We start from the raw sequence: 72,089 nt of genomic DNA on the forward strand, positions 1-72,089 counted from the left end.
AGAAAAAGTCTAAAACTTATTTTTAAAAGGAAATAAAGTTAAAGGATTTATTTGAATAGACCCATTAAAGGATCTTATCATTCCTCCGCCCTTCAAAACAACCTTATCCTCAAGGTTGTTTAGCAATAAACTCTGGAACATTTCTTGAGTGGTATCATATAATTCATAAGTACTACTCCGATTCTAACTTCGGATGCATCAGGTTCAATAACAAATTGCTTATTAGGTAGTGCAAGAACTAGTGTTGTCATCATAGTCTTCTTTAAATTCTGGAATACCTTTTTTACTTCAAGACACCATCTAAATGCATCTGTGAGACCCAGAACATCACGTAATGCCTTGATACTCTTTGAAACTAGCACCTTTGAGGGATCAGTAGCTACTCCTTTTTGGCTTACAATATGACTAAGGTATTCCACATTAGTTGTCCCAAAGCTGCACTTAGCTCTTTTCACATAAAGAGAATGTTCACACAAAAGAGTGAGTACTTTATAAAGGTGATGCAAATGATCTTCGAATGATGAACTATAAACAAGGTTGTCATCAAAGAAATTTAAAATAAACTGACGGAGGTAAGACCTGAAGATATCATTCAGCAAACTTTGGAATGTAGAAGGTGCATTAGTTAAACCGAAAGGCATGACTAAAAATTCATAATGACTTTCATGAGTCTGAAAGGCTGTTTTTGGAATGTTTGGCTGATGGATTCTTATCTGATGGAAGCCTGAGCGAAGATTCAACTTTGAGAATAATGAGGAACCTCCTAATTCATCAAGTAGTTCATCAATGATGGGGATGGGGTACTTGTCTTTCACTATAATTTTATTGAGTGTTGGGTAATCTATGCATATTCGCCAATTTTTGTCTTTCTTTTGCACAAGCAGTACTAGAGAAGAATATGGAATTATACTTAGGCGAACGATACCAGCCAGAAGCATCTCTTGTACAATCTTCTCAATTTCCTCCTGTATGTAAGGGTAGCGATAAGACCTAACATTTGCTTTAGGATATTTTTTGATAGAGAGTTGCATGAGAAATGTAAAATATCGAAAATGACAAATAATAATAAGGGATTTTTCGAAATTTTTGGAAATTTTTCGGGAATTTTTCGGAGCTCGTATGGACGAGTTAACGGGGATAAAATTTGGATCCCAAGGAAGGCCTATTTAGGCTACCCCATTTAAGCTAGGAAATGTTTATATTTATATTTCCTTTTTCTTTTATTTTCTTTATTTTCTTCGTTTCTTTTCTTTCTCTGCCGAAGCTCTCGCGCCCGAAGCCCTCTCCCCTTGCCCTAACCGGCGCCACGGCAGTTCCCTTCTCCTCACAATTTAAGCCGTGGTCGAGGGTTGCATCTCCTTATTCTTCCTTTTCCTTCTCCACGCTGTCCCTATGCCCTTTTTCCCTTCCGCGACATTGAAGCCACCACTGCCGTCTCCTCCTTTCCTGCGCGCCGACGCAGATCGCCAGCCACTGCGAGCCCTAGCCTCTCTGCAGTCCCCGAGCCGAGCACCTTTCCCTTGCGGCGACTCTGCCCCGACACCAGTCTATGCCCTTCTTCCTCTCTGCCACATCTCGGCACAGCGCCGCCGCCGCACCATTACATCTTCACTGTTGCCGGCCACTAGGTTCTGCCGAGCCTCCCATTTTGACCTAGTGCCACTACTAGCTTCTGTGCTGCTTGCTGCCACCGTGGAGGTAACGATTTCGGATTTGGGTACTTAGTTTGGAAAGAAAAAATTTGTTGATTAGGGTTTCCTTGTACAGCAGCTGTTTACCTTGAATTGCAGTAGCCGGCAGCCCTGTTCTGGCCGCAACCCTTAGCTGTGAATTCAGGTAAGGTACTGGGTTTTGGGTCTTAGTTGTAGATCATAGTGTAGTTTGATTATTTTAGATCGTGATACATGCTGTAAAGAATTTGGTTTTACATGGTTAGGTATTAGTTCATGTATTAATCTGATACAATTTGATTTTAGATAATTGGGGATACCTAATCCATTGTAATTGTGAAATGGGTTAGGTTAAATCTAGTTGGATATGGATTAATGGTTGGTTAGTTAATTAAATATACAAGGGAATTAGCTAAATCTGTATATGTTTGATATTACAGGACTTTGACGCGAGATGAGTATCTCGATGTCGGATTTGGACATTCCTATTGGAGGCGGGTACTTCTGACTTTATGTTGTTTGATATGTATAGTAGTGAATTTAACAAATTACAATAATTATGTTTCTTATCTGTTTCAGTTAGCCACTACCCGATACTTGTTACATGCTTGGTTGATACTTGTTTTGCATCTCATGTTATTCCTTACCTGCTTATACATGCTTATAGGGGGTAGTGATATACCATGCTTCACCATGTTCAGGACCTAGGTTTTATACCTTATCTTATCTGTGTACCTTTGATTTGATTTATTGACCAAAGGTGCACCTTCTATATATATATGGTTTAGCTCAGGATATTTCCATGGTTAGTGTCATGCACCATTCGCATGATTGCATGCTGTGCGATGTTCCGCTCCATTATTGTTGAGCACATCGCCAGTTATATGGATCTGCACACGCCACCACTCATGGGTTAGTGGTCGATTCAGGCAGAGTGTGTTGCAGCAGGGACTTTGTTTGGCTTCGTTGGTCCGCTCATGGGTAGTGTGACGCAGCGTAGTAGCCGGTAGAGATTCCTCCCCGTCATCGTGTACCGGGAGATGAGAGCATTGCGCTCCCCCATTATGATTTGGGGTAGGAGGATAGGTGTACTCCGACAGCATCCCGTCCACTCGGTCACTCATCAGGAGCAGTGACGACAGAGTGCACGGTTGTCACAGCCCTACCCACTCGGTCTCACCATTGTGTGTGAGATAGTTGACTGACGTCAGGGGTGACCAAGACGCATCATTGGCATCATACGTGTAACGCCCCACCCCTCCTGCTTAAGGGGCGGGGGTTACTTTACTTACTTACTTATTACATACTTACTTGCATCTTAATAATCTTTTCTACTTAAAACAGTGGAAGTCTTGTTTATAGAAAAGGTCACATAGCATACTTTACATGATTTTAAGTCATAATACCAAAAAGCATGATTATATGTCATGGAGTCATGAAACAATAACATAAACTAAGCATAATTCTTATCGAATAAAAGCAGGTCTTTCTCTCTTAGCCGAGCCACTACCACACACATCCTTCTTGCCCCTCCTGCTGCTCCCTTAGTTCATCCATTCCTTGCCTTTATCTGTGGTACAAGGAAAGTAAGCTATAAGCACACAAGGCTCAGTAAGACCCTTTCCTAATCACAAAAAAAATGTATAGCATAGCATAATCACGAGGCATAAAGCATGGAGTCAAACTCATCATATCATATATAGAAGCATCATATCGTAACTTTCATAAACATAAAATACAGAACGTCCTATCATATCATTTCATATAAAAAAAAACCTCAACTTGTATCATGTCATAAAGTACATCATGACATATAGTAACATAATCGTAAGGTATCATGGCATATCATGACGTAATCATAAAGTGCATCCTAGCATATTATAACATAATCATAAGTATCATGGCATATCATGGCATAATCATAAAGTATATGTAAGATGACTTTCAAAACATGTATCATGAAAATATATGCAATATGTCTTTTGAAAACTTATTATATATACATACTTAAACATAATTTCAACATAAGGAGGGCCCCGGCTTGCACCACATACATAAATGCGCGCGTCCTATGTAGGTCCAAGGTAGCAAGTCTTGAACCCTACAAGGCATACATACTAGGCCCGTTTCTTAGTCCATCGACCTAGGGGCACTTAGGAGCCCATCCCTAACGAGGCCCGTTTCTTAGTCCATCGATCCCGGGGCGCTTATGGAGTCCACCCTTGGTACAAGCCATATAAAGTAAAGTAGCATGTCTTACATATCATGATTCTTATCATATCATGCATATCATATTTCTCAACATATCATAAAACATGCATAATTTGGGCACACAGCACATCATAATAGCATGCATAATTTGGGCACACAACACATCATAAAAACATACATAATTTGGGCACACAGCTCATCATAATAGCATGCATAATTTGGGCACACAACACATCATAATAGTTATCAACATGCATAGATCATGGGCATACATAAATAACATAGAAGCATAGCAAATTCTTATCATATCATGAAGCATGGCATGTGAGACACATGGGGATCATAATTAGGTCTCTAACCCTAATATCACATAGTGGCCGAAACATATGGTTGTAACTTATGTTAACAATCAACATATAAGCATGTGAACCTTAAACCATTATCATATCATATATCATAAGGAACATCATGAGCATGTTTAGTTTAGGTTCTAGGTTTCCTAAGCTTATAAACTTACCATGGCCGAATCTTATCAAGCCTTACATTTGGTTAAAAATCAACATACAAGCATGTGAACTCTAAACCAATATCATATCATATATCATGAGGAACATCATAAGCATGTTTAGTTTAGGTTCTAGGTTTTTTAAGCTTATAAACTTGTCATGGCCGAATCCTATCAAGCATCATATTTGGTTAAAATCAACATACAAGCATGTGAACTCTAAACCAATACCATATCATATATCATAAGGAACATCATGAGCATGCTTAGTTTAGGTTCTAAGTTTCCTAAGCTTATAAACTTGTCATGGCCGAATTCTATCAAGCATCACATTTGGTTAAAATCAATATACAAGCATGTGAACTCTAAACCAATACCATATCATATATCATAAGGAACATCATGAGCATGTTTAGTTTAGGTTCTAAGTTTCCTAGGCTTATAAACTTACCATGGCCGAAACTTGTTAATCATGTAACTAGGTTTCATGTGGCATAAAAGCATGGCAAACCCTAAACCATTTTCATAGTATTTATTACAAAGAACATCATGAGCATGTTTAGTTTGTGTTCTAGGTTTCCTAGGCATATAAACTTGTTGTGGCCGAAAGCTCATGGAGCATGAAATAAAATTCTAACCAACCTACAAGCATGAGCATGCCATGTTAACTTCATATCTTGTCTTAAGGAAAATCATGGCATGCTTGGTTTAGGTTTAAAGTCTTCCTAGGCCCTTAATCCTAACATGGCCGAATGTTTATGAGCATGAAATAAAGTTCAAATCAACATACAAGCATGAGCATATCATGTTAACTTCATATCTTATCTTAAGAAACATCATGGCATGCTTAGATTAGGTTTAAAGTTCTCCTAGGATCTTAATCTTATCATGGCCGAAAGTTGAAAGGGAGACATCCTAATTCCAAGCAACATACAAGTATGAGAAATGTTAACAACTCTCTTATCATAGGGTACATATCATAAAAACAAAGGGAGCATGTTTAGTTTGAGTCTTAAGTTTACCTAGTTCTTATATTCATGCTTAGCCGAGAGTCTAGGATCATGAATCTAAGTTCTAACTAAATATTCCAGCATAGAAACAATAGATTAACCCCCTACCATAAGATACATGTTACAAGAAACATATTGAGCATGTCCTAGTTGGGTCTTAAAATTTCCTAGGTCTTTCTTTTTTTTTTGTCTTGGCCGAAAGTTTCATGAAGAACTCCTAGGTTTTTATGCAATCTAACCTCATGGAAGAACATATGAACTATTGTACCACAGGTGAGGGGAAACTTACCTATTTTCGCTTGTTGTTCCTTAAGAAAATGATACCCTTGTGAGGAGGAAGAAGAAACTTTTCTTCCTAGTTTTCCCTTTTTGTTTTCTTCTTCTTGTAAGAGATAATCCTTGAGACTCCTTCTTGTAAATTTGTTTTCTTAGGGAGGAAACCTTAACTTGACTTTTGAGAATGAGGGAGAGGAGCTCTAAGTTTCGGTAGAGAAGGAAAAAGGAGGAGGAAGAAGGAGGAAGAAGAAGAATTAGCAATTCTCTTTCTCCTTTCTCCTCTAAATCCTATTTATTCATCATGGGAATAAATCATGTCCTTATTCATTCCCCCTTAACTCCTCTATCTCTTCCCTCTTTAATTCCCACGAAAATTAGAAGGAAAAGAGGGTAGGAAGGCAATTTTCCTTTTTCTTGCTCCCTCTCTTAACCAAGAGGAAGAGAAGGTAAGCAACTTGGTTTTCTCTTGCTCTTTTACTTAGTTCTTTCTTCTCACCTTTAACTACAATTTCCATTCCTTTCTATCCATCTCTTATTCATTATTCTAGTGGTTATCATACACCAATTTAACTTTATTATTTGTGGGAGGTTCAAGGTTCAAACCTTCACCTCTCTTTCTTTTTATTTCTATTATTTCTTTTGATTCCTCTTACTTTTATGCTCTAACGAAAAATAATACCCATATCTTATAATTTCGTCGGTGTTACAGTACCCCATACCTCATAGAAAGTTCTTCCTTGAACTTAGAATAGCGACGTCAGGTAGTACCGGACTTCCTACTGAGTGCATCTGCCACCTTGTTCGCTTTTCCGGGCTGATAAAAGATTTCGCAATCGTAGTCCTTGACTAGCTCGAGCCATCTGCCTTGTCTCATATTTAGGTCTTTCTGCGTGAAGAAATATTTTAGACTCTGGTGGTCTGTATAAATCCTGCACTGGGCTCCATATAAGTAATGCCTTCATGTTTTTAGAACGAAGACCACAGCTGCTAGTTCTAAATCATGAATGGGGTAATTTCTTTCATGCTCTTTGAGTTGTCTAGAGGCATAGGCGATGACTTTGCTATCTTGCATGAGTACAGCTCCAAGTCCTAGTAAGGAAGCATCGCTATACATATCAAATCCTTTGTTACTTTCCGGAAGAGTAAGGATCGGAGCATTGGTCAGTCTCCGTTTCAGTTCCGTAAAACTCTTCTCGCAGTCATCTGTCCATTCATACTTTCTGTTTTTCTTGGTGAGAATTATCATAGGGGCTGCAATTTTGGAGAAATCCTCTACGAACTTCCTATAGTAGCCTGCTAGTCCGAGAAAACTTCTGATTTCACTGGCACTCTTTGGTCTGTTTATCACACCCCAGAGGAGTCCCTGTCCGAAGAAATTTCGGCAGCATCTCCCATGTACGGCGGACAATCTGAAACTTCTACATAACCCATATACCTCAGCCACAGGCGGCTGGAATAATAACAGTAAATAAAATCAATCACCACGCAGTTTATATATGTATTCAGCCTCTGGCTGTTACAACCACGCAGTTAATAAAATAAACAACATAGTAATACTCTGACTCGAAATCAACCCTACTCAACTACACTCGTAAAGCCCAAATCCGATTTTTTTCTTACCTCTTCTGCCGTCCAGGCAGGCATGTAGTAGTATAAAATCGAAAACAAATCCATCAACGAGATAAATTATATAATATCTAAGTATTCAACATCCAAATCCAAATATAGTCAAGTGAGAATCAAAAACAATACAAACGATAGCAAATAGCTGGAGGTCTGCAGGGGACTAGCAACTGGAACTCCCTCCTGACAGCATCAACCTGAAAAATAACAACAATGGAGGCGGGGTGAGTCCAACACTCAGCAGGTACAATTGATATGCAAAGTAAGGAAATAACACCTAGCACTAATCATGCGTACAGTCTCCTGATGAATAAAGGTAAATACCAAACTGAAGTAAGCAGGAGAGAAACTGTACTAACCAGGACCCGGTAAAAGGACAAACAGTCTGAAAGGTATAGAAGACCTGTATGCATGTCAATCAAGGTATCCAAGCAATGTGCAGCATATAAGTGCAACAAACACAAACACAAACAATAAATGCATCATGCATATGATGCCAATGTCATGGTCACCCCTGACGCCAGTCAGCCGACTCACAACAACAGTGGGACCGAGTGGGTAGGGCTGTGACGACCGTGCACTCTGCATCACTACTCCTGATGAGTGACCGAGTGGACGGGATGCTGTCGGAGTACATACGTATTCCTACCCCAAATCATAAATGGGGGAGCACCATGCTCTCATATCCCGGTACACTGTGACGGGGAGGGATCTCTAACGTGCTACACGCTGCGTCACACTACCCATGAGCGGACCAACGGAGCACCGGAAGAGCCAAACTGACGTGCTACCACGCTGTGTCCCGCTACCCATGAGCGTCACAACGGAGCACCGAACAGTGATGAAAACTGGCAAAGTGCTCGACAATAATGGAGCAATCTATCGCACAGCATGCGATCATGCAAATGGTGCATATCACTAATCATGGTAATATACTAAACCAACCTCTGGACATATAACAATGGGCACCATAGTGAATAGATCAAATCAAGATATACTGATCAATAAGGTATCAAACCTAGGTCCTGAACATGTGAAACATGGTTATATCACTACCCATGAGCATGATAAATCAGGTACAAGATCAATAAGAGATGCAATCAAATAACCAATCAAGCAGGTAACATGTATTGGGCAGTGATTAACCGAAACAAATATGAAACACAATTAATGCAACATATTATTTTCATTACTAAGCATATCAAAGACAATAAGTCAAAAGTACCCGCCTCCGAAAATAGAAAGGTCCAAATCTGACTCCGAGATACTCGTCTCGCGTCAAGGTCCTGTGGCATCAAACATAATGTCTAGTTTAGCTAATTTATCATACAACCATTAGCCAAACTAAATTCTAATCCATCGACCAACTAGGGTTAGCTTCATTAACCCTAATTACACCTTTAGATTTATTTCTAAACTTAAGTTAACAACTTTTTCTAACACAACTAGAAATCATCTACAACGAAGACCACAACCCTAAACCTTACCTCAAGTTCCACAGCTTTATTCAAGAACAAGAAGATGCTGGAATTGAAGAGTTACTGCCCCATTTAGGTTGATTGCTGTTGGAACAAAGAAATGCTGGAATGAGGGCTGCCGTTAAGGGTTGTTGGCTGCTGGAATTCTTCACTGTTCGGATCAAAAAGATTAAGAAATCAACTTCCAAACCACAACCAAATTCCATAATAACTTGAGCACTTTACCTCTTCCTTTACTGCCTGAAATGACCAAAAACCGGACAAAGCTGCCACTGGAAGCCCAAATGCCAGAAACTCAAGCCGATAACAAGGTGGTTGCTGGCACTCACGACTAGCCGACCAACGCTAGATCACAAGGGCAGTGGTGAGCGAAGGACACTGTAGGAGAGCAGTGTTGGCGATGGCTAGAGCAGAATGGGACGGCGGCGCTGCAAATCTAGGGCACAGTGTTGCCCTAGTCCGTTGGCGAGGAGAAGAGTTGGTCTGCACTGTGAGTTGCGGCCGGCGGTGGCTCTAGGCACAGAGGCGATCGGCGTTAGGCGGGAGGACTCGGCTTCACAGAAGAGGAGAAAAGGAAGAGGAGGGCTCGGTGGAGGGGTTGTAGGCTCGAGGTGGAGTAACCGCCGCCGGCGGTTAGGGCAAGGAGGAGAATGGCAGGCGGTGTCGGGATGGCTCGGGTGCGAGGAGGGGGCTAGGGCACGCGGGGAAGGAGTGAACGGCGACAAATAAAAACTGGAGGAAAAGAAAAAAAGCAAATAAAGAAAAGAAATAAAAGAAAAGCAAACTTTTCCTCGCTTAAACGGGTCGCCTAAACAGGCTTTTCCGGGCCCCATTTTTATCCCCGTTAACTTGTCCGTTCGAGCTCCGAAAATTTCCCGGAAAATTTCCAAAAATTCTGGAAAATTCCCTTATTAATATTCGCCTATTTTCGATATTTTACACTGTTCCAGTTACTTACAGCTTTGATCTTGCTTGGATCTACCATGACTCCTTCCTTGGAGACAACATGACCCAAGAATGTTACTCGGTCTAGCCAGAACTCGCATTTGGAGAACTTTGCATATAGTTGTTTCTCTCGGAGGATCTGCAGTACAATATTCAGGTGTTCGGCATGTTCTTCCTGGGTTCTTGAATAGATGAGAATATCGTCAATGAAGACGATCAAAAATTTATCGAGATATGTCATAAATACTCGATTCATCAAATCCATAAACACGGCAGGGGCATTTGTCACTCCGAAGGGCATAACTACGAACTCATAGTGTCCGTATCTTGTTCGAAAGGCTGTCTTTGGTATATCATCTTGTTTCACTCTCACTTGATGATAGCCGGACCTTAGGTCAATCTTAGAGAAAACGGTTGCTCCCTTCAACTGGTCGAACATGTCGTCGATCCGTGGAAGGGAGTACCTGTTCTTGATTGTCACGTTGTTCAGCGCTCGATAGTCTATACACATTCGCATAGACCCATCCTTCTTTTTCACAAACAGTACTGGAGCTCCCCATGGCGAGTGACTAGGGCGAATAAGTCCCTTGTCGAGTAACTCCCATAGCTGCTCTTGAAGTTCCTTCAACTCAGCTGGCGCTATCAGGTAAGGTGTTTTAGAGATTGGTTTAGTACCAGGAACTAATTCGATCGTAAATTCTATCTCCCTATCAGGGGCTAATCCCAGTAATTCATCGGGAAACACTTCTGGATAGTTGCATACCACCCTGACCTCTTCTAGCTTCTAGCCCCCGGTTTGACTTGTATCAACCACGTGCGCTAGGAATCTAGTACATCCCTTGTCTAGCATCCTCTGTGCCTTTATAGCTGATAAGAATCTTTCAGTTTCTTTCCTGGGTTCTCCAACGAATTCAAACATCGGTTCAGCTTCAGGTCGGAAGACTACTTTTCTCTTACGACACTCGATCGAAGCGCCGTACTTGCTCAAGAAATCCATGCCCAGTATAATGTCATAATCTTGCATGTCGAGTACTATCAGATTGCAGTAGAGTTCTCTGTCTGCGATTCGGATAGGTACGACCCGCAGCATATGATCCGATGGCATAACTTCCCTGGATGGTAGGGTTGTTAAGAACGTGTCATTTATTGTTTGTGGTGGCATATCTAATTTCTTCATAAATGGTATTGAGATGAATGAGTGTGTCGCCCCAGTATCAAATAATACTATAGCATACTGACTGAAAATAGGCAACTGACCTGTGACGATAGTAGAGGCACTCGCCACATCTTCTTTGGTAAGCGAGAAAACCCTGGCGTTCGTTGTCACTGGCGGGGCTTCCAATCTCCCTTGGCTAATCGGTGTTCCTTCAATAGCAGCTTGCATCTGGTGTAGCTGTGAGGGGGCACTCCTGTTCTAGTTATTCTGCTGGAGTGGTGCCTGAAACCGGGTAGTGCAGTCTCTGGCCAGATGTCCTTCCCCTCTGTAATTGTAGCACTTTCTTACCCTTGTAGCATACTCCGGAATGCAGCTTCCCACAAATAGTACACTGAGGGTATTTCGGTTGCTTATTCACTGGACCACCTTTAGCATTGTCCCATTGTTTCCCTTTTTCGGTAGGGGTCCCTTTCCAGCCTGTTCTGGTACCTAGAGGTCTCTGTCCTTCTGTTCGTGCCTGATTCTTATTCTCGTTCATCGCTTTCTGATAATGTTCTGTGATCAGGGCACTGCTGACCAGTTCCTCTGTAGTCTGCGGTCTATTAATTCCGCCGGCCACGTTCAATGCTATCTCGGGTCGAAGCATCTTCAGCATCAGTCTGACCCTTTCTCTTTCCGTGCGGACCAACTCTGGACAAAGGCGTGCCAGACGGTTGAAGCGCTTTACTGCTTCGTTCACTGATAAGTCACCTTGCCGGAACTCGGTGAACTCGTCGTAATGCCGGTTCGTCACTTGCATATGGAAGAACTCTTCAAAGAACTCTGTCTCAAAGTCCGTCCAGTTAATCAGATTAATTTGTCTCTTAGCCTTAACTCTTTCCCACCACATTCTTGCGTCGCCGGAAAAGCAGAAAGACACGCATTTGATCTTTTCTGATACGGGCCAATCCAGTAATTCCACTATGCTTTCCACTGTCTTGAACCAGGCCTGGGTGTCCCATCGCTCGCAAGTACCCGAGAAGTTCTTCGGCTTCAACCTTAGCCACTGTATCAAGTAGGTCTCCTGTCGGACCACTGGGGTAGGGGCTACTGGTGGTACTGGTGTAACTATTGGTATGACGGGCATTGCATTCTGATTTACTGGCGGGGTGGCAGGATTTCCTTGTTGACCTATTAAAGTCGTGATCAGTTGTTGTTGCTCTGTGATCTGACGCTGGAGGTCGGTGACTACCTGGGTCAGATCTGGTGGAGTTACTGTCTCGTCTGCTCGGGTAGTGCGTCTCCTAGCCATACTTATCTTCATTAATGACAATAAATTATCGTTATTCTGATCCAGGCTGACATAAGATTATTATCATTCCTATCCTACCATCATGCATACTTACACTAGAACTGTGACTTATCATAATCAAAAGAATAAGTAAACATGCATAATATTAAAGCATCATAAAAGAATTAAATTAAGCATATAGATTCTTACTTGGAGCGGCAGGATGGAGGCTTGACATGTGTGTAGTGAAAAGGCTAAAATCTGGCTCTGATACCAACCTGTAACGCCCCGCCCCTCCTGCTTAAGGGACGGGGGGTTACTTTACTTACTTACTTATTACATACTTGCATCTTAATAATCTTTTCTACTTAAAACAGCGAAAGTCTTGTTTATAGAAAAGGTCAAATAGCATACTTTACATGATTTTAAGTCATAACACCAAAAAACATGATTAAATGTCATGGAGTCATGAAACAATAACATAAACTAAGCATAATTCTTATTGAATAAAAGCAGGTCTTTCTCTCTTAGCCGAGCCACTACCACACACATCCTTCTTGCCCCTCCTGCTGCTCCCTTAGCTCATCCATTCCTTGCCTTTATCTGTGGTACAAGGAAAGTAAGTTATGAGCACACAAGGCTCAGTAAGACCCTTTCCTACTCACAAAAAAAACATATAGCATAGCATAATCACAAGGCATAAAGCATGGAGTCAAACTCATCATATCATATATAGAAGCATCATATCGTAACTTTCATAAACATAAAATATAGAACGTCCTATCATATCATGTCATATAAAAAAAAAACCTCAACTTGTATCATGTCATAAAGTACATCATGGCATATCGTAACATAATTGTAAGGTATCATGGCATATCATGACGTAATCATAAAGTGCATCCTAGCATATTATAACATAATCATAAGTATCATAGCATATCATGGCATAATCATAAAGTATATGTAAGATGACTTTCAAAACATGTATCATGAAAATATATGCAACATGTCTTTTGAAAACTTATTATATATACATACTTAAACATAATTTCAACATAAGGAGAGCCCCGGCTTGTACCACATACATAAATATACGCGTCCTATGTAGGTCCAAGGTAGCAAGTCTTGAATCCTACAAGGCATATATACTAGGCCCGTTTCTTAGTCCATTGACCTAGGGGCACTTAGGAGCCCATCCCTAACGAGGCCCGTTTCTTAGTCCATCGACCCCGGGGCGCTTATGGAGCCCACCCTTGGTACAAGTCATATAAAGTAAAGTAGCATGTCTTACATATCATGATTCTTATCATATCATGCATATCATATTTCTCAACATATCATAAAACATGCATAATTTGGGCACACAGCTCATCATAATAGCATGCATAATTTGGGCACACAGCACATCATAAAAACATACATAATTTGGGCACACAGCACATCATAATAGCATGCATAATTTGGGCACACAACTCATCATAATAGCATGTATAATTTGAGCACACAGCACATCATAAGAGTTATCAACATGCATAGATCATGGGCATACATAAATAACATAGAAGCATAGCAAGTTCTTATCATATCATGAAGCATGGCATGTGAGACACATGGGGATCATAATTAGGTCTCTAACCCTAATATCACATAGTGGCCGAAACATATGGTTGTAACTTAGGTTAACAATCAACATATAAGCATGCGAACCTTAAACCATTATCATATCATATATCATAAGGAACATCATGAGCATGTTTAGTTTAGGTTCTAGGTTTCCTAAGCTTATAAACTTGCCATGGCCGAATCTTATCAAGCCTTACATTTAGTTAAAAATCAACATACAAGCATGTGAACTCTAAACCAATATCATATCATATATCATGAGGAACATCATAAGCATGTTTAGTTTAGGTTCTAGGTTTTCTAAGCTTATAAACTTGTCATGGCCGAATCCTTTCAAGCATCATATTTGGTTAAAATCAACATACAAGCATGTGAACTCTAAACCAATACCATATCATACATCATAAGGAACATCATGAGCATGTTTAGTTTAAGTTCTTAGTTTCCTAAGCTTATAAACTTGTCATGGCCGAATCCTATCGAGCATCACATTTGGTTAAAATCAATATACAAGCATGTGAACTCTAAACCAATACCATATCATATATCATAAGGAACATCATGAGCATGTTTAGTTTAGGTTCTAAGTTTCCTAGGCTTATAAACTTACCATGGCCGAAACTTGTTAATCATGTAACTAGGTTTCATGTGGCATAAAAGCATGGCAAACCCTAAACCATTTTCATAGTATTTATTACAAAGAACATCATGAGCATGTTTAGTTTGAGTTCTAGGTTTCCTAGGCATATATACTTGTTGTGGCCGAAAGTTTATGGAGCATGAAATAAAATTCTAACCAACCTACAAGCATGAGCATGTCATGTTAACTTCATATCTCGTCTTAAGGAAAATTATGGCATGCTTGGTTTAGGTTTAAAGTTTTCCTAGGCCTTTAATCCTACCATGGCCGAATGTTTATGAGCATGAAATAAAGTTCAAATCAACATACAAGCATGAGCATATCATGTTAACTTCATATCTTATCTTAAGAAACATCATGGCATGCTTAAATTAGGTTTAAAGTTCTCCTAGGCTCTTAATCTTATCATGGCCGAAAGTTGAAAGGGAGACATCCTAAATCCAAGCAACATACAAGTATGAGAAATGTTAACAACTCTCTTATCATAGGGTACATATCATAAAAACAAAGGGAGCATGTTTAGTTTGAGTCTTAAGCTTACCTAGTTCTTATATTCATGCTTAGTCGAGAGTCTAGGATCATGAATCTAAGTTCTAACTAAATATTCCAGCATAGAAACAATAGATTAACCTCCTACCATAAGATACATGTTACAAGAAACATATTGAGCATGTCCTAGTTGGGTCTTAAAATTTCCTAGGTCTTTCTTTTTTTTTTGTCTTGGCCGAAAGTTTCATGAAGAACTCCTAGGTTTTTAAGCAATCTAACCTCATGGAAGAACATATGAACTATTGTACCACAGGTGAGGGGAAACTTACCTATTTTCGCTTGTTGTTCCTTAAGAAAATGATACCCTTGTGAGGAGGAAGAAGAAACTTTTCTTCCTAGTTTTCCCTTTTTGTTTTCTTCTTCTTGTAAGAGATAATCCTTGAGACTCCTTCTTGTAAATTTGTTTTCTTAGGGAGGAAACCTTAACTTGACTTTTGAGAATGAGGGAGAGGAGCTCTAAGTTTCGGTGGAGAAGGAAAAAGGAGGAGGAAGAAGGAGGAAGAAGAAGAATTAGCAATTCTCTTTCTCTTTTCTCCTCTAAATCCTATTTATTCATCATGGGAATAAATCATGTCCTTATTCATTCCCCCTTAACTCCTCTATCTCTTCCCTCTTTAATTCCCACGAAAATTAGAAGGAAAAGAGGGTAGGAAGGCAATTTGCCTTTTTCTTGCTCCCTCTCTTAACCAAGAGGAAGAGAAGGTAAGCAACTTGGTTTTCTCTTGCTCTTTTACTTAGTTCTTTCTTCTCACCTTTAACTACAATTTCCATTCCTTTCTATCCATCTCTTATTCATTATTCTAGTGGTTATCATACACCAATTTAACTCTATTATTTGTGGGAGGTTCAAGGTTCAAACCTTCACCTCTCTTTCTTTTTATTTCTATTATTTCTTTTGATTCCTCTTACTTTTATGCTCTAACGAAAAATAATACCCATATCTTATAATTTCGTCGGTGTTACAATATGCATTGATGCATTTATTTCTTGTGATTGTGTTTGCTGCATTTATTTGCTGCATATTGGTTGGATGCCTATGCTTGGCATGCATACAGGATTTCTATACCTCTCGGACTGTTTATCCTTGTACCAGGTCCTGGTTAGTACAATATTCTCCTGTTTATTTTAGTTTGTATTTACCTTTATTACGTTAGAAGACTGTACGCATGATTAGTGCTAGATGTTATTTCCTTACTATGTATATCAGTTGTTACTCGCTGAGGAGTTGACTCACCCCGTGGATATTTACTATTTTTAGGTTGATGCTGTCAGGAGAGTTCCAGTCGCTAGTCCCCTGGAGTCCTCGAGGATGTCTATTATCTTTTGGTGTCTTTTACTAGACTATGTTGGAAACTGTACTGTTTTGATATACTTGGATTTTATATGGACATTGCCGATGAGTTTTTATTTGGATTTGTTTTACTACATGCCTGCCTAGACGACAGAAGAGGTAAGTTGATTTTATCGTCGGATTTGAGCTTTATGAGTGTAGTTGAGTAGGGTTGTTTTTGAGTCATATTATCATTGTTCTGTTTGTTTACTATTAAACTGCGTGGTTGTGTCAGCTAGAGGCTGAAATTGATATAAACTGTGTGGATGTCTGTGTTATTGTTTTGTTTATTATTGTTATTATTTCAGCCACATGTGGCTGAGGTATATGGTGATGTAGAAAGTTTCAGATTATCCGTCGTACAGGGGAGATGCTGCCGAAATTTCTTCGGACAGAGACTCCTCCGGGGCATGACAATTTAGTGGTATTAGAGCACAGTTATACGATCCTTTGTTTTCATATTTTGGATATTTGGGATAACCTGATACTAATTTAGTGGTATCAGAGACAGTTTGGCGATACTTGTATGATTTTCGTGTGTTGGAGTTTCGAGATTTATCTGATACCAATTTATTGGTATCAGAGCGGGTTATGATACCTGCTTTTGGTGTTCTAGATATTTGGATATCTACCTCAATTTATATGGATTTTCGTTGGATTTCTCGTTCGGAATTTTGAGGTAAAATGGGGACTGGACAGCGACGGAACATCTCCAGACGACAAATAGGTATAATGTTTATTTTATGATTGTTATACTTGTAGTAATATCTGTGATATAATTTAACAGATATGAGGAGATCTATACGTATAGTTGCGAGACGTGGTGCTGGACGACCACGTACGAGGACCTTGGGATCTCTGGATATGCCAGAGATGCCTACTGTTGATGAGCTTGTCAGTCAGGGACAGACTCAGGGTACTGCGGGTGCATCGGGCTCTCAGACTCCGATAGCTCCCTTAGAGGTACCTACCACGGCTGCACCGACTGTATCCACCCCTACCGTATTTTCGGTACCACCAGGGGTACCATTGGCATACCCGACACCTGCTCCAGCGTAGCCTACGGCGTACTCAGACCACCAATTGGACATCGATAGATGTTGCAGGCGTCTACCATAGTCCTAATATCCCTTAATCTTACGGTAGATCTTTTAGTATTGGAAATGGTCGATTTTGATATTATACTTGGCATGGACTGTTTGTCAGCATATCATGCCACTGTTGATTGCCAGACGAGGGTGGTCACCTTCCGGCCTCCGAACCAACCCTCATGGAGTTTCACTGGTATCAGATACGACGACATCTCGATTATTTCAGCGATCCAGGCGCAGAAGCTGCTGTCTCACGGCTGTCACGGTTTCCTATTATCTCTGATTAGTACTGAAGACAGCAATAGTTCGCAGCTCTCCGACGTTCCTGTGGTCCGTGAGTACCCGGATGTGTTTCCTGAGGAGCTACCTGGTTTGCCTCCCAGAAGGCCAGTGGAGTTCGCTATTGAGCTGATTCTGGGAACCGCACTGACATCGAAAGCTCCGTATCGTATGACACCAAAAGAGTTGAACGAGCTGAAGGTTCAACTCCAGGAGCTTTTAGACAGGGGATTTATTCGCCCTAGTGTTTCTCCATGGGGTTCTCCAGTATTGTTTGTCAAGAAAAAAGACGGTACTATGAGGTTATGTATTGACTACAGATAGCTGAATGCAGTTACCGTCAGAAATAAGTATCCTATACCATGGATTGAGGATTTATTTGATCAGCTCAGAGGTACATCAGTATATTCCAAGATTGATCTGCGGTCCGGGTATCATCAGCTGAGGGTCAGATATTCTGATATCCAGAAGACAACATTCTGTACCAGATACGGACATTATGAGTTTTTGGTAATGCTATTTGGGCTTACCAATGCTCCAGCGGTGTTTATGGATTTGATGAACCACATCTTTCTGGAGTATCTTGATCAGTTTGTTGTTGTATTCATTGACGACATATTGATCTACTCGCGTTCTGAGGAGGAACATGCGCAGCATCTTCGCATAGTCTTGGAGACTCTTAGACGACATCAGCTGTACGCGAAGTTCAGCAAGTGTGCATTCTGGCTATCCTCAGTCGGTTTTCTGGGACACGTGGTTTCTAGCAGAGGTATTTCAGTTGACCCTCAGAAGATCGAGGCTGTCACCGGTTGGGAGCAGCCGAAGTCAGTTCTGGAGATCCGCAGTTTTCTGGGACTAGCTGGCTATTACCGACGTTTTGTCGAGGGCTTTTCTCGGATTGCTATGCCGCTGACACGCCTTACCAGGAAAGGCATGAAGTTCACGTGGTCCAAGGATTGTGAGACCAGCTTTCAGGAGCTGAAGTGGATATTAGTGTCGGCTCCGATTTTGGTTTTACCTTCTGGAGAGGATGGATTTGTGCTCTATACCGACGCGTCTCTTTAGAGTTTGGACGCTGTTCTGATGCAACACGGCAGGGTAGTCTCCTATGCTTCTCGACAGTTGAAGGAGCATGAGAAGAACTACCTAGTTCATGATCTGGAGTTAGCTGTCATCATCTTTGCTCTAAAGCTTTGGCGGCATCATTTATACGGCATTACATTTGAGATTCTCACTGATCATAAGAGTCTCAAATATATTTTTACACAGAAGGAGCTTAATCTCCGACAGAGGAGATGGATCGAGTTCCTGTAGGATTACGATTGTACCATTAGCTACCACCCGGAGAAATCTAATGTGGTTGTAGATGCACTCAGTAGGAAGTCTAGAGGGACTTTGGCTTGCCACCGAGTTTCAGTTACAGACTTGGTTCAGGGTTTCTCCGTGTAAAGCCCAAAAAATTCCCGAATTTATTTTAGAATTATTCTATGATTTTTCTGGAATTTTTAGATATTTTTTCGGAATTTTCCGAGTAGAGGAAGTAGCAAAAATAATTGGAACCATAAAATAGCTTAGGCGGGAATCGAACCCGAGACCTATGGTGTAAGGGATAATGTTAGTAACTAGTTGAACCCAGCAGGGCCGTGCTGAGAGAAAGGAGAAACGTTTATATTTATATTAGAGTTGGACCGGAATTACCACTTGATATAAATAGGAGGTTTAAGTGGGTTTGGTTTATTTTGATTTAGTTGGTTCGGCACATCTCCTCCCCTCCAAACCTCACGCCGACGCCACCCTCTTCTCTTCCTCCTTCTCTCGGTGCCACACCAAGAGAACTCTAGGGTTCTCCCCCTAGGGTCCTAAGTGCATCTTCCGGCGACGACTCCAACACGAAAAAGATTCTTCTCCGCGAGAGGAACGCGAGGACGTAAGCGGTTCGTCGAGAAGATCAGTTTTCCGGAAAACCTAGCGAATAGAATCGTAAGAAAACCTTGCGATTGAGGTAAGAAACCCCTCACCTACAGTATAATTGCTCTCGCTTGTTAGTTTTGGCGTTAGTTCAGTAGTTTTACAGTTTTCAGTTTTAGGGTGTGCTTTTAGTGCACACCAAGCATTCGGTAGAATGCTCAGTTCAGAAGGATGCACCAATAGGCGTCCTAACAGCATGTAAAATGTATTAGAAACATTTTACTCAGTTTATTATCAGTTATTACAGCTAATGGATCAGATATCCATTGGGTGGGCTCCCACAGTAGCCTCTAGGTTCAGATAACCTAGCTCTAGGTTCAGATAGCCTAGAACAGCAAAGTAAAATAAAACAGTATTCAGTATTTTACTTTTATTCAGTTGGCACTGTACTTGGATCAGATATCCATGGGCTGGACTCCCACAGTCGTCCCTAGGCTGTAAGGCGAATCGCTACAATACTGCTGTACTGACTGTGCGGAAAACTGAGCAAATTTGAAATTTGCTAAACTAATTACTGTAAAGTCTTAACCTGACATTCTAAGAGTATCTAAGTGTTGTACACATGCTAGGAGAGACAATCTATGCCTCTCGAATGTCCTGCTAGCTGTAATCGGACATTTCAACCGATCCGTGAGTCGATTGAGCCGTCGGAACGATTCACGGATCGTTCCAGCTAATACTGGCACGGAGGCACCCTCCTGTACGCAACTGGATCGGTCTACCGACCGATCCAGGAACACCCTGATCGATCGGAAGACCGATCGGTGAGCCTCTGTGCTTCTGCTGCGTTCTGTACGCAGTTGGATCGGTCTACCGACCGATCCAGGAGCGCCCTGATCGGTCGGTAAACCGATCGATCCACCAATCGATCGGGGTGTCTGATTTCGAACTGAAACTCGATTTCAGCACTGGTTCGTGCCAAAACCTCACACTACAACTATCTAATGTATAATAAACATTCTAGCAACATGTAGTAACAATTCTAAACTTAAGCTAAAGCAAGGTTTACTGATTCATGGCATTTTAACAACTTAAAGTGCATGAAGATATGAATTTCTAAAAGTTCTAATTGCTCAAACTTGCTAAGGTTCAAAAGTGCCTAAAACATGAAAACTGAACTAATAAACTGTAAAGTGCTAAAGTAAATGCTAAATCCCAAGAGGGTCTTTTATTCCAGTTCCTTCCACACACATCCTCATCTGCATTGCCCTCCAGCCTCCACTGCTAGTCCATTTTCCTTTTACCTGTATCTGCAGTATAAAGAAAATAGTAAGAAATCATCTACCTCACAAAAACATGCAACGATGCGAGTATGGTTTCAAAACATGCTATTTGAAAACTGAACTGAGCATGGCAACATGGCATGGCATACAAACATGTACTGAACTGATCATGGCATACAAACAAGCTGAGCATAGCATACTGTATCTGAAACTAAGCATACATACTGAACTAGTCATACATATACATCTAACTGGTCATGAACTCAAATCATGAAACTTAACTGAGATAATCAACTGAAACTGAAACTAAGATAGTGTTTCCATCACTGATTACATATTTGAAAAACTATATATAATAATAGATGAAAATACTAAACATGCTGCTGGGCCCTGGCAACTGTACTTACTATGCGCGCATCCCTACGAAACCCGGGATTGCAAGTTCTGAATCCAGCAGGGTTACTGTAAAGCTCGAAAAATTCCCGAATTTATTTTAGAATTATTCTATGATTTTTCTGGAATTTTTAGATATTTTTCCGGAATTTTCCGAGTAGCGGAAGTAGAAAAAATAATTGGAACCGTAAAATAGCTTAGGCGGGAATCGAACCCGAGAGCTATGGTGTAAGGGATACTGTTAGTAACCAGTTGAACCCAGCAGGGCCGTGCTGAGAGAAAGGAGAAACGTTTATATTTATATTAGAGTTGGACCGGAATTACCACTTGATATAAATAGGAGGTTTAAGTGGGTTTGGTTTATTTTGATTTAGTTGGTTCGGCACATCTCCTCCCCTCCAAACCTCACGCCGACGCCACCCTCTTCTCTTCCTCCTTCTCTCGGTGCCACACCAAGAGAACTCTAGGGTTCTCCCCCTAGGGTCCTAAGTGAATCTTCCGGCGACGACTCCAACACGAAAAAGATTCTTCTCCGCGAGAGGAACGCGAGGACGTAAGGGGTTCGTCGAGAGGATCAGTTTTCTGGAAAACCTAGCGAATAGAATCGTAAGAAAACCTTGCGATTGAAGTAAGAAACCCCTCACCTGCAGTATAATTGCTCTCGCTTGTTAGTTTTGGCGTTAGTTCAGTAGTTTTACAGTTTTCAGTTTTAGGGTGTGCTTTTAGTGCACACCAAGCATTCGGTAGAATGCTCAGTTCAGAAGGATGCACCAATAGGCATCCTAACAGCATGTAAAATGTATTAGAAACATTTTACTCAGTTTATTATCAGTTATTACAGCTAATGGATCAGATATCCATTGGGTGGGCTCCCACAGTAGCCTCTAGGTTCAGATAACCTAGCTCTAGGTTCAGATAACCTAGAACAGCAAAGTAAAATAAAACAGTATTCAGTATTTTACTTTTATTCAGTTGGCACTGTACTTGGATCAGATATCCATGGGCTGGACTCCCACAGTCGTCCCTAGGTTCAGACAACCTAGTAACCCTGCTGGATTCGGAACTTGCAATCCCGGGTCTCGTAGGGATGCGCGCACAGTAAGTACAGTTGCCAGGGCCCAGCAGCATGTTTAGTATTTTCATCTATTATTATATATAGTTTTTCAAATATGTAATCAGTGATGGAAACACTATCTTAGTTTCAGTTTCAGTTGATTATCTCAGTTAAGTTTCATGATTTGAGTTCATGACCAGTTAGATGTATATGCATGACCAGTTCAGTATGTATGCTTAGTTTCAGATACAGTATGCTATGCTCAGCTTGTTTGTATGCCATGATCAGTTTAGTACATGTTTGTATGCCATGCCATGTTGTCATGCTCAGTTCAGTTTTCAAATAGCATGTTTTGAAACCATACTCGCATCGTTGCATGTTTTTGTGAGATAGATGGTTTCTTACTAAGCTCTAAGCTTACAGATACTATTTTCCTTATACTGCAGATACAGGTAAAAGGAAAATGGACTAGCAGTGGAGGCTGGAGGGCAATGCAGATGAGGATGTGTGTGGAAGGAACTGGAATAAAAGACCCTCTGGGGATTTAGCATTTACTTTAGCACTTTACAGTTTATTAGTTCAGTTTTCATGTTTTATGCACTTTAAGTTGTTAAAATGCCATGAATCAGTAAACCTTGCTTTAGCTTAAGTTTAGAATTGTTTCTACATGTTGCTAGAATGTTTATTATACATTAGATAGTTGTAGTGTGAGGTTTTGGCACGAACCAGTGCTGAAATCAGAGTTTCTGATTCGAAATCAGAAACCCTGATCGGTCAGCCGACCGATCGGGAATGAGTTGGTGTCACTGGATCGGTCAGCCGACCGACTCAGACACGAACAGAGAGTTGGCAAGGGTTATGGATCGGTCAGCCGACCGATCCCGAAGCGAACAGAAAGCTAGGAAGTGCACTGATCGGTCTACCGACCGATCAGGGCGCTCCTGGATCGGTCGGTAGACCGATCCAGCTGCGTACAGAACGCAGCAGAAGCACAGAGGCTCACTGATCGGTCTCCCGATCGATCAGGGTGTTCCTGGATCGGTCGGTAGACCGATCCAGTTGCATACAGAAGCGAGGTAAGCTTATGGATCGGTCAGCCGACCGATCCAGAGGGTGCCTCCGTGCCAGTATCAGCTGGAACGATCTGTGAATCGTTCCGACGGCTCAATCGACTCATGGATCGGTTGAAATGTCTGATTACAGCTAGCAGGACATTCGAGAGGCATAGATTGTCTCTCCTAGCTTGTGTACAACACTTAGATACTCTTAGAATGTCAGGTTAAGACTTTACAGTAATTAGTTTAGCAAATTTCAAATTTGCTCAGTTTTTCGCACAGTCAGTACAGCAGTATTGTAGCGATTCGCCTTACAGCCTAGTCAGTAGAAGGCGGGTCGTTACACTCCGAGTTAGACCTTGAGGAGCAGGGACATACAGAGCAGGGTATTCTTGTTATCATGGTTGCTCAGTCGTCGATCAGGACGAGGATCCGAGAGGTCCAGGCTGGTGATCAGCATTTGCAGTTCATTGGTAGTCAGATAGCTTCCGGGCAGCAGACCGAGTTCACATGAGACGAGGAGGGTATTATATACTTCCGAGGCAGATTATGCGTACCTCAGTCTCATCCGGTCTTACAGGAGCTACTTCAGGAGGCTCATCGCTCTCGATTTACGATCCATCCAGGCGGGACCCGTATGTATCGAGACTTGGGGCGTTCCTATTGGTGGAACGGTATGAAGAAAGACATCGCGGAATTTGTAGCCAGATGTCTTGTGTGTCAGCAGGTGAAGGCTGAGCACCAAAGACCTGCCGGATTACTTCAGAGGATTCCTATTCCTGAGTGGAAAAGGGAACATATTACTATGGACTTTGTGGTGGGATTGCCGAGGACACGACGAGGCCATGACGCGATTTGGGTAATCGTTGATAGATTAACCAAATTCGCGCACTTTTTAGCGATTCGGAGGACTGATCCCCTGGATCGATTGCCAGGAGATCATCAGATTACATGGTGTTCCTTTGACTATCATTTCGGATAGAGACCCCCGGTTCACGTCTCGTTTCTGGCAGAGTCTGCAGCAGGCCTTGGGCACGCAGCTCCGATTTAGTACAGCTTTCCATCCGTAGATAGATGGACAGTCAAAGCGGACCATTCAGACTTTAGAGGACCTGCTGAGGTCGTGTGTTATGGATTTCAGAGGCAGTTGGGAGGACCACTTGCCATTGGTAGAGTTCGCCTACAACAACAGCTTTCATTCGGCTATCCAGATGGCACCGTTTGAGGCGTTGTATGGTAGGCCTTGTCGGACACCCACCCTTTGGGATGAGGTTGGAGAGGCCCAGCTGTTGGGACCTCATAGAACTCAGTAGGAGGCAGAGTTGGTTCGTATTATCAGATGGAGGATGTTAGAGGCACAGGACCGCCAGAAGAGTTATGCAGATCGGAGACGCAGACCCTTGGAGTTCTCTACAGGCGACCATGTTTTTCTACGAGTTTCACCCACGAAAGGGGTGAAAAGATTTGGCCTCAGAGGTAAGCTAGCTCCGCGGTACATTGGCCCTTTCGAGATCTTGGAGAGGATCGGAGCGGTAGCTTACCGACTGGCACTACCACCGTCCCTGGCAGGCGTGCACGATGTATTCCACGTATCTATGCTGAGGAGATACATTCCCGACCCGACACATGTGCTGACAGATGTCTCAGTTCCCGTTCAGCCTGACGTCACTTATGAGGAGGTTCCGGTACGGATTCTGGAGCGGAAAGAGCGTCAGTTGCGGAACAAGACTATCCGACTGGTTAAAGTTGGATGGCAGCACCATTAAGATGAGGAGGCTACTTGGGAGCTCGAGGATACGGTCCGAGCTTGATAGTCCCATCTTTTCACTTGAGGTATGTGATTTAATTTACCGTTCAGCATTTATACTATTTATCTGTTGTTAATATTTGCTAATGGTAGATAACGAAATTTGGGGACCAAATTTTTATTAGTGGGGGAGAATGTAAAATATCGAAAATGGCAAATAATAATAAGGGAATTTTTGGGAATTTTTCGGAGCTTGTATAGACGAGTTAACGGGGATAAAATTTAGATCCCGGGGAAGGTCTGTTTAGGCTACCCCATTTAAGCTAGGAAATGTTTATATTTATATTTCTTTTTTCTTTTATTTTCTTTATTTTCTTCGTTTCTTTTCTTTCTCTGTCGAAGCTCTCGCGCCCGAATCCCTCTCCCCTTGCCCTTACCAGCGCCGCGGTAGTTCCCTTCTCCTCACAATTTAAGCCGTGGTCGAGGGTTGCATCTCCTTCTTCATCCTTTTCCTTCTCCACGCCGTCCCTGTGCCCTTCTTCCCTTCCGCGACACCGAAGCCACCACCGCCGTCTCCTCCTTTCCTGCACACCGACGCAGATCGCCGGCCACTGCGAGCCCTAGCCTCTCTGCAGTCCCCGAGCCGAGCACCTTTCCCTTGCGGCGACTCTGCCCCGACACCAGTCTGTGCCCTTCTTCCTCTCTGCCACATCTCGGCACAGCGCTGCCGCCGCACCATTACATCTTCATTGTTGCCGACCACTAGGTTATGCCGAGCCTCCCATTTTGACCTAGTGCCACTACTAGCTTCTGTGCTGCTTGCTGCCACCGTGGAGGTAACGATTTCGGATTATGGTACTTAGTTTGGAAAGGAAAATTTTGTTGATTAGGGTTTCCTTGTACAGCAGCTGTTTACCTTGAATTGCAGTAGCCGGCATCCCTATTCTGGCAGCAACCCTTAGCTGTGAATTCAGGTAAGGTACTGGGTTTTGGGTCTTAGTTGTAGATCATAGTGTAGTTTGATTATTTTAGATCGTGATACATGCTGTAAAGAATTTGGTTTTACATGGTTAGGTATTAGTTCATGTATTAATCTGATACAATTTGATTTTAGATAATTGGGGATACCTAATCCATTGTAATTGTGAAATGGGTTAGGTTAAATCTAGTTGGATATGGATTAACGGTTGGTTAGCTAATTAAATATACAAGGGAATTAGCTAAATCCGTATATGTTTGATATTACAGGACTTTGACACGAGACAAGTATCTCGATGTTGGATTTGAACATTCCTATTGGTGATGGGTACTTCTGACTTTATGTTGTTTGATATGCATAGTAGTGAATTTAACAAATTGCAATAATTATGTTTCTTATCTGTTTCGGTTAGCCACTACGCGATACTTGTTACATGCTTGGTTGATACTTGTTTTGCATCTCATGTTATTCCTTACCTGCTTATACATGCTTATAGGGGGTAGTGATATACCATGCTTCACCATGTTCAGGACCTAGGTTTTATACCTTATCTTATCTGTGTACCTTTGATTTGATTTATTAACCTAAGGTGCACCTTCTATATATATATGGTTTAGCTCAGGATATATCCATGGTTAGTGTCATGCACCATTCGCATGATTGCATGCTGTGTGATGTTCCGCTCCATTATTGTTAAGCACATAGCCAGTTACATGGATCTGCACACACCACCACTCATGGGTTAGTGGTCGATTCAGGCAGAGTGTGTTGCAGCAGGGACTTTGTTTGGCTCCGTTGGTCCGCTCATAGGTAGTGTGACGCAGCGTGGTAGCCGGCAGAGATTCCTCCCCGTCATCGTGTACCGGGAGATGAGAGCATTGCGCTCCCCCATTATGATTTAGGGTAGGAGGATAAGTGTACTCCGACAGCATCTCGTCCACTCGGTCACTCATCAGGAGCAGTGACGACAAAGTGCACAGTTGTCACAGCCCTACCCACTCGGTCTCACCATTGTGTGTGAGATGGTTGACTGGCGTTAGGGGTGACCAGGACGCATCATTGGCATCATACGCATTGATGCATTTATTTCTTGTGATTGTGTTTGCTGTATTTATTTGCTGCATATTGGTTGGATGCTCATGCTTGACATGCATACAGGATTTCTATACATCTTGGACTGTTTATCCTTGTACCAGGTCCTGGTTAGTACAGTATTCTCCTGTTTATTTCAGTTTGCATTTACCTTTATTACGTCAGGAGACTGTACGCATGATTAGTGTTAAATGTTATTTCCTTACTATGTATATCAGTTGTTACCCGCTGAAGAGTTGACTCACCCCATGGATATTTACTATTTTCAGGTTGATGCTGTCAGGAGAGTTCCAGTCGCTAGTCCCCTGGAGTCCTCGAGGATGTCTATTGTCTTTTGGTGTCTTTTACTAGACTATGTTGGAAACTGTACTGTTTTGATATACTTGGATTTTATATGGACATTGCCGATGAGTTTTTATTTGGATTTGTTTTACTACATGCCTGCCTAGACGACAGAAGAGGTAAGTTGATTTTATCGTCGGATTTGAGCTTTATGAGTGTAGTTGAGTAGGGTTGTTTTTGAGTCATATTATCATTGTTCTATTTGTTTACTATTAAACTGCGTGGTTGTGTCAGCCAGAGACTGAAATTGATATAAACTGTGTGGATGTCTGTGTTATTATTTTGTTTATTATTGTTATTATTCCAGCCGCATGTGGCTGAGGTATATGGTGATGTAGAAAGTTTCAGATTGTCCGCCGTATAGGGGAGATGCTGCCGAAATTTCTTCGGACAGAGACTCCTCCGGGGCGTGACAGAAAAATGGAGCAATCTTTCTTTAATAACTACTCTGTCTGATAACTACTGATTGGTGTGATAGTATCTTGTTTCTTGCCTCTGATGCAAACTTCTTTTCCTTGATCTTGGAAGCGCATTGTTAGTTGAGAGAAATTCCATATTATATCTCCTAATGTTTTCAATCATTGTGCTCCAAGTACAACATCACATCCATCTAGGGGAAGAAGAAAGAGATCTGTTATTAATTCATAATTGGGTAAGAAAATTTTAATACTATTGCACTTTCCTGGACTTGTAAGTGATCTTCCATCCGCCACCTTAACATCAAATGTAGATGCTTGCTCTATTTTTTGTTTAAGCCTGCTTGCCAAGGTTGAGTCTAGAAAATTGTTGGTGCTTCCTAAATCTATAAGTATCATTACTGGTTGTTTTTTAATGAATCCTTTTACCTTCATCGTTTGCGGAGTTTGTAGTCCTTCTAAGGCATGAACTAATATTGCCATAGAATCATACTGTACTTCGTTGATATTATCTTGTGTTTCACCTTCATCGAAATCATCTTCTTCCTCAGAGTTCTCTATTGGTTCAATCATCAGTATCCTTTTTTGCTTGCATTGATGACCACGGTGCCACTTTTCATCGCAATGCCAGTATAATCCCTTTGTCATCCTTTCCTTGATCTCTTCTTTTGTCAATCTACGAGGTGTTGAATAATGTGATGGGTTTTCACGAATTACATTGTTATTTCTTCTTCCTTCTTCATTGATCTTCTCTTCTTGTAGTCGTGCAAAGGATAAGGCAGCCTTCATGGTGCGGGGTTGATTCATTTTTACTTCTCGTCGTATATCAAAGTGCCCAATAGTTGCTTTTTTGACCAATCACGAGTTCGATTAGAGAGTCTCTCGAATTGTCCTTGGTACTCTAGTATGGTTGAAGTCTGTCGAATTTTGGCCAATTCTCTATCAACATTCTCATAACCAGAGGGACCAAATCGATTGATGAGTTCTTCTTTGAATTCCTTCCATTTTGGAGGTCCATGACATGCTTCAAGCCAGTCATACCATTGGATGACATCGCCTTCGAGGTTTATAGATGCTAGTTCTACCTTTGCATTGTCCAATGTGTTGTGGAAGCGAAAATATTTTTCAGCCCTTGAAATCCATCCAATCGGATCGTTGTTCTCCCAACGAGGAAATTCCACCTTCATACGTGGATAGTTGTGCTCTCGATCTTCATTTGAGTTTGCACCTTGGTCATATTGTTGTTGTCGAGACTGCTGATTTTTTCCCCTTTTGATTAGTATGCTTGAGCTGGAATCTGCTTCTAAATGATCCTTCAATTCTTGCACTATTGTGACCAACGATGCTATAGTTTTTTTGAGCTTATCCATCCTTGTCTCGTGCTTAGTTTCAAATTCCAGAGCCCATTTGGCGTCAGGATGAGATCCTCTGGTCGTTATGTCAGAGTGAATTTTCTTCTCTTGAAGTCGGGTTAAGACCATGCGCTTGTTGATGTTGCTGCGAGATACTATAGGGCGAAGATGAAGTGAACTGCTCTGATACCAAGTTGATAGGAACCCGGAGGTCTATCACGTGGAAAAATCGAAAGAGAAAGGGAAAAGGGGGATAGGGTGATCGCTTCTAGGGGATCGACCTCCAATAATCAAACAAAATTGATTAATTAAAAGAGAAATTACTTGTCTTCCACAATTACATAACGTCTCTTTAAATAGAGACTTAAACTACCTTTTCAAAAGAAAAGGTTTAAAAGAAAAATAAAATAAAAATACATTTTCAGAAGAAAACGTCTTATAAAAACTTATATAGAAGAAAAAAGAAATAGTCTAAAACTTATTTTTAAAAGGAAATAAAGTTAAAGGATTTATTTGAATAGATCCATTAAAGGATCTTATCTGACATCGGACATGTTGAGGAGGGGATTCCCATGCCGAGGAGCACACCTTCGAAGGCCATTACCCTGTCTCGGAGAGAACTCGACGCGAGCGCAATAGATCTACGAGGTGGAAATGTAAGCGAGTGTCAGGAAAGATGATCGAGATTGCTGAGATCGGACAGACAGAAAGTGAGAGTTTGGAATTTGGGCTTGCTTTTGGGCCCTTCATATGACTGTTTGGCCCCAAGATAAAGAAGCAACGGTCATAATTGGAAATTATCCAAAATATAATATAGTAGAATATATATATATATATATATATATATATATATATAATACTTTTCAAAATATATTCTCTTCAATTTTAAATATTCTAAAAACTTTAAATTCATCCTTTAGCTATTAATATTATGTTATTAATTTAGAATAATAATGTGATAGTGCCATTTCATTTTTATATCAATATAATAAAATTTAAAAATATTATAAGAATTTTTTATTTTAAGGGAAATTTAAAAAGAAATAAATTTTAGAATTTCCAAAGTGGTTAGGTTTTAAAAAGTTTTACTAATCACTTTACCATCCAAGGAGCTTTTATATAAAGACAACCAAATGTTGTGGAGTCAAAATGAAAAAAAAATAGAGATTATAAAATTGATTATCCTTTATTAAGAACAGTTGAGTAGGATGAACATGATAGATGAGATTACTAAGTGTTTTGGTCAATATGCGATCAAAGTGAAGGTTGAAGTGCATGATGATTTTGGGGAATGGTGTTGTCCTATTGCATTAGGAGAAAATAAAGAGAAAGTTTTTTACATTTATAGATTATTAAACTGAATGTTTGATTCGAATTACTCAATCTAAAGTATTTTATAGTAAGGATGATGTAAATTGTTCTTCTTCCTAACACTGGACCGTGTTAAAGCACCTAAATTATTATAGAGCATTTTATAGTAAGTGAATAAGTTAGAAAAAATTATCTCTTATGAAAATTCCTTTGGGCCAATTAATCCATGAGAATACAAGAGAATTAGTTGAATCCATATATTATTCTGATAATGTCAAGCATCAATGGTAGATATAACACGATGCGATTCAAGGGGGATACTTGCTAATTGATAGTAGGAGCATTCCAAATCAAGAACATATCATAATTTTACCTTAACATTGAGAGTTGCTTGTTTGGTGTTTTTAGCTATCATACTTGACATCCTACACATGGACACGAGATGGATATTCACTTTCCTTTCATGAATGGAGTGTAAGTGGCCTTAACAAGAGTTGCATTAGTGTAATCTTTCGAGTATCACTTGTTCTATTCAACCTATCAAATATTGGCACTGACGGAAAATATTCCATGTTTAACTGCACAAGTCTTTATGTGAATTAAATGAATATCCAAAGCAATCTCAAAACTGTCATACTGTTAGCTCCATTATTTGTCGATAAACATATAGTCGATGCATATTTTACAATATTTTACGCATAGGACGTATTTTCTGAGGCATGGATTGCTTCTAGCATTTTTTTGTCAAATTGTTTCCCGGAATTGTCTTCCACGTTCATCTCCAATTGAATCTACTAATGCAATGGAACACCAACATTATTCTTTAAATGCTTATCCAGCCCGGATTGTTGTTCCATTGCTTGCACTCTCAAGCATCTGACATGGGTACCTCCCTTTAATTTGACATACTTTAGTCATCCTTATTATAACCACAAGAAAAATATCTAAAGTGTCTAAGGGACTAGGCTCTAGTGTTGACCTACGGATTTTGACTTCTTGGTCAAAATCCTCATGTGTAGTTGATTAGCTATCTCTCATTCCCACATTTTAATATTAAATAATCTATTTAATAAAAGGTTGTGTTTAGTCATTCCATCGTGTAACTTGATAAATTTGTCTCATAGTTCCTTTGTGTTCTCGTGTAGGCCAACGAGGTTCAACTCTTCCTTCATGAGTCTGAATTGAAGTGTGTTTACAGGTTTGAACTCAATCTGTGTCTTTTTCTTCATCTCTGGGTTCCAATTATTGGGGTCGAGAGGTGCTTTTGTAACTTCATCCATTGGTGCTTTTGTATTCTCATCGAATTGAGAGCCACTAGTCGATGTTGGTCTTGAGGAACACCTCCATCTGTTTCTTCCTGTATGAGAAGTCATGTTTGTTGAAAGCGGGGGATGAGAAGTACTATATCATTCATTTTGGGTCATGTAATTACTGAAATAGAAAAGGCTAAACAAATACCAAGACTTGGTCTTAGGATAAGTAGCGTGGGAAGAAGAAGAGAATAAAGCTTGAGTTGTGTTGCACCACTTTTAAGCAGTTCGAGAAAATCATAGTAAAAAAACTTATCTGAAGAGACAACAATATCGGTTTAGATTGATTCGAAAAACTTAATCTAAAAAAATAAAGCAAAAAAGAAACAAAAAATAAACCCCTGCTTAATTGGTGGTTACACCAATTTAGAGCTAACAGGGTTTTGATACCTCTTGTAGGATAATTATGCATGTGAAAGGGAGAGTGAATCACGTGATTTAAAAAGCGAGTACACAATGGAAATATGGTAAAATAGAAACTGAAAAAATAAGAACTCGAGGAGTTACTTGGTTCGGAGCCTCCGGTAATTCCTACTCTAAGACCCACAATCCCTCGGACTGTATCAATGGGTAATCCACTATAATCCTCTTCTATAACTGTCGGAAGAGGGAATCGAGTACAACAGTAAAACAAGGACAAGTGTAACAACCTACACTTTCTCTTATGCAGTAATTAATTACTTTAATTAAAACTTTTGTTACCTAACACTTTTAAAGATTATCGGACCGAGCTCAGTGTTGGACAACTTCTCAACAATAGTCGAGTGCAATAGCATTGCAGCACAGTAGGAGGACGAAGTCGGAGTACCTGAAAACTCTAAAGATCGCTTGTAGAAGTCATGAATGAGTTATGTTGAAAGATTGCGCGAACCTTCCTTTATAGGTTGTTGAGAGTGCCTTCCATCCTTATCTAAGGCACCTCCAAGTGCAAAAATGATCTCAAACATCTCAGTTAAGATAACCCACCACTTATTGTGATTTTTATCTACGTGAGGGTGCCTCTAAGCACTGTGAGGCGCCTCCAATGCGCCTTGGAGGCACCTCCAATGGCACAGGAGGCGCCTTCCCACCTTTCTATGCGAACCTGCAGCTAAGTCTTTTGGGGTGCCTCTGCGCCACTATCCAGGGCGCCTCCAATCGACCAAGAGGCACCTTGGGCAAAAACATGTTAATCCCAAAACAAAGTATACCCTATAAAATGAAGTTAGCACAACAATAAAATAAGTAGTATTAATTAGACCTTGTCTACCCAAGAACAGGATCTAGTCAAGGTCTTAGTTTAGGGATCCAAAATAGACATAAACCGGACCTGTGCCTAAAGTCCCTAAAAGGGGTTCGCCTTTACTAGATCACTCTCCTTTAGTGACTTACCTAACTTACCATGCAGAATCACTTGACTTTACATTAGTCCACCAGGTCTTCTCGCCAGTTGTTAGGTCCACAGACCTAACTAGATTTCAGCCAGCTATCAGCCCCCATGGACCCACCCGGTCTTCCCTCTGTTGGGTTTTTCAGGCCACGAAAATCGCATTTCGCGTCGCGGAAACCCCGAAACCCCCGCCACATAGATCCGTGCGAAGAAAAATGAAAACAAAATACGAGTACGAGTTTACAAACTCTAGATCTACACTGGATGAGAGTGTTACCCTCGAAGCGATGCCCTTCGCTATCCCGCTAGTCCAACGGTTTGCCGGATCTCGAGATTGTCAAAGTAGACAACCCTCTAGAAGTATCCACACAAACACAAGAAGGAGATCACCAAACTAAAGTGTGCCAGCACCTTAGTAGGGTTCGACAAGATGAGGAGAGGAAGAGCAAGAAGAGAGAGCACTAGGAGGAAGAAGATGTGAATGAATACAATTGAATTAAAAATTCATTCTTTCCCATCAAAAGTGACCGGCCACATTCATGGAGTTGTAACCCCCATTTTTGCATTAAGTGTGGCCATTAAAGAGATTTGTAACCTCCATGAGGTGGCACACACATGTGCTAAACATGATGATATGGCACCTCATCATTGGCCACTTAATGCCAAGTCACAAATGATGTGGCATAAAGTCAAGTTAAACTTGACTCTTCCTCTTCCTCTCAAGTCAAGTCAAACTTGACTTAATCTCTCTCATGGTTGATCTAATCCAACCATTTAATTCAAGCCAATTTAATATAATGAATCTAATTCATTTAATTAAATTGATTCAATCAGTCATACTCTAAATTCGACTCATTGAACACATGAATCAACTTGAGTTCAACTCAATTAGCCCAATTAGGATTACTCTTAATCCAATTTGATTCATCAAATAAATCTAATCCTCTTGGTTCATCATATGAACCTAATCTCCATCTAATTGTCCTTAGTGTGTGACCCTATAGGTTCTTGTAACGTTGGCAATGCCCCTAAACCCATTTAGGAGCATAAGTAATGAGCGGTATCTAGCAACACATCATTACTACCCAAGTTACAAGAATGTTGAGATCCAACATCACCTTGTGACCACTAATTGTGACTCCTCACAAAATATGACAAGTGTCATTCTATCCTAGATATCTAGATTGATCAATGTGAGGCATAGATCGTGTCATCCTCTGACCAATCTAAATCTTGAACTCCAAGTAGACTCACTAAATCAAATGAGTTCAATATCTCATATTGACTCATTTGGGCATGACCATGCACTTCGTGGTCTCACTCTATCAAGAATATCGATGTCGCTCCCGTCATATAGGAGGGATAGATCCCATCTACATCACTCACATCCCTCTGCATAATTCGTTACATACCCAGTAATCACCTTTATAGTCCACCCAGTTACGGGTGACGTTTGATGAAACCAAAGTACATAACTCCTTATGTAGGGATCCATGGTGACTTCAGGTCTAAGAACTAGTAGTTATACTAATAGCCACATGAGAAAGTATATGACACTCATATAACGATCCATGATACTTTCTCATGGCGGGTCATTCAGTATACATTCTCCAATGCATACCCATGTGTCAACTTGATATCTCTATATCCATGACTTGTGAGATCAAGTCATCGAGTTGACCTACATGCTAGTCTGATTGCATTAACATTGTCCCTGAATGTTAAAACTCGACTAGGAATGATTAAGAGTAGTATTCCCTATATCATCTCACTATCGGTTCAACTAACCGATTGATATAGGTGAGAACCTTCTACTCAAGGGCGCTATTATACTTAGTTTATTTGGCACCAATACAAGTAAGTATAATAACCAAAAACAAATGCCTTTATTTATATAAGAATATGATACAACAAGTCCATAATACAATCATCAAATGATTGGCTCTAGGGCTCTAACTAACAATCTCCCACTAGCACTAGCGCTAATCAGTATAGGCTCTAAGCCCCAATGACCTAGTGTGACCATCATGCTTCCTCTGTGCCAAAGCCTTGGTCAATGGATCTGTGATTATAGCCTCTGTAGGTACTCTGCAAATCTTCACATCTCCTCTCTCGATAATCTCTCGAATGAGATGGATGCACCGTAGTATGTGTTTGGTCCGCTGGTGTGAGCGAGGTTCCTTCGCCTGTGCTATAGCTCTATTGTTGTCACAATAGAGCTCAATAGGGTCAGCGATACTAGTAACCACCCCAAGTTTAGTGATGGACTTGCGGATCTAAATTGCCTCCTTTGCTGCCTCTGATGCATCAATGTACTTAGTCTCTGTCGTAGAATCAGCTACTGTATCCTGCTTCGAACTCTTCCAGCTCACAGCACCACTATTTATGCAAAATACGAATCCTGACTGCGATCGATAATCATCCTGATCGGTCTGGAAGCTGGCATCACTGTAACCCTTTACAACTAGCTCATCATTTCCTCCATATATCAAGAAATATTCTTTAGTCCTTCTTAAGTACTTAAGAATATTCTTGACCGCTATCCAGTGACTTTCACCTGGATCTGACTGGTATCTGCTTGTCATGATCAAAGCATACGAGACATCGGGTCGAGTACATAGCATGGCGTACATGATAGATCCTATGGCTGAGGCATAAGGAATCTAATCCATGCGGTCTCTCTCCTCGCTCTAGAAGAGGGACCTTGAGTCTTCGAAAGACTCACGCCATGTGACATCGGCAGAAATCCCTTCTTGGAGTTCTGCATGGAAAACCGAAGGAGTACCTGTAAAATACTGGAAAATAGGCGAATATTAATAAGGGAATTTTCCGAAATTTTTGGAATTTTTTTGGGAATTTTTCGGAGCTCGTACGGACGATTTGACGGGAATAAAAATGGGGACCGGTAAAGCCTGTTTAGGCTACCCCATTTAAATGAGGAAAAGCTGAATTTCTTAATTCCTTTTCTTTATTTATTTTGCCTTTTCTTTTATTTTTCCGCCGTTCCCTCTCTCTCGCCGAACCCGAGCGCCCGAGTCCTCTTCTCCCCGACGCCGCCCGCGCCCTCTCCTTGCCCTAACCGTCGGCGGCGGTTACTCTTCCTCGAGCGTACTTCTCCTCCGCCCAGCCGTGCCCTAGAACGAGCGCCGGAGCCGATTCCTACACCGCGTCGCTGCCGCACGGAAGTGCCACCGGCATCCTCTTGTGCCCTAGCCGCCGGCAGCACCTCCTGGTCACAGAGGTGTTTCACCACACCGATTCTCCTCTGTGCTTGTGCCCTACTCTGAAACTGTCGTGGCCGCGCCGGACGCTGTGAGCCCCTGCTGTCGGGCGCGACTTCCTCTCCTAACTCCTGGTCAGCACTGCAAGGAACCCTAGCTATTTGCCACAACCACTGGATATTTTGCCTCGGCCGGTTTCTCCTTTCCCTTACCCTCTAGCATCACCGAAGAAGAGGTAATGGGAATAGATATTACTGGAAATTTTAATAGATTTTCTTATGATTTTATCGGGAAGGTTCGTTGTGTTTTTGGCTGCACCAGATTTCACCTCGGTGGCTTGCAAATATTCCTTGGCAAATTGTTTTGGCTGCTTCCATAGAGGTCACGAGGTTCCAGCAGCACCTCGTCGAATTCTTGGTCCTCACGGGCAGTTAGAGGTAGAGGTAAGGTGCATGGATTGTTCTAGAATTAGGTTGTTGTTGGCTGTGATGAACTCTTGAGCTCCCTTTTGATCCGAACAGTGAATTGCAGGGCGTTACTTGGGTTTCCAGTAACTACCTTTGTTCAGGCAGCAACTAGCTTTGGGCTGTGATTTGAGGTATGTTGTAGGATGTTGGCTACGCATTGTAGTTAGATAATGAATCAGGTGTAGATTGATTAGATTTATATGTTGATTAGGTTTATGTGCTTTTGAATTAGAGGTTTGCCCTAATTTAGGGTTAGAGATTTCATTTAGCTATTTATGAGAATTGTAGTTAAATGAAATATATTTACATTGGTATCACAGGACTTTGACGCGAGACGAGTATCTCGGAGTCAGATTGGACCTTTCTATTTTCGGAGGCGGGTACTTTTACTTATGTCATTTGATATACATAGTAGTGAATTTAACAAGTTGCATTAATTATGTCCTTTATTTCTTTCGGTTAGTCGCTACCCATTATCTGATACATGATTGATTGATTGCTTGATTTACATCCCATGTATACTTTATTTGTTTATACATGCTTATAGGGGGTAGTGATATACCATGCTTCACCATGTTCAGGACCTAGGTTTTTATACCTTCTGTGTACCTTTGATTCGATATGATCCGTTGACCTAGGGTGCACTTTTCTATATATATGGATTAGGTCAGGATGTTTTTATGGCTATTGACATGCACCATTTGCATGATTGCATGCTGTGCGATAGTCCGCTCCATTATTGTTGAGCACATCGCCAGTTACATGGATCTGCACACACCACCAATCATGGGTTAGTGGTCGATTCAGGCAGAGTGTGTTGCAGCAGGGACTCTGTTAGGCACCGTTGGTCCACTCATGGGTAGTGAGATACAACGTGTTATCCGGCAGGGATTCCTCCCCGTCACTGTGTACTGGGAGTTGAGAGCATTGCGCTCCCCCATTTATGATTTGGGGTAGGAGGATAGGTGTACTCCGACAGCATCCCGTCCACTCGGTCACTCATCAGGAGTAGTGACGACAGAGTGCACGGTTGTCACAGCCCTACCCACTCGGCCTCACTATTGTGTGAGATGATCGACTGGCGTGAGGGGTGACTAGGACGCATCATGGGCATCATATGCATGATGCATTTATTGCTTGTGCTTGTGTTTGCTGCATTTATATGCTGCATATTGTTTGGATACCTATGTTTGACATGCATACAGGATTTCCTTATCCCTCGGACTGTTTGACCTTATACTCAGGACCTGGTTAGTACAGTATTTTCCTGTTTACTTCAGATGCATTTTTTTATCTTTCTTGTCAGGAGACTGTACGCATGATTAGTGCTAGGTGTTGTTTCCCTACTTTGTATATCAATTGTACCTGCTGAGTGTTGGACTCACCCGGCCTCCATCATTGTTATTTTCAGGTTGATGCTGTCCGGAGGGAGTTCCAGTCGCTAGTCCTCACTGCACGTAGTGCTAGATCCCTGCAGACCTCGATGATTTATTTACCATTTGGTTTGGTTCTTATTTGCTTATGTGTGTACTTGGTCATTTGGATACTTGGACATCGTATGTTTTTCTTTTGATATTGATGGATGTTCTATTTGATATGTTTTTACTGCATGCCTGCCTGGACGGCAGAAGAGGTGAGTTTTGTCGGATTTGAGTTTTACGAGTGTAGTGGAGTAGGGTGGATTTCGAGTCAGTGTAGTATTGTGATTACTATTATTAACTGCGTGGTTGTGACAGGCAGAGGCTGAATATCTATATAAACTACGTGGTGATTGTTTTTATTTATTGTTATTATTCCAGCCGCCTGTGGCTGAGGTATATGGGTTATGTAGAAGTTTCAGATTGTCCACCGTACAGGGGAGATGCTGCCGAAATTTCTTCGGACAGGGACTCCTCTGGGGCGTGACAGTACCTTGTCAATGTATGTACTCTGACTTACGCCAAGCAATCTCTTAGATCTATCTCTATAGATCTGTATCCCTAGAATACGGGATGTCTCACCTAAGTCCTTCATTGAGAAGCAACTTCCTAGCCAGGTCTTGACAGACTGAAGCAAAGGGATGTCCTTCCCAATGAGTAGTATGTCATCCACATACAATATGAGGAAGACAACTATATCCCCTACAACCTTCTTGTAGACACAAGACTCATCTTCGTTCTTGATGAAACCAAACTGTTTGATTGCATCATTGAATCAAAGATTCCAGCTCCGAGAAGCTTGCATTATTCCATAAATGGACCTATACAGCTTGCATACTCTGCTAGTATGCTGTGGATCTACAAAACCCTCAGGTTGTGTCATGTACACATCCTCGAGTAGGTTTCCATTCAGAAACGCGATTTTGACATCCATCTGCCATATCTCATAGTCATGGTATGCTGCAATGGCAAGCATGATCCGAATGGACTTAAACATCGCTACTGGAGAAAAGGTTTCATCATAGTCAATACCATGAATCTACTTGAAACCTTTAGCTACCAAGCGACCCTTATAGATAAGTCCATCCATGTCAGTCTTTCTCTTAAAGACCCACTTACACCCTATGGGTTTTACCCCTTCAGGTGAATCAACTAAAGTCCATACTTGGTTGGTGTACATGGATTCCATCTCGGATCTCATGGCCTCTAGCCTCTAGCCCCAAAGGTATGTCAGAAGATCTGTGTGACGCATCATAGATCGTACCATATCTAATAGGGTACGATTCCTCCTTTCGGATACACCATTCCACTGTGGTGTTCAAGGAGGAGTGAGTTGGGATAGAATCTCACACTCAGCTAGATAGTCACGAAACTCATGGCTAAGGTATTCTCCACCTCGATCTAATCGAAGTATCTTAATACTCTTGCCAAGCTGGTTCTGTACTTCATTCTTGAATTCTTTGAACTTTTTAAAGGATTCTGACTTATGTGTCATCAAGTACACATAACCATATCTACTGAAGTCATCAGTAAATGTGATGAAGTACCTATAACCGCCTCTAGCAGCGACATTGAAAGGGCCACATACATAACTATGTATAAGACCTAACAAGTCAGTCACTCTCTCACTGTGCCCACTAAAGGGAGTCTTGGTCATCTTGCCTAGTAGGCATGACTCGCACGTCTCATAAGATTCAAAATCAAATGAGTCCAGCAAACCATCCTTATGGAGCTGGGATAAGCGCTTGTCATTTATATGACCTAAATGACTGTGCCAGAGATAGGTTTGGTTCATGTCATTTGACTTGAACCTCTTGGTATTTATGTTATAGATAGGGCTTTCAAGATCTAGAATGTAGAGTGCGTTCATCAGAGGTGTACTACAATAGAACATATCTTTTAAATAAACAGAACAATATTTGTCCTTTATAATAAAAGAGAAACCTTTCTTGTCCAAACAAGAAACTGAAATTATATTCTTAGTTAATGTAGGCACATAACAACAATCATCCAACTCTAATACAAGCCCAGAGGGCAGAGATAGAAAATAAGTCCCTACAGCAACAGTAGCAACCCGTGCTCCATCGCCTACGCGTAGGTCCACCTCGCCCTTCGCCAATGCCCTGCTATTTCTCAGTGCCTGCACATTAGTAAAAATGTGAGATGCACATCCGGTATCTAATACCCATGATGAAGAAATAGATAGATTGACTTCTATAACATATATACCTGAAGTGGAAGTCTCACTTCGCTTCTTCTTAAGATCTTCCAGGTACACCTTGCAGTTTCTCTTCCAGTGCCCGGTCTGACCGCAGTGGAAGCAGGTAGCATCCTTGACGACCCCTCCTTTAGGCTTCAGTGCCTTGCCTTTGCCCTTAGCTTGGGACTTTCCTTTGCCTTTGTGCTTGCCCTTGCCCTTGTGTTTCTGAACCATCAGAACAGAGTGGGGCTTTGCTTTCTTAAGGTTCAGCTCAGCAGTTCTTAACATGCTAAGCAGCTTTAGAACGAACTGATTATAGCTATCCGGTAAGGATTACAAGATCAGGTCAGTGGCCAGCTCTTGGCCAAGCGAGAATCCCAACCTCTGTAGGTTTTCTATTACCCAATCATTTTGAGTACATATGGGCCTACGGGAGCCCCATCTGACATCTTGCACTGAAATAGTGCCCTTGAGATCTCAAATCTCTCATGCCTCGCTTGTCCTTGATACAGTTGACGAAGATGTTCAACCATATCGTAAGCGTCCATCAACTCGTGTTGCTTCTGAAGCTCAGAGTTCATGGTCGCGAGCATTAGACAGGACACATCTAATGCGTCATCTTGATGCTTCTTGTAAGCATCTTTGTCAGCTCGCGGGGCATTGGCAGGAGGAGCCTCCGGAATGGGCTGCTCCAGAACGTACAGTTTACGTTCCTGGGTGAGAACTATTCTCAAGTTCCTATACCAGTCCAGGAAATTTGCTCCATTGAGCTTGTCCTTCTCAAGGACAGAACGCAGAGAGAAGGTGTTTGTATTCGACGTCATGGTTATCTACAACAGAAAAATGCAGAAAATAAATATCATATTCTTTTAAATCATTTAATTAGGCCTTTAACTAAATGATGCTCCCACTGAATTCTATAATTCATGTGGGACAAGATCCACATCATACTAACCCTTGAGTTAGCTTTGGCTAATACGCCCAAGATTTAGTATGATCGGTAGGTAATGATTTACCAATTACATCTCTATGCAACTCTTGTTTATAGGATCATTATCCGCAGTTATATTAAAACTTGAGTTAGCTTTGGCTAATACACCCAAGAATTAATATAAACGTGATTTATATCCTATCTTTCCAACCATTGGAAGAATGCCTATAGTTGTACTCGATCCAACCGAGTTAACTAGGAATACTCAATCTAATTGAGTTTGTACTCGCCCATGCGTTGATAAGCGGGACCAAGATTGTCCCTCCGTACCCTATCAAGATAATATGTGTTGCTCTGCTTTGGCAGATTCAACAACACATGTGATCGAGGTAGTGATAGGTATCACGACACGGTAGGCATTAGAGTTGACGTGATTTATATCTAATCTAATCATCGATGTGTATCAAATACGTTATAGATCTAATCTAATCGAAAGGGTGCATCTTGTACACGATTTAGATCTAATCTAATCGTTACACACTAATTAATTACTAATCATGCATCACATACACACAAGCAATTAATTAAATTTATTTGTGATTAGTCATGGCCCTACTATGATCTTCTCAAGCCAATGAGAAGATCGGATGGTCAACCTAGGGTCAACAGCTTCTCAAGCTCCTCCCTTTGACCACCTTGTGTTGCTCGCACCCTCCTTGTAACTCCGTCTCGTGTGGACCTTCCACGGCTCCAATTTTGTACATTACAATTTTGAAACTCGAGTTACATTCGAGTCTAAACTAATTTACAACAAGAATACAAAATAGAGAAAGGCACGACGCGCAGGTCGCGAATCAAATGTACAACACGCACAACACAAATGACGGTGCGCAGGTCGTAATATGAATTACAACACAAATCCAATCAGATTGGGTCCTTTTGAGCCATGACTATCACAAATTATACATAATTATAAATTATGTAATTTTCATAATTTTCTGTAATTTTAATACTAATTTTTACAATTTTTACGAGTAAACTTTCCCAGCGGTCCCGTTTAGCGATTTTCGGGCGCAATCGCGGAACGAATCCCCTTGCGGAGCCAGGGGCAGCACCCCTACCCGCGATCTAACCATCGCGAGTGTCCCTAAGTGATCCTATATCGCCTTAGCCCGCTGTCCCAAAAAGTTTTGGGGCGAAACCTTGCCGTTTCGGAAAAATCTTCTCGGTAGTCGAAGCCTACAAGTGTATAAATACTTGTGCTTCGCTTCTACGAGAAAATGACTCATAAAAACCATAAAAAACTTAAATTTACAGAAAATCACAGAAGCTATATTTTTCATAAAAAATCAAATTAAACTCGTACAAGTCTTCGCACGTGGCTCTGATACCACTGTTGGATTTTTCGGGCTGCGAAAATCGCTTTTCGCGTCGCGGAAACCCCGAAACCCCCGCCACATAGATCCGTGCGAAGAAAAATGAAAACAAAATACGAGTACAAGTTTAAAAACTCTAGATCTACACTAGATGAGAGTGTTACCCTCGATGCGATGCCCTTCGCTATCCTGCTAGTCTAACGGTTTGTCGGATCTCGAGATTGTCAAAGTAGACAACCCTCTAAAAGTATCCACACGAACACAAAAGGAGATCACTAAACTAAAGTGTGCTAGCACCTTAGTAGGGTTCGGCAAGATGAGGAGAGGAATGTTAGGATCGATGGACGCGGCTAGAGAGGAGGGGGTGTGAATAGCCGTCCCAAATTTACGTTTCTTTCTACAAATCAAGGTTAGCGCAGCGGAAATAAACAATAGAAACGACAACGGAGAATAGCAAACCTCAAACTCGTCGATGTAACGAGGTTCGGAGATGAAACTCCTACTCCTCGGCGTGTCCGTAAGGTGGACGAGCCCTATCAATCCGTCGGTGGATGAGTCCCCGGAGAACCGGCTAATAAATACTCCTTGTGAGTGGAGAAACCTCGCCACAATAGCTTGCAACAGCAATATGGAAATACAAAGAAGAGCAAGAACAAAATACACAATGAATGTACAAATACTCGCTTGCCTTCTCGTCGACTGAAGTCCCGGATGAAGCACCAACTTCACGGACGAATGCCAACAAGCAACTCAGTCAAAGAAGCTCACACGAAGCTTCGGAGCTCAGCAAAGCTCAAGAGCACAACTTTCAGAAGAACAGCAGCTCAGTTCAGAGGAGGAAGAAGAAGGAAGAAGTTTGGGACCAGAAGAAGAGTTTTCTGTAGCAGCCCTCAACCTCTTTTATATCTGCATCCACCTGCGAAAACGAAGCCAGAAGACAGTAGAAGACAGAAGACCATTGTGAGCCAACGGATAGTTCTGGATCGATCAGGCTGAAGCCTGATCGGTCCAGGACACCTCTGATCGGTCCTGGGGACCGATCAGAGCTTCCTCTGATCGGTCCAGGGACTGATCAGCATGCATATCCCTTCCTTTTCTCCCAAACTTCTTACCTTCTGATCGTTGTTTCCTGATCGGTCTGCAGACCGATCAGATAACACACAGTAGGCTACTGTTTGGTTACTGATCGGCCACCAGACCTATCCAGATACCCAGTGTATCACTGGATCGATCCACTGATCGATCCAGAGCTTGGTTTTTGCCCAAACCAAGTCCCAAACCTTCCAAACCAACATCCGGTCAACCTTGACCTGTTGGTACATCATGCTTAGCATCCGGTCACTCCGTTGACCTGCTAAGACTCCCCACCAAGTGTCCGGTCAATCCCTTTGACCCACTTGGACTTTTCTTTTCGTGTCAAGTATACGGTCACTCCCTTGACCTACTTGACCTTCTCAACACCAGATGTCCGATCACCCTTGATCCATCTAGATTTTCCCTTGCCCGGCTTCACTCACCAGGACTTTCACCTAGCTTCACTCACTAGGGTTTTCACCTGGCTTCACTCAGCAGGATCCACCTGGCTTCACTCACCAGACTTTCCAACGGCTTCACTCACCGGACTTTCCCTCTGGCTTCACTCACCGGGACTTATCCGTCTCGGCTTCACTCACCGGACTTTCCACATCCGGTCCGAGAACGAGCCACGAGCCCTCTCGACTACGGAGAACGAGCCACCGAGCCCTCCCTTCCACTTGGTCCAGAGAACGAGCTACCGAGCCCTCTCTGACCACAGTTCGGAGAACGAGCTACCGAGCCCTCTCCGACTTCCCATGTGCCAAGCTTCCATACTTGGACTTCTCCGTGCCAAGTCTCCATACTTGGACTTTTCTCGTGCCAAGCTCCCTGCTTGGACTTTTCCGAGTCAGGTCAACTCACCTCGGGTCAACCAGGTCAACCTTGACCATGGGTTGCACCCACAATCTCCCAAGCTTGTATCCTTGTAAAACATCAAGATACAACTTTTCTGTTCACGTCAAACATTGTCAAACATAACTCGTCAAACATCAAAACACAACTCGAGTCAAGTCAACTCGAGTCTGGTCAACCAAGTCAACCTTGACCTAAGGTTGCACCAACAATCTCCCCCTTTTTGATGTTTGACAAAACCCATAATCAAACCCATAATCAAGTTAGGTTAACCCGATAACCTAACTTAGGTTTTCCAATGTTCTTCCCTGAACATTCTCTATTCTCCTCAAACCTACACTCTCCCCCTTTTTGACTCACATCAAAAAAGTGTGAATCAAGGTCAAGAGTTTCTTTCTAATGAAGGTCCCATACCTTTCATTGAAACCCTTAATTTCCCCCTTGATACTAAGGTCAACAATTAACTTAGTGATAATCCCATATCACTCAAGTCTTTAGGAGTAAAAACTCCCCCTAAAAGTCAACTCCCCCTTGACTAATGGGTAAAACTCCCCCTAAAGATCAACTCTCCCTTGACCATTGCACCAACAATGTCTTGGAGAGTTGCAAACCTTTAGAACTCTAAAACACCACTTCCATAGCTGCAATTTCAGACAAACAGTCGAAATTCAGCAGGTTGGCACGCCCTGATCGGTCACCAGACCGATCAGGCTCCCATCTAGGCTCCCTTGGACCGATCAGAAACCCTTCTGATCGGTCCACAAACCTGATAAAGGTCTGATAAGTTCTGATTTCTCTCCACGAAATTCAGAAACCTCTAGAAAATTACAGAAAATTCCAAAAATTGTGAAATTTTGAGGATACATTCCTCATAACATATACTATCATGGAAAAATAGTTTTCTATGAAAATAACTTCCATTTTTCAATCTTGATACAAAGTTCAAAAGTCTTTGAAATAGCTCAAAGTTAACTTATCTTTGTATCACTTTGCTCAATGATGAATGCTATAACTAGAAAAGCTTCATCAAGGTTTTTCAAATCAATTTTGAAATGATTTTAAATCATTTAATTTAGGACCACAATCTTTGGGCTAAATGTACATGACTTGTACATAAGCTTTCCCTATGATCCCCAATTTCGAATTAGGCTCATCTAGGTACAAGAACTATGCACCTTGATCCTAACTCATGATCCTAATATCTCACACACATCTAAGGTGTATCAAACACATCCAAGTCAATTTTGATGTGAGATATGGGTTTAGGTCATCTTAGGCTAAGTTCTCATGCATTTTCTAAACAACAATTTGATCTACATATCAAATTATGTTTTAGTCCTTAAATCAATTTCATTGATCATTAATGCACAAGATGATGACATGACATATAATTGTATCATAAATGGAAACATGTGCCAATGTCATGATGTCATGGCATAAAGTATGAAACTTAAATAAATCATGACATTTAACTAACCTAAGCATTATCATGACATTTTAAATGATCATAAAATAAATATGATGTCATGACATGACATATGACAAACAATATATGGCAAATAGCACATAAAGATATAGAAAATACCTAATTCTAGCCTTAGTTGTCATTTTTGATAATTTTGATCATTTTGCCATAAATTATATATTCCTAAGTGTAATAGACCTAAAATCATATCCTCAAGACTTTTAGATCACTATGTGCCAACTAGATTGACTCTAGAAAATTCCTCAAATGTGGTTGGCACATCCTAATTATCTTAGGAATAATTTTCCATTTCATTTTCAAGGCTTGATTACACCTTGAAAATTCCTAAAGTGCCACCTTTTGCCATGATTAGGTTAACTACCTATTCAAGTAAGGTTGGCACACCCTAACTCATCTAGCGTGCTGAAATCATGCTCCTAGGAACCCAATACCTATTTGAGCTCATTGGGTTCACTAAATATTCACTAGGGATGACTTCCCTAGCAACCCTCCTAATGACCCTCCTAGGCTTTGAAGCCTTGGTCATTTGGGACTCATCAAGATCAACTCTAGGGGTGACTCCCCTTGTGACCTTGGTGATGGTCTTCCTAGTCCTAGGTTTTGTTCCATAATCGAATGGAACATCATGGTAAGTGGGCTTGACCACTTGAGACTTAGGTTTGTGACTCAAACCTCTCATGTCCTTAGGCTTTTGCTTTTGACCCTTAGACCCTAGAGTTGACTTCTCCAAATTCTTAAGGGTCTTTTCTAAGGTGTCAAGTCTTGACCTCAAGACTTGATTTTCTTTTTCTAATACCTCAAGTTTTAATTTGTCATTTTTCTTTGAGGTATTCCTAGGTATATGTCTAGTTGTTTTGGGATTTCTACCTAGGTTCTCCTTAGCCTTAGATGAGTTAGTCCTAGGGTTGGCATTTCTAGTATTGTCCTTACCTAGGCTAACATGTTTAGCACCTAAGCACATATATTGGTTCCTAAAGTTAACATGCTTATCATTATTAACAATTGCAACAAAACTACTAGCATGTGTCTTATTGCAAGAGTGAGACTTAAATGTTACCTTAGGGTTTGCCTTCGCTCCCCCTATCGATGAGCTCGGTCTCTTGTCCTTGTGAGATTGCCTCCCCCTCGGACATTGGCTCCTATAGTGTCCCCTTCGCTTGCATTGGAAGCACACCACGTGCTCCTTGCCTTTGCGTGTCGGGACTCCGGCTTCCTTGACCTTTGGCGCCGGTGGAGTCTTCCTAACCCTCTTTGGACACTTACTCTTGTAATGCCCAAATTCCCTACACTCAAAGCACATTATGTGTAATTTATTTGAAATTAAATGGCTTGAGTTACCTAGGGTTGAGGATGGATGTGAGCTCTCTTCTTCATCCCTTCCGGAGATAGAAGCTTCTTCTTCTTGCTCCGATCTTGAAGAGGAACTCTCCTCCTCTTCTTCCTTAGATGTTGAGTAGCCCTCAACCTCTAAATCCATGCCTCCATGATGTGAGCTACTTGGCTCACTTGACTCCTCTTCATGACTTGAAGTGGAGTTCTCCTCATGGAACTTTGCCAAGTTATTCCACAACTCCTTGGCATCGTTATATCCACCTATCCTACACAAAACATCATTAGGTAAAGAAAATTCAATGATTTTCGTTACCTCATCATTGATGGTTGATTGGTGGATTTGCTCCTTCGTCCACTTCTTCTTCTCCAAAAGTTCTCCTTCTTTATCCAATGGAGGAGTAAAACCTAATTGCACACACCTCCAATTTTCTAGGTTAGTCATAAGAAAGTACTTCATTCTTACCTTCCAAAACGCGAAGTCGTCGCGATCGTAGAAAGGTGGAATCATGACATCTTCTCCAAATAGATCCATTCTCTAGCTCGTGCTCCCCCGGGTGTTGATCCAACGAAGAGCGACCTCGCTCTGATACCACTTGTTAGGATCAATGGACGCGGCTAGAGAGGGGGGGTGTGAATAGCCGCCCCAAATTCGCGTTTCTTTCTACAAATCAAGGTTAGCGCAGTGGAAATAAACAATAGAAACGACAACAGAGAATAGCAAACCTCAAACTCGTCGATGTAACGAGGTTCGGAGATGAAACTCCTACTCCTCGGCGTGTCCGTAAGGTGGACGAGCCCTATCAATCCGTCGGTGGATGAGTCCCCGGAGAACCGGCTAATAAATACTCCTTGTGGGTGGAGAAACCTCGCCAAATAGCTTGCAACAGCAATATGGAAATACAAAGAAGAGCAAGAACAAAATACACAATGAATGTACAAATACTCGCTTGCCTTCTCGTCGACTGAAGTCCCGGATGAAGCACCAACTTCACGGACGAATGCCAACAAGCAACTCAGTCAAAGAAGCTCACACGAAGCTTCGGAGCTCAGCAAAGCTCAAGAGCACAGCTTTCAGAAGAAAAGCAGCTCAGTTCAGAGGAGGAAGAAGAAGGAAGAAGTTTCGGACCAGAAGAAGAGTTTTCTGTAGCAGCCCTCAGCCTCTTTTATATCTGCATCCACCTGCGAAGAAGAAGCCAGAAGACAGCAGAAGACAGAAGACCGTTGTGAGCCAACGGATAGTTCTGGACCAATTAGGCTGAAGCCTGATCGGTCCAGGGCACCTCTGATCGGTCCAGGGACCGATCAACATGCATGTCCCTTCCTTTTCTCCCGAACTTTTTACCTTCTAATCGTTGTTTCCTGATCGGTCTGTAGACCGATCAGATAACACTCAGTAGGCTACTGTTTGGTTACTGATCGGTCACCAGACCGATCCAGATACCCAGTGTATCACTGGATCGATCCACTGATCGATCCAGAGCTTGGTTTTTGCCCAAACCAAGTCCCAAACCTTCCAAACCAACATCCGGTCAACCTTGACCTGTTGGTACATCATGCTTAGCATCCGGTCACTCCCTTGACCTGCTAAGACTCCCCACCAAGTGTCCGGTCAATCCCTTTGACCCACTTGGACTTTTCTCTTCATGTCAAGTATCCGGTCACTCCCTTGACCTACTTGACCTTCTCAACACCAGATGTCCGATCACCCTTGATCCATCTGGATTTTCCCTTGCCCGGCTTCACTCACCAGGACTTTCACCTAGCTTCACTCACTAGGGTTTTCACCTGGCTTCACTCACCAGGATTTCCAATCTGCTCGGCTTCACTCACCAGGACTTTCCAACTGCCTGACTTCACTCACCAGGACTTATCCGTCTGCCTGGCTTCACTCACCAGGACTTTCAACATCCGGTCCAGAGAACGAGCTACCGAGCCCTCTCTGACCACAGTTCGGAGAACGAGCTACCGAGCCCTCTCCGACTTCCATCCGTCCAGAGAACGAGCTCCCGAGCCCTCTCTGACCACAGTTCGGAGAACGAGCTACCGAGCCCTCTCCGACTTCCCATGTGCCAAGCTTCCATACTTGGACTTCTCCGTGCCAAGTCTCCATACTTGGACTTTTCCTGTGCCAAGCTCCCTGCTTGGACTTTTCACCATGCCAAGCTCCCTGCTTGGACTTTTCCCGTGCCAAGCTCCCTGCTTGGACTTTTCACCGTGCCAAACTCCCTGCTTGGACTTTTCCCATGCCAAGCTCCCTGTTTTGACTTTTCCCATGCCAAGCTCCCTGCTTGGACTTTTCCGAGTCAGGTCAACTCACCTCGGGTCAACCAGGTCAACCTTGACCACGGGTTGCACCCACAATCTCCCAAGCTTGTATCCTTGTCAATCATCAAGATACAACTTTTCTGCTCACGACAAACATTGTCAAACATAACTCGTCAAACATCAAAACACAACTCGAGTCAAGTCAACTCTAGTTTGGTCAACCAGGTCAACCTTGACCTAAGGTTGCACCAACATGTTGAGGTTTCTGAATGGTGCATTGAGGCCAACTACTTATGACATTGTAGTGGCAAGAAAGGCATTCAAGACGTCTTGTCATCCTTGCGAAGAGGAGCCACTAGACATGGAGTTAAAGTTTAATCTCTTTAAGCTTGAGCCTTGATGAAAAGAAACCTATCTACAAGGCATGGAGCTGAAGTTGTAACTCCTTACGCTTGACAAGAGGACTCTGATCAGATCTTTGAGCACAAGTCCATTGAAAACTTTTTGGAGTGTTGCTTCCTAACACGTCTTCAAGTTTAGCAGCCTATGTGTGGTAGGTGAAGGGAGAATTAAGAGTGATGGAGATGATGCCTTCATTTTCATTGGACACCACAACTGTTGCTCCATGATCTCCATATAAAACAACAGTTGCTCATTGAGAATTCTTGGAATTTCTCTCTGTTCACCTTCATTTCATTGACGTGCTTGCTAATTTGAGGTCAAAGAATTGACGCCTTTTATTTTTTCACCATAATCAAGTCTTGTCTTGTGGGTTTAGTTCCACATTTATAGTTTAGGTTTAAGGTTTGTGATGAGTCCTATAGTTACTATGTAATTATTTCTTTAGAAAATGAATGCAATTTCTATTCTCCCACTTCAACAGATGTGAAGTAGATAACATTTTTGGCAGATGTGCATTTTATTGCAAAATATATTTGTAATTGTCTGAAACAGAAATAAATTTCTGTTGAATATGAGCTTAATCCCATTTCAAGAATTTGGAAATGTTGTTTTGCTCAAAGTTCTCTTCCCTTTCTGATTGTGATTTGATATTATTTACTTCTTATATGCATGTTGTTTCTTTTATCAAATAAATTACCTTTTGTGTCTCCATTTATGAATATTTCTCTTTTCGAGTAATTGCTGAGTTGTGCCATGTGATTTTTGGTTTCAGGATACACATTGCTCCAACTTGCAACAGTTGCAAAAGAACCTAAAATACCTGATGCAGGGTCAAAGGAGTACTTTTCAGCCCGTCTGTGAAGCTTTTGATATGGATCGACCATCTAGTTCAAGCACTTCTGTCATGGATCAACCATTGCTCTGGAATGAACTTCTCCCTGTTTCAGTGGAAAATCAGGATTTACCTCGGAATCCAATGTCTTCAAGTGGAACTGTTTCCTGTGGAAACGTAGCCAGCCAAGAAGGTCCAAGTTTTAATTTTTGGGATACAATTGGTCCTAGCTCTAGCATGCCCCCACTAAACCAAGGATCTCACAATGAAATTAAACTTGAATATAGTTGGATGGCTTCTTCTCTAGGTAGTAGAACTGGTGGACCAAGGATACAAGATAGTAGACCTGAAGCAACAAACAATCTTTCATTTGAAACTGATAGTGGTGACCTCAACATCAATTTGGCCAACAACAGACAACAATTATCTCAGTTACTTGCCTTTAATGAGTCCCCTCATGATTCAAGTCACAATACAAAACATCTTGAAATGAGTAGGGAGGTTCTTGGATCAGGGTTTCATTCGGGACCAAGTAATGTGGGTTTAACACCATATCAACATGTTGCCTTCTGTGCAAGCTCTTCAGGAGGGAGTTCTTCAAGGGCTATTGATTTCTTTTCCAACAATGATGGAGGCAAACAAAAAGTTACAGAATGCTCTTCACACAAGAGAAAAAACATTGAAAGAGACCACGGGGAATGCTCAGCAAGTGGAAATTCTGGCAACTTTAATGAAGGTAAGAATCATTTGGTGCATTTCATTTCCTCGATTTTTCTAAATCACAAAATGGTCACTAGCTCATCTAGGTAGTTAAACAGGTGTATATCGTGCAGAAGACAATAATACAAGAGGCAGTATAATACCAAGAGCTGGAGCTTCTAATCACTATCATTTTGTGAGTTCGGCTGGCAACCATCAGAGGAACACTCGAATGAGAATGAACCATGCAGACGAAGCTAATACTTTTGCACCTGATCTATGGGCCCAAGAGAATAATCTAGCTTATTACAATCCTTGGCATCCCCAGTTAGCATCTGCAACAATCCCGCATAATCAATTGTCAGATTCTAGGTACCAGGGTAGCAATTTGGTGCCACATAGGCAACGCCATGTATGTACTATGCCTGTCTTACCTCTGGACCTGTATCCCTTTCCACACAATGGAATTTCAACTACAGAAGTAGGTAGTTCTTCAGGATCCCCAGCAGTTGCAGCTGATGGTGCATCAGCGGAACTCGACTCATCAGGTGTTTCTATCAATATCTCAGAGCAAATGTCTGCTCCTCCAATTAGCACCAGAAATATGTTACATGAGCAAACAAATTGGGGTTCAGTCACTGGCAGCACAGTTTTGTCTGGAAATTTGGTGCCTACATCACAAGTTGGCACCAACTTAGGAGTTTATCAACCACTAGGAGCAAACTGGTTAACTCATCAAAATCGACGTCGTATATCAGAAGCTGTACGTAGATCCCTTCTTTCTTCTGATTGCCGAGGTCATAGTATGGACCACTCTACATGTCAAAATAGTTCTTCCGCATCTCAGGAGGTTGGACATCAGTCAGGAGCTGTATCACGTGTTCATCAGCATCCATACATGAGATTAAGTGGTGCTTTGAGTGTTCCATTGCCTACGCGGACTCTTGCAGCTACAAGAGAAGGGAGAAACAGGATGTCAGAGGTATGTAATGAGGTTGTCTTTAACAGTGACTTCAACTTTATTTATTATTTTAGACTCACTTGACTGTAATGGAATACATACCTATATTGCAAAATACTTAATTGTCATTGTCATGTTTGATATATATAAGAAACATCTTATACTCTACTTATCATTTTTTGAATTCAATAGACTCCAGTGTGCAACTGTTATTGTATACTTTTTATTTTCTGTTTTGTATTTTCATTGTATCTTTAAAATTCTCGTCACTATAAATCAATTGTGACCTCACCAAGTCTGAATCCATTTAATCATTAGTTTTGTTGAAACAGACACTGCCATTCTTCACTTAAGAAGATTTTCATTTTTGAAAGCTAGATAGATGCACATTGTTGCACAAATTGTATTTCTTATGGTCCATGGAATTTATAGAAATTTACTTCAATCGGCAAGTCCATCCGTCCAGAGAACGAGCTACCGAGCCCTCTCTGACCACAGTTCGGAGAACGAGCTACCGAGCCCTCTCCGACTTCCCATGTGCCAAGCTTCCATACTTGGACTTCTCCGTGCCAAGTCTCCATACTTGGACTTTTCCCGTGCCAAGCTCCCTGCTTGGACTTTTCACCATGCCAAACTCCTTGCTTGGACTTTTCCCGTGCCAAGCTCCCTGCTTGGACTTTTCCGAGTCAGGTCAACTCACCTCGGGTCAACCAGGTCAACCTTGACCATGGGTTGCACCCACAATCTCCCAAGCTTGTATCCTTGTAAAACATCAAGATACAACTTTTCTGTTCACGTCAAACATTGTCAAACATAACTCGTCAAACATCAAAACACAACTCGAGTCAAGTTAACTCGAGTCTGGTCAACCAGGTCAACCTTGACCTAAGGTTGCACCAACAAGGAAGAGCAAGAAGAGAGAGCACTAGGAGGAAGAAGATGTGAATGAATACAATTGAATGAAAAATTCATTCTTTCCCATCAAAAGTGGCCGGCCACATTCATGGAGTTGTAACCCCCATTTTTGCATTAAGTGTGACCATTAAAGAGATTTGTAACCTCCATGAGGTGGCACACACATGTACTAAACATGATGATGTGGCACCTCATCATTGGCCACTTAATGCCAAGTCACAAATGATGTTGCATAAAGTCAAGTCAAACTTGACTCTTCCTCTTCCTCTTCCTCTCAAGTCAAATCAAACTTGACTTAATCTCTCTCATGGTTGATCTAATCCAACCATTTAATTCAAGCCAATTTAATATAATGAATCTAATTCATTTAATTAAATTGATTCAATGAGTCATAATCTAAATTAGACTCATTGAACACATGAATCAACTTGAGTCCAACTCAATTAGCCCAATTAGGATTACTCTTAATCCAATTTGATTCATCAAATGAATCTAATCCTCTTGGTTCATCATATGAACCTAATCTCCATCTAATTGTCCTTAGGGTGTGACCCTATAGGTTCTTGTAACGTTGGCAATGCCCCTAAACCCATTTAGGAGCATAAGTAATGAGCGGTATCTAGCAACACATCATTACTACCCAAGTTACAAGAATGTTGAGATCCAACATCACCTTGTGACTACTAATTGTGACTCCTCACAAAATATGACAAGTGTCCTTCTATCCTGGACATCTATATTGATCAATGTGAGGCATAGATCGTGTCATCCTCTGACCAATCTAAATCTTGAACTCCAAGTAGACTCACTAAATCAAATAAGTTCAATATCTCATATTGACTTATTTGGGCATGACCATGCACTTCGTGGTCTCACTCTATCAAGAATATCGATGTCGCTCCCGTCATATAAGAGGGATAGATCTCATCTACATCACTCACATCCCTCTGCATAATTCGTTACATACCCAGTAATCGCCTTTATAGTCCACCCAGTTACGGGTGACGTTTGACGAAATCAAAGTACATAACTCCTTATGTAGGGATCCATGGTGACTTCAGGTCTAAGGACTAGTAGTCATACTAATAGCCACATGATAAAGTATATGACACTCATATAACGATCCATGATACTTTCTCATGGCGGGTCATTCAGTATACATTCTCCAATGCATACCCATGTGTCAACTTGATATCTCTATATCCATGACTTATGAGATCAAGTTATCGAGTTGACCTACATGCTAGTCTTATTGCATTAACATTGTCCCTGAATGTTAATACTCGACTAGGAATGATTAAGAGTAGTGTTCCTTATATCATCTCACTATCGGTTCAACTAAACGATTGATATAGGTGAGAACCTTCTACTCAAGGACGCTATTATACTTAGTTTATTTGGCACCAATACAAGTACGTATAATAATCAAAAACAAATGCCTCTATTTATATAAGAATATGATACAACAAGTCCATAATACAATCATCAAATGATTGACTCTAGGGCTCTAACTAACACCCTCCAGGGTAACTCCTTGACTTATCTGAACTTCCACACCAGCTATCAGGTCCTCCAGACCTTGCTGGATTTCAGCATGATGTCAAACTAGTCAAGTCCTGCACACTTAGTAGAAATGTTAGATCACACAACACCTAAAATTAATCCATTTGCCATTAATCAAAACTTAGTTTTGACCATTGGTGTCAATTACACCAATAGAATCAACAAATTTCAAAGAATATATATTTTTAAAAATTATTAATATAATGTGTTGGATCGTAGACGTTCGATAGAGGGGGGGTGAATATCGATTAAAAAAAATTATCGAGAATACGCAGTGGAATTAATAAGTAAAGCGAAAAGGAAATGACACAAGTAATTTTTTACTTGGTTCAGAACCTGTATCGACTCCTACTCCAAGGCTCGCACACAAGGGTGCTTTCGATGGGCAATCACTAATAATTCGAAATGTAGATTACAAAACAAGTACAGGAATTATTAGAGAATGAAAGAACCGACAATAAAAAATAATTACAAACAGACTAGCAATTTGTCGGAGAGCTTTCGCAGCGTCGCAGGAGCGCAGAAGAGGAGATCGTGAGTTGTTGTTGGAGCTTCAGCCTTGACCCTCCTTATATATGAGGTCCGGGGCGCCTGGAACCTTCAGGGCGCCTCGACCATGACGTAGCCGAGCCAACCAGTGAACTCCATGTGGCACAACGACGTTGGGGATAAAATTCCGCCTCAAGGCGCCCGGGTACCTCCCGGGCGCCCGGACCTCCGGGCGCCTGGGTACCTCCCGGGCGCCCGAACCCTGTTTTTCAGCAGATTCCTTCCTGCAAGAAAAATGTTAGTCCAAGGCACTCATATCTCCTGCAAAACAGATTATTAGCACATTTAATAGTTCAAAATAGAAAGAGTATGACTTAGATTCCGTCTTTCCGAGACCGGAGTCTAGTCACGATCTCGACTTAGAGTTCCGAAATGGTTCTAAGTCGGATCGGCGCCTAAGTTCCTCGCAGTCACTCCCCTCTAGTGACTTACCTTCACTTACCTGTCAGACGTCCGGTCAGCCCTTCGACCCGTCTGGACTTCATGCCAGCTATCCGGTCAGCCCGTCGACCTATCTAGACTTCGTGCCAAACGTCCGGTCAGCCCGTCGACCCGTTTGGACTTCGTGCTAGCTATCCGGTCGACCCGTTGACCTAGTTGGGCTTCGTGCCAGACATCCGGTTAGCCCGTCGACCTATCTGGGCTTCTCCAGCACACTCGGTCAGAGTGTTAGATCAACAACAAAATTAACTTAACCTATTTTGTCATTCATCAAAACCTGGGTTAGACCGTTAGTGCTAACCGCACCAACAATCTCCCCCTTTTTGATGGAATGATAATTTGGTTAAGTTAGTGTAAAATACAAGTAAAACAAGCATTAACAGGTTTTTAAGTTAGTTTTCATTTTCAATATTGTTTTAGCTAACTTAACCACTTAACCCTCCCTCTTTGGCATTCATCAAATGTAAACATGGATCAAATAAAAATAAATACAAAACATTGCAAAAAAAATGCAAAGACAAATCAGATCGACTCAGGGGAGTTAAATAATTAGAAATTTTGCTTTAAAAAGTATTTCTTATCCTTTTCAAAATGGCTAAGTTATAAGAAAGATAACTTAGAAAGAGTAATTTTTAATAACTTTTCCAAAATAGCTAAGTTTTGAAAAATGACTAAGTTAGAAAGATAACTAATTTAGCAATATATCTTAGTAGTAAGTTTGCAGATTGATTTTCAAAAGATAATTATTGCAATCATAAATTTATAAGTTTAAAAAAATCTAAAATTCCAAACATAAGTTTATATGTTCCAAAATTTTTCAAAATAAACTTGAACTTGAACATTTTTCAAACATAAATTCTATAAAAAAATTTTACAAAAGTAAAATTTTCAAAAACTAGGTAAAATTCAATGTTCAAAATGTAATTTTTCAAAGTTAAGGTTGTGAAATCTAATTTGCAAAACTAAGTTTTTATTTTCTTAAATTAATTTTCAACATTAAGTTTGAAAAATCGTAATTTCAAACTAGGTTTGTAACATTCGATTTTCAAAACCAGTTTTCAAACCAAGTTTATAACATATAATTTTTAAAGCCAAGTTAAAAAAAAATTAACATAAAACTTAGTTTTTCAAAGGTTAGGTTTCATAAACACATTTCTAAAACATTTTTAGAAGAATATTTTCCAAAATCTAATTTCAAAAATATTTTTTTTAAAAAAATGTGAAAATAATTATTGCTCCCCCTGAACCTGACATTATTAAAATAAAGCTTTTGAAAATATTTGCTAAGAATATTTAATATAAGATTTTCAAAGTATTTTAAAAAAAAAATAAATTGAGGTAGAATTTTCTAAAGGGATTTTAAAGAGAAAATTAAAAAAAAACACTTAAGGAGATAATTAAAAAAATAAACCTCCATTTGAATTTGATACTTCTTTAATTTATTACTCTCCCTTAATTTATTAATCCTCCTTATTTTATTACTCCCTCTTAATATAATGCTAAGGTTTGGGTGTGTTAAATTTCAAAGTCCTAACATATTTTCCTACCTAAGTGTTCTAGGGGATTTAGTAACACTTATATTATTTACATAATCATCTATGTATCCTTGGTATAATTGTTTATTTGAGTTTGATTAATCAATAATTAATTTTATTAATTTTAGATTCAGGTGCTTAACTTCAGTTTAAGGTTAAATAAAATAAGATTTTATTAATTCAATAACATTTAACCATTATCAATAATTTATTGATTAATTTTTACTTGATTTAATAATTTTAATACTTTGTAAAATAATTTAAATTTCGTATTAATTCATTGAGTTGGTCAATGAAAGTGTTAGTTATAATTAATTTTTTTATTTACTTCCTTTTAAGTAGGATTAATTTAGTTTGAAGTTAGCATGAAGTTAAAGTTATCAAACACAGTTAAGTAAGTTTTAATTCAAGTCAATTTTAGTTCTCAAATAAAGTTAGACTTAAATAATTAAGTTCTACTTATTAATTACATAATTAAGTTTAAAGTTTAAGTTAATGGAATTTAAATTTTTAAGTTAGGTGTCTAAGTTTTAAATAAATTTAAAAGTTTTTTTTTAAAAAAGGATTTATAACAAGATTTCTAAAACAGTGTTTAAAAGAATTTTTAAAAGATTTTTATAATATGTTTAATGACAATTAACATACGTTTAATTCAGTTTTAATTTAGATTTAAATTAATATTAGTGGTTAATTTAAGTTTAAGTTTAATTTAAAGTTTAAGTTAAATTTTTAAATTTAAATTGTAATTTCAATATTAAGTTTTAATTATCATTTAAATTAAATTAAGTTTAAAAATAATTTTAAAGTTAAAATAATGTTTAAGGTTAAAAATAAGTTTAAAGTCTAAATAATAATTTTTAAAGTTAAAATAAATTTTTTTTTCTTAACAAAATTTTATAAAAGTGAATAATAATATTTAAAAGAATTTTTTTAAATGATTTATAAAAGAGTTTTTAAAGTAATTTTCTATTTAAAAATAATTTTTTAAAATAATTTTTAAAAGATTTACAAAATTATTTTAAAATAATTTCAAAATGATTTTTAAATAATTTTTAAAAAAATTTTAAAAGAATTGTAAAATGATTTTTAAATAATTTTTTAAAAGATTTTTTCAAATTATTTTTAAATAATTTAAAAAAAAAAATTAAATTATTTTTTTAAAATAATTTTAAAAAATAAATTTATAAATGATTTTTTAAAGAATTTTTAAAAATTTTAAAAATGATTTTTTAAATTATGTTTAAAAGATTTTTAAAATCATTTTTTAAATACTTTTTAAAAGAATTTTTAAAATGATTTTTTAAAATATTTTTAAAATCATTTTTTTAATAATTTTTAAAAGAATTTTTAAAATTATTTTAAAATAATTTTTATAAGATTTTTAAAATGATTTTTAAATAATTTTTAAAATAATATCAAAATGATTTTTAAATAATTTTTAAAAGATTTTCAAAATTATTTTTATATAATTTTTTTAAAATAATTGTTATTTTAAATTAATTTAATTCTATTTAGTTTTAGTTAACTTAATTTAATTTTTATTGGATTTAATTAGAATAGATTTAATTTAATTTACTCTAATTTTAATTTAATTTTAATTTAATTTTAATTTTAATTTTACTCTAATTTTAATTTAATTTTGATTTTGATTTTAATTTAATTTTAATTTAATTTTTAAAATTTTAATTTAATTTAATTTAATTTTTATTTAATTTTTATTTTTATTTTTATTTTAATTTAATTTTATTTTTAATATTAATTTTAATCTAATTTTAATTTAATTTTAATTTAAGCTAATTTTAATTTAATTTTAATGTACTCTAATTTTAATTTAATTTTAATTTTATTTTAATTTAATTTTAATATTAATTTCACTCTAATTTTAATTTTAAATCCTTAGTCATCTCATTTAATCTAAATTATCAATCAGGGAATCCTATAGTTTTGTGAGATGAATTAGATTCCATTTTAGGGTTTGGTTTATCTTTGTGTTAGATTCAGGTTTAGCTTTGGGTTCAACAAATAGACATTCTTTGGATAAACTTCTGGGCTATGGTGAGTCACCTGGAAATCATTATAGTAACCATGCCTTCGAAGTTTTCCAAATAGTCCTATTCACTAAACTTAATACAAAACCTTGGTCTAATTAGTTAGGATCCGTAAAGGGTAGCTTCGGTTAGTTTCAATTAGCCAAATGCACCAGGTCGAAGCCATATCTTCCTAGACATGCATAGACTAAGCTTCCCTAATGTACTATCATCCAAAACTTCACCAGTACCGTTGGTCAAGTTAAACCTTGCTCTTTTACTCTAGTCCTAATTACCCTGCCGAGTAGATTGGTTTCGGTTACCCTGTCGGGTAAATTATTTTTGGAGGTACCAGCTATTCTGGAGCCTCCCCCTAAATTATTGATTTTCCTTTTAAGATTTTTTTTGTATAATTTAGTTTTAGTTAATATTTCATGTTTAATTTGTAATTTAAATTTAAGTTTTTAATTTTGAATTAATTAAATTGGTCCAATTATCTTTCTTTAGAAGAGTGTATTTAATATTTAAATTTTATTTCAATTTTAATTTTATTAAGTTAATTGAATTGTCTTTATTTAATAGATGATTAATTGAGTTTTTATTAATTTTTAAATTTGAATTAATCAAATTGTTTAAATTATATTTCTTTAAAGGTTTATCTTTTAACCTTTTATTAACTGTTAATTTTAAATTTTCTAGATTATCTTTGTTTAATATGTTATCTTTAACATTTAATTTTAAGTTTGTTAAATTTATTTTTGATTTTATCAGAGTGTTTAATTTTATCCTTATATTTTCTTTACTTTTTAAATTGATATAATTAGTGGAATTTATTAGATAAGTCTTATCTTTAAAACTTAATTTTTTGTTAATTAAATTATCTTGGGTTTGGATAGGATTTTCCAGATTGATATGGTCTAGATTACTAAACAATTTATTAATTTTATCTAGATTAATATTGACCTTATTATTATTATTTGAATTTTCAGATTTGTATAGGTTTAAATTTGAATTTTTAGGGTTATTAATTATTTTCAGATTTTCTAAATTAATTAGATTTATTTTATTAGAAAATATCCTAGGGGTATTTTTGCAAGTATTGTCAGCTACAATATTTTCAGAAATATCCAAATTAACATGTATATTCTTTAAACTATTATTAGCAGGGATATTTTGGTAAATATTACTAACCTTGAGCGCAACCCCTAATTCAGTAGGCTTTTCTGTTGGATTTGACTCAAGTTTGGATTCAATTTCGACTTGATCGTCCAACTCCAATGGCTCCTCATGAAGTTTGATCAATTGTGTCCAAAGCTCATATGCATTCTTGTACTTTTCTAGTCTGCATAAAACATTGTTAGGTAAAATATTATAAATAATTTTACTTACATTTTTGTTCAGTTCCAAGTCCTGAGAAGGTTTTCTCAATATTAGCACATAATCGAAATCTAAGTTTCCTAAGAAGCATTCCATTAATCGCTTCCAATAGTTAAAATCTTCTTGATCGTAAGGTGGTGGTTCGTGAGGGTTCCGTCCTTCTTGAAGAGTCATTGAATGCTAAAGATGGAAAACTAAAAAGTGGTGCCAATACTTGGTCTTGGATTAGCAGTACTGAAAAAAAATATAGTATTGCACTAATTTCGAGAAAAATAATAAAATATTAATAAAAATATTAAAAAATATTATTTTAATTTTTTTGAAAATGTAATATTTTGTCAATACTAAACAATGGTGAAAAGATGACGATGTATTTTTCAAAAACAGTTTTGAAGAAAAAAAATGAAAGGTGTAAGGTTTTATTTTAAAGATCAATGATATCTAAATTTTTCTTCAAAAAACACCCCCTTTGCCTGATTGGTGGTTGCACCAAATCAGAGCGGTACCTGCTCTGATATCACTTGTTGGATCGTAGACGTTTGATTGAGGGGGGGGGGGGGGGGAATATTGATTAAAAAAAATTATCGAGAATGCGCAGCAGAATAAGTAAAGCGAAAAGGAAATGACACAAGTAATTTTTTACTTGGTTCGGAGCCTGTGTCGACTCCTACTCTAAGGCCCGCACACAAGGGTGCATTCGATGGACAATCACTAATAATTTGAAATGTAGATTACATAACAAGTACAAGAATTATTAGAGAATGAAAGAAACGACAATAAAAAACAATTACAAACAAACTAGCAATTTGTCGGAGAGCTTTCACAGCGTCGCAAGAGCGCAGAAGAGCAAATCGTGAGTTGTTGTTGGAGCTTCAGCCTTGACCCTCCTTATATAGGAGGTTCGGGGCACCTGAAACCTTCAGGGCGCCTCGACCATGACATAGCCGAGCCAACCAGTGAACTCCACGTGGCACAACGACGTTGGGGATAAAATTCCGCCTCAGGGCGCCCGAACCTCCAGGCGCCTGGGTACCTCCCGGGCGCTCGGACCCTATTTTTCAACAGATTCCTTCTTGCAAGAAAAATATTAGTCTGAGGCACTCATATCTCCTGCAAAACAGATTATTAGCACAGTTCATAATTCAAAATAGAAAGAGTATGACTTAAATTCCGTCTTTCCGAGACTGGAGTCTAGTCACGATCTCGACTTAGAGTTCTGAAATGGTTCTAAGTCGGATCGGTGCCTAAGTTCCCTTCTTGGGAACACGTCTTCACAGTCACTTCCCTCCAGTGACTTACCTTCACTTACCTGCCAGACGTCCGGTCAGCCCTTCGACCCGTCTAGATTTCATGGCAGCTATCCGGTCAGCCCAGCTACCTAGCTGGACTTCGTGTCAAACGTCCGGTCAGCCCGTCGACCCGTTTGGACTTTGTGCTAGCTATCCGGTCGACCCGTTGACCTAGTTGGGCTTCGTGCCAGACATCCGGTCAACCCGTCGACCTGTTTGGGCTTCTCCTGCACACTCGGTCAGAGTGTTAGATTAACAACAAAACTAACTTAACCTATTTTTTCATTCATCAAAACCTGGGTTAGACTTTTAGTGCTAACCGCACCAACATAATGCATCCAATCAAACATGAAATTTATTAAAATATTATTATGTTGAATGGTTATTTTAAAAATAGGTTTTTAGAAAATAATTTTATAGATTTTGAAAAGAAATCAAAATATTTTCAATTTAATAGTGTTTGTCATCTCACTTATTCTAAATATCATAGAACAATCAGTCATGATAACCTTATGTGTTTTGTGAGATGCTTTTTAGTTTTACTTGATTTAAAATTTAAGTTTGAATTTGGAAGATTGTTTGACCTTATATTATATTTAAGTTTGTTTAGCTGTTAGGTTGTTAAGTACATATTTCAAAAATCAGCTTTTAGTGTAACAACCACCCTTCTTACTACTAGTCTGTAAGGGTGACTGTTACTAACTTAACTACTAACTCCCTAACGTGGTTAACACTGCCTACTTGACTACTAACTTTTTTTTTAAAAAAAAACTATTGTCAGGCCTCGAGAGAGATTTCTGCTAGACAAAAATTCCGACAGCACCTCCCCTGTACCGGTGACAATATTCATTGATACATATATAACAATCATATTAAACAAACAACCACGCAGTTCTAATAAATATAAAACATAAAACATCTAAGAAGCTAAACCAAATCATCACATGGTGGCAAAAACTCCAATAGTCTAAATACAAGTCTTTATAGATTTCTAAAACTTAGTCCCAAGGCTTCCATAGTCCACACATCACACCTCCATCAGCTCCTTGTCGCCTTTCTTTCATACTTTAGCTTTTCCTTTATCTTTACCTTTATCTGCAGTAGGAGGAAAGTAGTATCTATAAGCATAAAGCTTAGTAAGCGCTATCTAACTCACAAAATCTCGATATGAAAAGCATGTGTACGAAATAAATTCGAAACATGATAAGAACTACTCATGCTTACTAAAAACAGCAAGTAAAGTATAACTAACTGAAATACTAAACATGTGAAGCTAGTCATGCTCATAAATAGCAGTAGAAAGTCTCAATGGCATGCTAATATAAAAGAACTAACTTGCTGAATTTAAAGAGATAGAAATGACTATCTTGCTGAAATAAAACTAAAATAGTTAACTTGCTGAAATTGAAACAAAAAGAACTATCTTGCTGATTTCTGAACTTAAATTAAGTTTATTTCTTTTGTTCCAAAAGCTTATATATATATATAGATAATAAACTTCTTCTTGGGCCCGACATTGTACCACTTTGCGCGCATCCTTAATAAGAGTCGAGGTAGCTAATCCCGAAACTACTAAGGTACTTCTAGGCCTTGTGCCTAGGGGCATCTTGGAGCCCATCCCTTGGACCTTGTGTCCGGTACATGCCCTTTAAAAGTAAAATACTTTTTTATCTTTAAATACTTATTATAATAAAATGTCTTGACATTCTAATAAGCACCTTGTGTGCCAAAATCCCTAAAGTCTTGACTTCAGAATCTTACTTAAGGCTTTAGCCTTTTTCTTTCTTTTCTTTAACTTTCTTTTACTTATCTTTTGGTAATTTAGTAGAGGATCATAACTAAATCCAAAAGTAGATCTGTTCATGCTAAATGAGGTAGTAAAGAAACTTAAATCTAAACTGCATACTATCCTAAACAAATTCTGCATGCTTTGTTAACAAAATTCTAAAATACTATAAATACATGCTATCCATGTTCATTGCATATCTATAAAAACTAAAACTATATATTGAACACATGCTGTTCAAGTTCATTGCATATATATACAGAAAACTAAGCAAAGCAATAAGAAAATCCGCTTGTCTAACCGCAATAAGAAAATATGCTTGTCTAATAGCAATGGAAGCTACTGGTGAAGTAAAACAAAACATGTTTCAAAATCAAGCAAAAATGAAAGTCATGTTCTTCTTCTCTTGTTCATAATATAGGCAAATATTGATTGACTTTGCATGACCCCTTGGACTTATTCCGTATACAAATCACACACGTGCTTGGAATTAATGACTTAAATGTTAAACAAGGAAGTATCCACCTCAGTAAACAAAACAAATTGATCATTGCTCATTAAGGTTGATACGGATCAAAGAAGATTCCAAGTTTTCAATATTAAAGCACTCTTCATAAACCAAAACTAGAATGAACGCTGCTATTGTTCATTTCACAACAAAAATGCAAAACAAAACCCCGAGAGCTACTCCTACCGCAGGTGAGAAGCACTTACATCGGGTTCTTGGACTTACAACCGAAGGGAAATGCTTTAGGGTTTCGATGGAGCTTCGATTCTACCGGTTCCTTGTATCTCCCGAGTTCTCCTTGTCGGAATGGTCACCCACGGGTGAAAACCGGCCGGAAAAGCACGTCGCCGATGCCGGAGGGAGGAACCCTAGCCTTGGCTGCGGTTTCACCCGAGGGAAGAAAACGGCGTTGCGTGCGTGGGGAGAAAAGGAGAGATTAGGTTTTAGGTTTCGGGAAAAGAAAATTATCTCCTTTAATAACCTGGATTATTTCGGTTCCATCTATTACTTAAATAAATTCCGCCCCATATATGATTAACGAAACAATTACAGCTCAGTTGGTTGGCTGCTGCTTGGCTCATACTTGGAATCGTGGGTTCGAATCTCAACTTCAACATTTTTGGTCAAATCTTCCTTCTTTTTGTAACCCTACTAAACGACCTCTAAAAATCACGTAAAAATACTCTAAAAATTCTTAAAAATCTCTAGAATATTTCAAAAGTATTTCCAAATATTTTTATGGACTTTTAGAACTTGAAATAGGAAAAATTGGGTCATTACAATTCCCCATATCTTATAAAAAGTTCGTCCTCGAACTTAGAATAGCTCTGAATACTTCTGTCTCATACTGTCCTCCCGCTCCCAAGTGACTTCCTCGTGCTTCTGGTTCTGCCAGATGACCTTCACTAGTGGTACTTCTTTGCTTCTTAATCTCTTAACTGCTCTGTCCACTATCTGTGTAGGTCTACTCTCAAAACTAAGATCCTCTTGGATCTGCACTGACTGAGGCACAATCACTTGGCTAGGGTCATGGAGGCACTTCTTTAACATGGAGACATGAAACACATTGTGTATTGCTGACATGTCTTGTGGTAATTCCAGCTTGTAAGCTACCTTCCCAATCCTGTCTGTAATCAGGTAAGGTCCTACATAGCGAGGACTTAATTTGCCCTTCTTGCCAAATCTCATCACTCCCTTCATAGGAGCAACTTTGAGAAAAACTGAATCTACTGGCCTACGGCGTGTGTCAGCATAACTCTTCTGTCTACTCTGGGCAGTCTCAATTCTCTGTCTGATCTTCTGAATAGCTTGAGTAGTCTCATCTATCAGCTCTGTCTGAATGCCAAGCTCTACTTCCATTTCTTTCCTTTCACCTACTTCTTGCCAGCAAATGGGTGATCTGCATTTCCTGCCATACAACGCCTCGTAAGGAGCCATCTTGATGGTGGCCTGATAGCTGTTGTTGTAGGCAAATTCAGCTAAGCACAGGTACTTGCACCAACTTCCCTTGAAATCTAGTGCACAAGCTCTGAGCATATCTTCTAGAATCTGGTTTACTCGCTCTGTCTGTCCATCAGTCTGAGGATGGAAAGCTGTGCTGAACTTGAGTTTGGTGCCTAGTGCAGTCTGAATACATTCCCAGAAGTGAGAGGTGAAGCGCCCATCTCTATCAGACACAATAGATTTGGGAACTCCATGAAGTCTGATCACTTCCTTAACATATAACTGTGCCAACTGCTCTATAGAGTGGGACACCTTGATGGCTAGAAAATGAGCAGACTTGGTCAATCTATCCACTATTACCCATATTGCATCATATCCATTCGTAGTTCTTGGGATACCTGTTATGAAGTCCATAGAGATGTCTTCCCACTTCCACTCTGGTATAGGAAGAGGCTGTAGAACTACTCCTGGTCTCTGGTGTTCTGCTTTGACCCTCTGACATATCAGGCAGGTACTGACATATTTAGCTACATCCCTTTTGAGTCCAGACCACCAGAACCTATGTTTCACGTCTTGGTACATCTTGGTAGAACCAGGATGCATGGAGTACGGTGTACTGTGAGCTTCTTCTAAAATTTTCTTCCTCAGCTCTCCATCATTGGGAACATAAAGGTGACTCCTCTGATAAAGAATTCCACTGTCTGATACTCGAAATTCGGAATTTTCTTCTTCCTGTATCCCTTGCTTAATCTTTTGGATATCTGGATCTTCACTTTGCTTCCTCTGTATATCCTCAAGCAGGGTTGACTCTAGAGTCAATGCAGAGAGTTGCCCATAAATAATCTCAAGTCCGAAACCTGACAACTCCTTCTGCAGTGGCAGGGCTAATGATGACAAGGACATCAGGGATGCACTGGATTTTCTGCTTAGTGCATCTGCCACTTTATTAGCTTTACCTGGATGGTAGAGGATTTCACAGTCATAATCTTTGACCAACTCTAACCACCTACGCTGTCTCATGTTTAAGTCCTTCTGAGTGAAAAAGTACTTAAGACTTTGATGGTCTGTGAAGATTCTGCACTGGACTCCATACAAGTAGTGTCGCCAGAGTTTCAATGCAAAGACCACAGCTGCCAGCTCTAGATCATGAGTGGGATAGTTCTTCTCGTATTCTTTGAGTTGTCTGGAAGCATAAGCTATAACTTTTCCTTCTTGCATGAGTACAGCTCCTAAGCCCATCTTGGAAGCATCACTATAGATGTCAAAACTCCTGTCACTCTCTGGAACAGTCAGAATGGGAGCACTGGTCAGTCTCTTCTTGAGTTCTTGAAAACTCTGCTCATATTTTTCTGACCATTCAAACTTCTTGTTCTTCCTGGTGAGGGCTGTAAGTGGAGAGACTATTCGGGAAAAGTCTTCCACGAATTTCCTGTAGTACCCAGCTAAACCAAGGAAGCTTCTGATTTCCCTGGCATTCTTGGGTCTCTTCCAGTTGCTGACCGCTTCTACTTTGGCTAAATCCACTTGAATGCCTTCTTTAGAGACGATGTGACCTAGAAACGCCACCTGCTCCAACCAGAACTCGCACTTTGAGAATTTAGCATAGAGCTGCTTTTGCTGAAGGGTCTGCAGGACTATTCTCAAGTGCATGTCATGCTCCTCTGAAGTTCTGGAATAGATTAGAATGTCGTCGATGAACACAATGACAAACTTGTCAAGGTATTCTCTGAACACTCTATTCATCAAGTCCATGAAGACTGCAGGTGCATTAGTCACACCAAAAGGCATGACTACGAATTCGTAGTGTCCGTATCTGGTCCTGAAAGCTGTTCTGGGTATATCACTCTCCTTCACTTTCAACTGATGGTACCCAGAGTGCAGATCTATCTTGGAGAACACTGTTGCACCTTTCAATTGATCAAATAAATCATCGATCCTGGGTAGTGGATACTTGTTCTTGATGGTCACTTGATTCAGAGCTCTATAATCTATGCACATCCGCATAGATCCATCCTTCTTCTTAACAAACAACACAGGAGTTCCCCATGGTGAGTGACTAGGGCGAATGAAGCCCTTGTTAAGTAGCTCCTGAAGTTGCTCTTGTAACTCTTTTAGCTCTGCTGGAGACATGCGATATGGAGCTTTTGAAATTGGACCGGTACCAGGAACCAGTTCAATCTCAAACTCCACTTCTCTGTTGGGAGGTAGTCCAGGTAGCTCTTCTGGGAATACCTCTGGATACTCACAGACTACCCGAACTTCCTCCTGTTTAGGTCTTTCTTCTTCTTCTGTACTCACAATGAATGCAAGAAAACCAGCACACCCTTTAGCTAGCATCTGGTGAGCTGTGAGGGAAGAGAGAAATTTCTGAGTCTTCCTCTTTGGCACTCCTGTAAATTCAAAGGATGGTTCACCTTCTGGACTAAAGATCACTTTTCTTCTGCGGTAGTCCACTGAAGCACTGTACTTGCTAAGGAAATCCATACCCAAAATGATATCGAAATCCTGCATGGCGAGAACTACCAGATTAACACATAGCTCTCGGTCTGAAATTCTGACTAGTACAGACCGAAGCCATTGACTGGATTCGATGACTTCCCCAGAAGGTAGGATTGTCAGGAACTTGGAATTCATGTCTTCTGTAAGTACCTGTAATTCTTTGGCAAAAGGTATGGATACAAAAGAATGGGTCGCCCCAGTATCAAATAGTGCAGTAGCTATATGCTGAAAAATAACTACTTGACCTGTTACGACCGTGGAGGCACTAGCAGCTTCCTCTTTAGTAAGGGAGAATACTCTGGCATTGGATGGAACTGGTGGAGCTTCCAACCTTCCTTGACTGATCTGAGGTCCTTCCAGAGTTGTAGGCATGCAATGTAACTGAGGCTTGCCTCCATATTGTATTGGCTGTGGCTGAGGTGCTTTGAACTTGTTAGGACACTGTTTAGCCATGTGTCCTTCCTGACCACAAGAATAACATCCAGTCTTACCCAAAAGACAGGCTCCTGGATGTGTTCTCCCACATTTGGAGCAGGGAGGGAAATTAGTCTGCTTGTTTTCTGGTTCTCCCTTCTGGTTACTTCCTGAATTCCACTGCTTTCTTTTAGTACCCTTGCCTTTCCAGTTCTGATTATTTAACTGAGGTTTCTGACTTCCCCCAGTCTTGGTTTCTATCTTGATTGGCTTGTGCTGCTCTCGTTGTGCCTTCATGCTGTTCAGGTAATGCTCAGCTACTAAGGCTCTACTAACCAACTCTTCTCCAGTCAGGGGCTGATGAGCTCCACTACTCACATTAAGTGATATCACAGGCTTCAGCATTCTGAGCATTAGTCTGACTCGCTCCTTCTCTGTGCTTACTAGTTCTGGGCAGAGACGAGCTAGCCTGTTGAATCTTTTAACTGCTTCCTCCACTGTCAGATCACCCTGTCTGAACTCCATAAACTCCTCGTAGTGCTTATTGGTGATCCTTTGGCGGAAGAACTCGTCGTAGAACTCTGTCTCAAAATCAATCCATCTCATCTGATTGACTACCCTCTTGCTTTTGACTCTCTCCCACCACATGCGTGCGTCTCCAGTCAGGCAGAAGGAGGCACACTTGACCTTCTCGACTTTTGGCCAGTCAAGAAGCTCCATGGTACTCTCTAGTGTTTTGAACCAAGCCTGGGCATCCCAGGGCTCAGTCGTGCCTGAGAAGCTCTCTGGTTTCAGTTTCACCCACTGTATGAGGTAGGCTTCTTGTCTCTGGGATGCTGTGACGACTCCCTGGGCAGCTGGTGGAACCTCAGTTATCACTGGAGTCTCCACAGTTACTATTGGAGGAGTGGGAGGGACTGGCTGCTGATTCGCCATTAGATTGACGATCACTTGCTGCTGCTCTGCCACCTATCTCTGAAGTTGAGCAACAACTTCGGAAAGATTAGGCTCAGTTGAACCTGGCCCCTCATTCTCCTGAACTTGGTCCTCAGTACGAGCGGTACGGGGACGTCCTCTTCTTGACATCTAGTTAAACAAATAAGAAGATTTGATATTTTCTCTATCCTTTCTAATCATACACATATGTATATGAACAAAGAAAACTGCAAAAACTTTTTATCTCACTTTAGCACTTATAAGCAATCACTCTATACTGCAAATAATAATAAAGGAAAGCAATAAAGAAAGAACTTAAATACTTTCTTACTTGAAGATGACAAGGATGATGCTGATGTGTGTGTGATGCTGGAGAATGGGAACTGCTCTGATACCAACTGTAACGACCACCCTTCTTACTACTACTACTATTCTCTAAGAGTGACCGTTACTTAACTACTAACTCTACTTAACCGGTATAATTAAAAACCACGAGGAATCTCTACCGAAAAATTTCGACAGAGTCTCCCCTGTACCGATGACTAAATCATCAATACAAACAAACTATACTCAGCCACAGGCGGCTGGAACATATATCTTCACAACCACGCAGTATAATATCACAAATAAAGGAAGGAAACTACCCTAATAATAGCAAACAACAATATCACTCCATCAATAGAACCCAACTACAAATGCGGAATAAACTTAATTATAATCTTGACTCATAATAGCATTTAAAGAAAACTAAAGAACTCTAAACAGAAAAGTCTTAACAATTCCTTAGCAAACTCTTGATCTCCACATAGTCCAGCCATCACACACCTTCATCACCACCACCTTGTCGCCTTCCTTGCTAAATCTTTTCCTTTCCTTTATCTGCAGTAGGAGGAAGTGCAGTCTATAAGCATAAAGCTTAGTGAGCGCTATCTACTCACAAAAACTCGATATGCATGTATGTAAATAAAAACATGCTAAAACTGAATGCTAACATGTAAAGCTACTCATGCTCATAAATAGCAAAGGAATCATACTATCTGAAATACTAAACATGTATAGCTAATCATGCTCATAATCCAATGAAGGAATCATACTAACTGAAATATGAACATGTATAGCTAATCATGCTCATAATCCAATAAAGGAATCATACTAACCGAAATAGTAAACATGTATAGCTAATCATGCTCATAAACCAATAAAACTATAACTGCATGCTGAGAGCAAATAAAGCTAAACATGCTGAATAATCTAATAGCAAGAAACAAATAAAACTACTACTGCATGCTTCAAATAACAAGAAACTAAACTTTCTAATTCTAAACATATTTGAAGCTTGTTTCATTTGTTTCAAAACTTATACTTTAATACTTTAAAATAATAATCAACTTCTTCTTGGGCTCGGCATTGTACCACTTTGCGCGCATCCTTAATAAGAGTCGAGGTAGCTAATCCCGAAACTACTAAGGTACTTCTAGGCCTTGTGCCTAGGGGCATCTTGGAGCCCATCCCTTGGACCTTGTGTCCGGTACATGCCCTTTAAAAGTAAAATACTTTTTATCTTTAACTACTTCTTATAATAAAATGTCTTGACATTTTAATAAGCACCTTGTGTGCCAAAATCCTTAAAGTCTTGACTTCGGAATCTTACTTAAGGCTTTAGCCTTTTTCTTTCTTTTCTTTAACTTTCTTTTACTTATCTTTTGGTAATTTAGTAGAGGATCATAACTAAATCCAAAAGTAGATCTGTTCATGCTAAATGAGGTAGTAAAGAAACTTAAATCTAAACTGCATACTATCCTAAACAAATTCTGCATGCTTTGTTAACAAAATTCTAAAATACTATAAATACATGCTATCCATGTTCATTGCATATCTATAAAAACTAAAACTATATATTGAACACATGTTGTTCAAGTTCATTGCATATATATACAGAAAACTAAGTAAAGCAATAAGAAAATCCGCTTGTCTAACAGCAATAAGAAAATATGCTTGTCTAATAGCAATGGAAGCTA

At 39.9% G+C, this 72,089-nt stretch overlaps 1 protein-coding gene and 1 long non-coding RNA gene across 2 annotated transcripts; one reads left to right on the forward strand and one right to left on the reverse strand.

Annotated features, from left to right (window-relative positions):
* Positions 1-8,554: 8,554 nt before the first annotated feature.
* On the reverse strand, positions 8,555-9,135 carry LOC121982838. The gene is made up of 3 exons (XR_006112285.1): positions 8,999-9,135; positions 8,783-8,924; positions 8,555-8,581 (listed from the first exon to the last, which is right to left on the reverse strand). It is a non-coding gene; the product is annotated as an uncharacterized LOC121982838 (long non-coding RNA).
* Positions 9,136-29,852: 20,717 nt separating this feature from the next.
* LOC121979582 (probable E3 ubiquitin-protein ligase HIP1) lies at positions 29,853-52,911 on the forward strand. Its single transcript, XM_042531579.1, has 5 exons — positions 29,853-29,936; positions 51,070-51,865; positions 51,963-52,591; positions 52,676-52,822; positions 52,864-52,911. The coding sequence occupies exons 1-5, from the start codon at positions 29,853-29,855 to the stop codon at positions 52,909-52,911; spliced, it is 1,704 nt and encodes a 567-aa protein (XP_042387513.1).
* Positions 52,912-72,089: the final 19,178 nt, after the last annotated feature.

Source organism: Zingiber officinale, chromosome 5A (assembly GCF_018446385.1).
Source record: "Zingiber officinale cultivar Zhangliang chromosome 5A, Zo_v1.1, whole genome shotgun sequence".
Lineage (NCBI taxonomy): Eukaryota > Viridiplantae > Streptophyta > Magnoliopsida > Zingiberales > Zingiberaceae > Zingiber > Zingiber officinale.

Coding starts and splice junctions, on each gene's coding strand:
- LOC121979582 (XM_042531579.1), top strand. CDS start 29,853: ATGCCGAGGAGCACACCTTCGAAGGCCATTACCCTGTCTCGGAGAGAA. Junction 51,866..51,962: donor TTCTGGCAACTTTAATGAAG/GTAAGAATCATT, acceptor TATATCGTGCAG/AAGACAATAATACAAGAGGC. Junction 52,823..52,863: donor TGTCAGAGGTATGTAATGAG/GTTGTCTTTAAC, acceptor TTATTATTTTAG/ACTCACTTGACTGTAATGGA.